We start from the raw sequence: 72,089 nt of genomic DNA on the forward strand, positions 1-72,089 counted from the left end.
TTCATGAAGGAATTTTTCAAAGTTCATTCACGGGATGATGGCATCAGTGGCTAGATGAGCACTGATTGCCCATCCCTAATTGTTAAGAATCAACCACATTGCTGTGGGTATGTAGGCCCGACCCGTTAAGGATCACAGTTTCCTTCCTTAAAGGACATTAGTGAACCAGATGGGTTTTTCCTGATAATCAACAATGGATTCATGGTCATCATTAGACTCTTAATTCCAGATATCTATTGATTTCAAATCCCACCATCTACTGCAGTGGGATTTGTACCCAGGTCCCCAGAACATTACCTTGCTCTCTGGATTAACACAATAGTGATAATACCATTAGATCATTGCCTTCCGCTGTTGTTCATGTCTCTGGGATAAAGCCAGGACACTTTGTTGGGTGGACATTCCCTAACCATCCTTTTCACTTTAAGGCTGCTACACACTGAGGCTCTGTCTATACTGTCCATAATTGGTGGGCCAGCTATGCTTCAATTCCTGAAGAAGAGGCGTCAAGAGGGACAGTCTTCCAGGATAGTATCCAGGATCATCCTCTGGATTGAAAACTGGGGTTGGTTCTCAATTGGGATTGAAAGTTTGGACTGGCCCTGGATCAATGGCTGGTCTGGTCTTCTTCTTCTTTAACTCTTACTTTCTCCAGTTCCTGCTTTCCTCATTAGCGAAGGAAGCCAAGGAAAAGATTGCTGTGCCTTTGGTGATGACCTTTGCGTCCTTACTATCCACTGGAGTAGTGCCAAATAATTGGAGGGTGGTAAATTGAATTCCCTTGTCCAAGAAAGGGTATAGGAATAATCCTAGGAAATCCAAACCAGTCAGTCTTATGTTTGTGGTGGGCAAATTATTGAAGGGAAGTTTGAGTGGCAGGATTTATGATTACTTAGAAAACCATAGCTTGATTAGAGATGGTTTTGTGAGGGGTATGTCTTATAGAATTCTTTGAGGATGTGACGAAACAACATGGATGAAGTCAGAGCAGTGGATGAGGTGTACATGAATTTTAGCAAGGCATTTGGTGAAATTCTGCATGGTAGGCTCATTCGGAATGTCAGGAAGTCTGGCTGTCTGGATACAGAATTGGCTGGCCCAGAGAAGACAGAGGGGGGTATTAGATGGAAGGCATTCAGCCTGGAGCTTGGTGACCAGTGTGTTCTGCATGGATCAGTTCTGGGACCACTGCTCTCTGTTATTCTTATTAAGGTTGGAGAAGCAGGACGGGCTGTCCTAGAGATGATCGGAAGGTGTCAGGGTGGACAGAGAGCTGGAAGGGGCCTAGGGGTGGGCTGCCTTAGAGTGGCCGGAAGATGGAAAGGACTGGTGTCTTGCTGAGTTGCTGGGGCTCTGTATTTAATACGAACTTTTTAAAAATGTAACTGGACTGTCCTATGTACAAATCTGATTGTTACTGTTTAGTAATGATTGAAACTGAGATTTGAGGTTTGTCCTCATTTCCCTGAAAACTGGTTGAACAGTGGGGTTTGGGGCCTAGCTTTGCTGTTCCTTTCCTTTGTAAAACTGCTGTTTCTTTGTATATAGCTGTTCATGTTAATTGTTTTGTAAACTGTGTATTGTTGAATGGAAAAAAAAATTTAAAAAACAGGAGATTTAGAGTCTCCTCAGCTTAGGCGACTGACTCTGTGCTGGCTGGGCCACAGTCAGCGTGTTACTGCTTTTGTTTGGGTGAAAACCTGATTCCTGAACTGGCTGAATTATATAGCTGGTTTGTTAACTGGTATTGCTTATTATTAAGAACTGATTTCTAAACTGCTTCATCTACCCAGTCAATATGTCTCTGGGGTGGGGGGGGGGGGGGGGGGTCAGATCTGTATTCTATGCACTGTTTTATCTAATTGGACTGTCTTATATGTATTTGCTAGTGTTACTGTTTTGTGGTGACTGAAACTGGGATTTGAGGTTAGTCCTCATTTCTCTGTTCAGTTTGAATGGTGGAGTTTGGGGCCTGGCTTTGCCAATCCTCACCCGTGTAAAATTGCTGTTTCATTGTATACAGCTGTTAATGTCAACTGTTTGGAAACAGTACTTTTCCTAAAATTTGAGAGTGTCAGTCATTCTAGTCACTGACAGCTGGCTCTCAGAGGGAGCTGGACAGGTACCAAGGTCTCTCCATTCATGTCAGAGGACTGACTCTGAGCTGACTGGGCCACAGTCAGTGTGTACTAATGCTGTTGGTTTTTGTTTGTTTCTGGGGGAAACCTGATTCCTAAACTGGCTGAATCATATAGCAGTTTGTTAACTGGCATTCCTTTTTATTGAGGACTGATTTCTAAAATTGCCGTGTCCTGGAATTCGGGAGTGGACCAAACCCATGTGAGTTAACTGCACCTTCACAATGTACTGTGTTATTGTGAATGGACCTGGTTCTCTGTGGTTAAACCAGGCCTCCATGGAGGCAGGAACTCTTGTGTGTGTGTTGTGGGGTATTAGTTATTGCCTTCAGGAGTGGACTCTGCATAACAGCATGGATTCTGTCTTTGGTTGTGGACTCTATCGCTGACAATGCATTCTGCATACTGGAGTAGATTCTGTTCCTGGGAATGGACTCTGCATCTTGAAGATAACTATTTATGGTAATGGACTCTGTGCATCAGAAAGGACTCTGTTAGTAATTGACTGTGTCTTGTTAGTTGGTGGGTTATCACCTGCACTGTCTTGTGTATCCCTGGGTCTGGCAGGCCTTGCTATGAGCTGGCAGGCCTTGCTATGAGCTGGGAGGCTCAGGTCATCCCGAAAGCTGTCACCCTGAGGGCCGGGGTCGTGGGTAGGCCAACCTGTGAACCTGAAGGTGGGTAGTCCACCCCGATTCCGGCTCTCAGGGCAACCATCAGGTGGTAGGCAGTTCTGAGCACTGTCGTCCTGACAAGAGGTAATTGGATGGGCTGTCCTAGAGATGGCCAGAAGGTGTGTCAGGGTGGATGAAGAGCTGGAAGGGGTGTAGGGACAGGTTGCCTTTGGGTGGCTGGAAGGTGGGAGGAACGAGTGGTTTGCTGGGTTGCCAGGAATGTCTGTTATATGCACCAGTTTTGTCGCTCAGTTTATCAAACTGTTTGTACGTGATTGCATTTTACTGTTTCCTCTTTGACGTAAGGTGGAATTTGAGGTTCATCCTTGTTTCTCTGTGAACTGATTGTACGGTGGCATTTGGGATCTGACTTTGCTACCCCTTTCCCCAGTATATTGCTGTTTCTCATATACAGCTGTTAATGTTAACTGTTTGGAAATTTGTACTGGTTAATAAAATAGAAATGTCAGTCATTCTGTTCACTCTGACAGCTGTCTCTGAGGGAACTGGATCAGGGTCAAGGACTCACCGTGCATGTCATGGGGAGTGACTCTGAGCTAGCTGCTCACATCCAGTGTGGACTGATGCTGTTGGTTTCTGTTTTGTTTTTGGGGGAAACCTGATTCCTGAACTCTCTGAATTATATCGCCAGTTTGTTAAGTGGTATTCTTTTGTTTGACAAAGGGTGTTTAAAATTTTTATTATTTTCCACCACGAGGAAGAAAGGAAACACCCGAGTGGCCAGTGACAAGCAGTGCCCTTCACATCAAAGGGCAATGCTGCGCGATCAAAAAAGTGAAGAGGGGGTAGGGATGAAATCAAAATAGAGGTTATTCCTTTTTAATTTTGTTAAACAGTACAAAATACAGTTGACAATAAACAGAAAGCAGCAGTTCACAAAAACCACTCTATACAGGGGAAAGAGCAGCAAAGTCAACCCCCATTTCTCACCGTTCAGCCAGTTTTCAGGGCAATCAGGACAAACCTCAAATCCCACTGCCATTCATCACAAAGATAACAGTAACAAACACAGACAGGACAGTGCAATCAAACCAGAAACAGTGCATAGAACACAGACCCAATATAGCCACAAAAAAAACCACCCGACACCCAAACACTCAACATACCAATCAGACCATCCTTGGCTAGCCTTCCGGTCTCTGGCCACCCTGTGTGCTGACTGACCCTCCCCAGCCCACTCTCTGGCTCCCGGCCACCTGTGTATGATCCAAACCACCCCCAACCTGCTTTCCTACCGTCGGGTTGTTGGCCTTCCAGCACCCGGCCACCCTGTGTACTGACTGACCCTTTCTCCTGGCCAGTATTCCTACAGACCGGCCATCGGGTGTCTGACTCCCAGCCTCCCTGTGTACTGACCGGTCCTCCCCCAGTCAGCCACCTACCTCAGCCTCCCCAACGATGCCCGGCCTGCCTGTGTTGTGCGGTTGAGTGTCAGGTGTTTTTTTTTTGCGGCGAAATTGGGTCTGTGTTCTATGGACTGCTTCTGATTTGATTGCAGTGTCTTATCTGTGTTTGTTACTGTTTTTTTTGTGATGAATGGAAACGGGATTTGAGGTTTGTCCTCGTCACCCTGAAAACTGGCTGAATGGTGAGAAATGGGGTTGGCTTTGCTGCTCTTTCCCCTGTATGTAGTGTTTTTTTGTGAACTGATGCTTTCTGTTTATTGTTAACCGTATTTTGTACAGTTTAATAAAATGAAAACATAAATAGAAGTGTCAGTAATTCTGTTCACTCTGACAGCAGGCTCTGAGGGAGCTGGATCAGTGCACTTTCCATTCATGTTAGGGGACTGACTCTGAGCTGGCTGCTCACGTCCAGTTGCTGTTGGTTTCTGGTTTTTTTTTGGGAACCTGATTCTGAAACTGGCTGAATTATATAGTCAGTTTGTTAACTGGTATTCCTTTTTATTGAGGATTGATTTCTAAACTGGCTAATCTACACAGTCAATGAGTTACAGGTGTAATTCAGTTCTCATTAGGGGATTGTTGTTGCACTGGCTGGTTACAGTCTGTCTGTTACTCTTTTTCTTCAGAAAAGGACTATATTGATTTTGTGGCAGGGCATAGCCCTAGCATTCTGCTTTTCTTTGTTTTTTTTTGCATGTGTCTTCATTTTTTTGGTGTTGGACTGAGCTCCTGTGAGATATTGCTCCTTTCCAGATGAACTGTTCCTCTGTGGGTAGACTAGGCCTCTGTAAAGTCTGAATACCTCTGTGTGTGCTGGGAGGTGAGCATTTGCTGCATCCTGGAGTGGGCTATGGCTTCAGGAGTGGACCAAACCCCTGTGAGTTAACTATACCTTTCGGGTGGCTCAGTGATTAGCACTGCTGCCTCAGAACACCACTGTCCCAGGTTTGATTCCAGCCTCGGATGACTGTCTGTGTGGAGTTTGCACATTCTCCCCGTGTCTGTGTGGGTTTCCTCCAGGTACACCGGTTTTTCCCACAGTCCAAAGATGTGCAGGTCAGGTGAATTGGCCACACTAAGTTGCCCACAGTGTTAGGTGCATTAGCCAAAGGGAAATGGAGGTGGGTGGGTTACTCTTTGAAGGGTAGGTGTGGACTTGTTGGGTCAAAGGGCCTGTTTTCACACTAGGGAATCTCATGTAATCAAATGTACTGTATTCCTGAGAGTGTGCCTGGTCCTCTGTGGTGACTGAACACCTGTGTGTGTGCTGTGTGGTATGTATTTGCTGCCTTCAAGAGTGGACTCTACCCTTGGTTGTGGACTCCGTGTTTTTGGTAATGGACTCTGCACACTGGAGTGGATCCCATTCCTGGGAACGGACTCGGCTTTCGGAAGTGAATTGTTTATGGTAATGGACTCTGTACCAGAAAGGACTGTTTGTTGGTAAATATCTCTGTCTTGTTGCTTGTTGGGTTTATCACCTGCACTGTCCTGTGTGTCCCTGGCTCTGGCAGATCTCGTTGTGAGGTGGGAGGCTCACGGGTCATCCCAAAAGTTGTCACCCTGAGAGCCGGTGGTTGGATAGACCATCTTGAGAACTGGGAGATGTGCAGGCTGCCCTGAGAGCTGGAAGGTGGGCCTAATGCCAGTCACCATGACAACCGGAAGGTGGTAGGCCATTCTGAGTGCTGTCATCCCGCGAAGAGGTAATCAGGACGGAACATCCTAGAGGTGGCCATCACATTTGTCAAAGTGGCTGAGAGCCAGATGTGTAGGGGCACACCAACATCCAGATGGCTTGTAGGAAGCCCTGTGCGCTGTTGTCCCAAGAAGGTTGGGGGGGGGGGGGGAGCGAACTTTTTAGACATGGCCCAGATGTTTATCAGCACAACTGGATGGTTCATTGGGGTGGGCAAGAGCCAGATGGTACATAGGGGAAGACTGAGAGCCGGAAGGCAGGTCGGCTATCCTCAACGCTGTCACCCTGGGAAGATACCGGGGTGAAAATGTGTTGCTGGAAAAGCGCAGCAGGTCAGGCAGCATCCAAGGAACAGGAGAATTGACATTTCAGACACATCATCTACAACACCCTCACAGGCATAAAGTCCACCAAGGAGGAAGAAACCGACAACAAACTCACATTCCTGGATGTCACAGTTGAAAGAACGGACAACTACAAACCTGCGTATACAGAAAACCGACAAACATTGACCAAATACTTAACTACACCAGCAACCATCCAACGTACACAAACAAAGCTGTATCAAAACACTATTCCAATGAGCCACCACACACTGCAGCACAGACCAACTTCGGAAAACAGAGGAGAACCACCTATACAACGTATTCAAGAAGAACGGATACTCAAAAAATACAGTCCGCAGATTCCTCAAGAACAAACCACAACAAGCAGACCAAACACAGCCAGAAACCCTAACCACCTTACCATACATCAAAGAAGTTTCAGAAGTGACAGCCAGACTACTAAGACTCCTCGGAATCCTAGTAGCACACAAACCCACCAACACTCTCAAACAAAAACTAACAAACTTAAAAGACCCAGCACAACCCATGGACAAAACCAACGTCGTCTACAAAATTCCATGCAATGACTTCCACAAACACTATGTAGGACAAACAGGAAGAAAGTTAGCCACCAGGATACATGAACACCAGCTAGCCACAAAAAGACACGACCCTCTCTCCCTCATAGCCCTACACACAGAGGAAAAAAAACACCATTTTGACTGGGACAACACATCTATCCTGGGACAGGCTAAGCAAAGACATGCCAGAGAATTCCTAGACGCCTGGTACTCCAACCACAATGCCATAAACAAGCACATAGATCTAGATGCCATCTATCAACCCCTCAGAAAACGAACAGGAAATGACATCACCACAAACCCCAGGAACCCCATCCAGGACAAACATATAAATAGAAAGCAGGAGACAACACCTTCGCTTCACTTGGAGGTCACCACTGATGATGTTACCTAGCCAGGTAATGAAACGTCTGGATATCAAACCTACAGCTCAGCGAGCAAACCTACACCCTAAACCTCAACCTGAGCTACAAACCTTCACAAACTTTGCAGTCATAGAGATGCACAATGTGGAAACAGACCCTTAGGTCCAACTTATCCATGCCAACCAGATATCCCAACCTAATCTAGTCCTGTTCACAGCACTTGACCCATTTCCCTCTAAACCCTTCCTATTCATATACCCGTCCAAATGCCTTTTAAATGTTGCAATTGTACCAGCCTCCACCACTTCTTCTGGCAGCTCATTCCATACACTCACCACACGGTATGAAAAAGTTGCCTCTTAGGTCCCTTTTCTATCTTTCCCCTCTCACCCTAAACCTCTGCCCTCTATTTCTGGACTCCCCCACCCCAGGGAAAAGACTTTGTCAATTCATCCATTCCATGCCCCTCATGATTTTATTAACCGCAATAAGGTCACCCGTCAGCCACCAACGCTCCAGGAAAAACAGCCCCAGCCTATTCAGCCTCTTCCTATAGCTCAAATCCTCCAACCCTGGCAATATCCTTGTGAATCTTTTCTGATGGGAAGTAGTTCAGGGCTGCATGCAATATTTCAAAAGTGGCCTAACCAACATCCTATACTGCTGCAACATGACCTCCCAAATCCTGTACTCAATACTCAATATCTTATCTACCTATGACTTTACTCACAAGGAGAGTCACTATGAACCTGCACTCCAAGGTCCCTTTGTTCAGCAACACTCCCTAGGACCTTACCATTAAATGCATAGGTCCTGCTTTGATTTTCCAAAATGCAGTACCTCGCATTTATCTAAATTAAATTCCATCTGCCACTCCTCAGTTCATTGACCCATCTGATCAACATCCCATTGTACTCTGAGGTAACTTTCTTCGCTGTCCACTACACCTCCAACTTTGGTGTCATCTATAAACTTACTAACTACACCTAAGTTCACATCCAAATCATCTATATAAATAACAAAAAATAGTGGACACAGCACTGATCCTTGTAGCACTCCACTGTTTACAGTCTGAAAAACAACCCTCCACCACCACCCTCTACCTTCTATCTTTGAGCCACTTCTGTATCCAAATGGCTAGTTCTCCCTCTATTCCATGAGATCTAACCTTGCTAACCAGTCTCCTATGGGGAACCTTGTTGAGGGCATTATTGAAGTCCCTATAGATCACGTCTACCGCTCTGCCCTCATCAATCCTCTTTGTTACTTCTTCAAAAAACTCAATCAAGTTTGTGAAACATGTTGACTATCCCTAATCAGTTCTTGCCTTTCCAAATACATGTCCATCCTGTCCCTCAGGATTCCCTCCAACAACTTGCCCACCACCGACGTCAGGCTCAAGGTCTGTAATTCCCTGGCTTTTCCTTACCAACGTTCTTAAATAGTGACACCAGTGTCAGCCAACCTTCAATCTTCTGGCTCCTCACTTGTGATGATACAAATGTCTCAGCATGGGGCCCAGCAATCACTTCCCTAGAGTTCGAGGTTACACCTGATCAGGTCTTCGGAATTTATCCACCTTTATGCGTTCATTCTTTGGTTTATTGGACTGTCTGTATGTGATTGTGTTTACTGTTTCCTTTTTGACATAATAAGGTGGGATTTGAGGTTTGTCCACTTTTCCCTGTGAACTGGTTATATGGTGGGATTTGGGGGTTTGGCTTTGATGCCCCTTTCCCTTGTAAATTGCTGTTCATTGTTAGCTATTTGTTTGTAATTTGTACTGGTTAATAACATTTTTTAAAAATGTCTAAAAATAAATAGGAACTGTCAGTCATTCTATTTACTCTGACAGGTGGCTCTGAGGAAGTCAGGTCAGTGTCAAGGACTTTCCACGTGGGAAAAGGTAACGGAATACGAGCCTCTGTGGAGTTATTTCTGCTACATTTTCTCTGCTTTCTCTCTGTGGTTGTTGCCAGACGTGCTGTGTTTCTCCAGCAATACCTGCTTTGCTTCAGCTCCCTTGTGCTCACTGGCAGTAGGAATGATCACTATGCTGAGATCTTTGATGATCATTTGGCACCAGCACCATATTTAAACCCCAGGCATGCACCCGGTCAAATGATGTCAGTTAGAAGTAGACCTTCACAACACATGCAGTCAGAGGATCCAGGAAACACGGGCTTCTCCAGGTTGGATGAGTTATCAGATGCACTTGGTGGTAACAACGTCGATTTGCACTCCTACTCACTTTCTGGATCTGCAAACTAATGTTATGCAAGCCATCTTCTAGGACACCAGGGGCTCTACACCTCAGCATTTTACAAACTTTCTCCCTTTCAACATTATGCTTTTTTCACTTCCCTACCAAAGTGGATAATTTGATTTTATTCATACTTTATACACTCTTGTTAACATGCAGCTTCAGGATGGATCGGTGTCTCGGCTGCTCTCTCTGCTGTCTCCAATACCTTTTGTAGGTAAGCCGAGGTAGCTGCTGCCTCAACATTTCCAATTATATTCCAAATCAAGGCACACCATCATCCTTGTTCTTTGATTTCTTTTTGCCACTTGCAGCGTTCAGAAAGCACAGGGCTGTTCACAAATTAGTGTCCTTATAAGTTAATCTTTGAAGAAAAGCCATAAAGTCAATACGTTTTGATATACCTATGGGGAAATTCTCAGTGAATTTGAAATTTTCCTTGTGACCCCTTTGGAGATAAATTTGGGCTGGTCCCATACAATATTGGAAATTGTTTAATATGCAATCAGCGTAGCGTGAAGAGACCATGTTGACTTGCAGTCCATTGTAAAAATGTAACCTTTAAATATAGTTCTCAAAAAATCAGAAATATCAGAATGGTACAATGACATGACATTGCATATATTTCCAAAAATTTTTACACCTCCCATGAACCTCTAAGTTCCTACATTCGTTCATAGACATTTTCATTCCTTTGATTAATCATTCAAGGGCTCTGACAAGGGATTTCCTGACTCAGTCTGTTGGTGATGGAATGTCAGGCCCCAGTTCACTCAGAATTCCCCATCCTGAGTAGACTGAGACTGGCCTTTGGCCTCCAATGAGACCAGAATGCCCTCAACTGGTCACATTCCAGCTTTTACCACACCTCATATGGTCCGTTCTTGGAGTTTAAATTCTTTCCCATTCATTTCAAAGAAAAGTCCAAAAAATCTTTATGCAAACCAACTATAATGACTGTTTCAGTCTCACTCCTGTTCATTTTGTCAGGTTAATTTCAACAGTCCTGTTCAATCTGTATGCAGCATACTCAGACTTTATGTCAGGACTATATGATGATGCATTACTCCCAAATTATGCTGGACTATTTGAGACTGTAAAGTATGTGGTCTGTGTTGGATGAGATAGAAATTTTGATGGGAGAATAGAAAGAGAACACTCAGTGTTGTGGGGATGATGCCTGACTGCACTGAGACACATTGAAATCCTCAGGCCCACGCTGAAACACAGATTATCTGAGTGAGATTTTGTTTTGTGGAATATTAAAAACGTTGGGACAAATTGAATAGGATCTGTGTTTATAAACAGGAGAGATGGTGAAACTTAAATTCCATGATGTAGAAATTCTTCTAATTATTTCTATTTGATTTAAGCTGCACAACACGAGCAACAAAGGACAGCTCAGTACTCATAGGATCGCCATTCAGCAGTCTACAGGATAGATATTATAAACTGTGATACAGTTGGTAATACACTTGCCTCTGAATTTGGATTGAGGGAGTACTGCCATACTGTCTCTTGTAGGACTGTGTATTGTTGGAAAGCATCATACTCAAGGAGAGATGTGAAGTAATTCTCAACCTTGACCACTGAAAAGAGATGTCTGGTCAGTATTACATTACCACTTATGGGAGCTTACTGTGTGAAAATTGACTGCTGTGTTTCTGACATCAGGAGAGAGTAATAGAGAATGATGAAAACACCCTTGTTGGCTGTCAAGCATTCAGAACATCTTGAAGTATTTACAATGTGCCATGACATTGTAAGTTATACTTTAACTGGGTAGGGCACAGTGCATTACCAATAACTTTATTTCATTGGATTGTTATTGACCAATGCTCAAAACAATAATTGAAAATATAACAAGAAATGCAAACTTACAATGGCAGTCACACAAACTCATTTGTATTTTATTAGCCTTATATTATCCTGCAATTGACATTTTAATATTACATAAAAGAGAGGCATGTTGCTAAAGCCTTTCTTCTTACGTTCATCTGAACAAATGCCAACTTTCAAAATATCAAAAATCTATTATACTGTAGGAGAAGGGGAACCTATTGGTTGGAAAGTGAACTCATGTAGGCTAAGGCAGGAGAAAGGGTAGGCTCCTTCAGTCCCCAGGTAATTCACAGGAGACAGAGACAAAATATCAAAAATCTTTTACCTTTATTGGAAAAACCAGGTTCCTGCAATTGGACCAATATCATTGTATTTCTCCAAGCAGAAATGAGTCTGACCATTGGGCTCAGACCTCCAAGTTTCTGACAGTTAGTGTCTTGACATACCTTAAGTAGTTCATGTTGTGACATCTTGGAAGTCCCAATGCAATGACTATGTAGTAATGCCCCAGCTGGCTCAAATAACCTCATGCCTGGATCTCTCCAACCAAGTCTTAGAGTCGGAGATTTAATCTACATATATATAACAATGCAGGAAAAATTGGAGGGATTAAAATTGTTACAATTCATGGCTAGCAAACTTTTCCCAGTCACCAAGTCCTCTAACCACTACCACCACCCCAAATTTCAACTCCCACTCACCCATTGCCAGCTCTGCAACTCAACACTGTCCTCACAATCACTCACACTGACTATCTCTACCCTCCTTTAAATGTCTGATACTCCCTGCTTTTGAGGACATGTCACACCCTCAATGGGTCATGAACACTTCCCCACAGATATCCAAACTGACCTGCCCTTTCTCCAGCTACCCAGTCCAATCAACACTCTGACACAGTTACTTGATACACATACACCCTCGCTGTGCTGCAAACCTATCTCCATTTTTATCAGACATCTTACCTCCTTTCCTACAGATCACATCTTTCCCTGAATACCTTACCACCTGTACCCCTACACCGACCTGCCACATTACCACACTCCTTACTCTTGACTCTATAAAGTCATCGAGTCACACAGCACCCTTCAGTCCATCCAGTGCATGGCAAACATCATCCCAAACTAAACTAGTCCTGTCTCTCTGCTCCTGGCCCAAAGCCCTTCAAAACATTCTTATTCATGTACCTAAATGTCTTGTAAATGATGCAATTGCACCTGCATCCACTACACAGCAATTCAGCCTATACTAGTGAACATAAAGCAATTGACTATATCAGTACATTACACAGCAATTGACTCTACTATTGGGATGTAAAGCACGTGATTCTATATCATCAGATTACACAGTAGTTGGCTCTATACTATTGGAATATAAAGCAAATGATTCTATATCCTTAGATTAAACAGCAATTGACTATACTATTGGAATGCAAGGTAATTGACTCTGGATCATTACACAGCAATTGGCTCTGAAATATTGGAATGTAAGGCTGTTGTCTCTAGATCATTATATTAATCAGAGATTGACTCTATTATTGAAATGTAATGCAATTGACTGTATACTATTGGATTACATGGCGATTGTCTCGAAACAAGCAGGAGGCTAAAAGAACAAAGTGAGCCCAGGCAGCATGTGGAGGTGGAGAGGTCCAATGTTTCAGGTATAACAACACTTCTTCAGGAATGGGGATGGGAAAGGGGGAGTTGCAGATAAAGAGCGGGTTGGGAGGGAGTATGGGTGGGGAGGGGGGCAGAGGGGTGAAGTAGTGATAGGTGAATACAGGTGATGGGTATAACCTGTTTGTTCGATAGGAGGAATGAATCCAGTTGGTAGCTAAAAAGAGGGGTTGGTTGGAGGGATGGAATGGAGGAGGCAAGGCTAGAAAGGGAGTCGGGACATAGGTTGGGTTCCAATGTCAAATAACCTTCCCTCTTACCTATCACCACCTCACCTCTACACCCCTCTTCCCATCCGTAACCCTTCCTCCACCTCTTTATCTGCAACTCCCCGAACCTCCACTTCCATTCCTGAAGAAGGGTTACCCCTGAAACATCAGACTTTTCCACCTCCTGATGCTGCCTGGCTTGCTGTGCTCTTCCAGCCTCCTGCCTGTCTACTTCGGATTCCAGCATCTGCAGTTTGTCTGTCTCTAACTAATTGCCTCTAATCAGCTAGATTACATTGCAATCACCTCTGTATTAGTGGATAATACTCTAATATTATCCAGTAATAGAGTCAATTAAATATAATCCACTCTCTATCTCTACAGCAATTGACTATAAAATTGCATTACAGTGCGATTGGCTGTACTACAGGATGATATGAGAGTGAGCTTGATACTTTAAAGAATGTAGGCAGGGGGCGAAAATTTCCATGAGCATTTCTCCAATTAATTTATTTGATCCTTGTAAAATCTCAGAATTTCAAACATAGCGTTGGCAATTTACTTGGGTTTTCACTGCTCTTCAACAGCAGATGAAATGGAAAACATAGCAATCCCAAAAAAAAGGACCAATTATATATTTTGAAATATAGACTGCAATTGGTGTGAATCAGATTTAAGCTAAATCTGACACCCAGTATTTTCACCTCCATAGTCAGATACTGAGGATGACTATCTCCCATGCTGAAGTTGTGGGTCCTGACTTGACTAAACAGTATGATGATGGTCCTGCACACCCTGCTGCAGGTGGGGCAGGTAGTGTTTGAAGGGGAGAGGATGCTCAGTAGCTTCTTCCAATCTTTGTGTCTGACCTCCAGCTAGGTCTGTCAGAGATGGTCGAAACAGTTTGAACCTTTGTAGATGTTGCTTCTCTACTTTGGTTGATCTTGGGTAAAAGTTTCCCAAGTGAGAGTTTTGCATTTTAAGAGGGGACACGTTTATTCGAGAACCTATCCTTATGGATTAATTGCAGGGTTTTTTTGTGAAAGCATTACTGTGATATTTCCTGAGGAATTTGAAATATCTACTGTACAGTGTCCATGTCTCCAACTCGGATAGAGGAGCAAGTAGCAGTACTTGGTGCTAGGTTTGAGGTTTTTGTCATCAAAGACTCTGTTCCTCTGACAGCTACATTGTGGGCAATGTTACGTTTCATTTTCAATACCTGCCCTCATGGGAGGAGGTTGCCAGTGCATAAGAATTGATCCATATTATCCAGTTGCTCACAATAGATGTTGGTAATCATTGGACAAACTCTACCTTGGGGACAGACTAGTAAAAGTCTTGGTCTTCCAAATGTTTAACCAATGGCTCATTCTCACATATGAACTTGTGACAGCATCAGCAATGGACTAGGGCTCAGCCGTTAAATCTGTGTGCTCCCAAATGCATCACTGCAGCTGCTTCATGACAGAGGGTGGGGTTGTCTTGGTACTGGACTGCAAGTGGTTCATGTTGGCTGGCTTGCTGCTGAAGCTGTTGAGATGCTCCACACCATCAGAAAGCCTTCTAGATACGAGATGCAGTGTCATGATCAGAAAGATGGGGAACAGTGTTGGTGAGATGATAGCCTTGGTTCATCCACTGTGACAGGTATTGGGTAAGTGCTGGATCCATTGGTAAGGATCATAGCTGCATGCTGTTGCGCAGCTGATGGGGAATGGTAACAAAGTTCCATGAGCAGCCAAATTTGAGCAGGATGCTTCATTGTCCCTCTACGTTGACAGAGCTACAGGCCTTTGTGAGGTTGAAGAAGACCATATTTGAAGGTTGTAGTGTTAGTTGAACTTGTTTCACTGTGATCATATTTACCATGCCTCTTGATAGATAGAGTTGGCATTGTGACTCCAAATCAGACCTTCTCCAGCACTAAGAGGACAACTGGAGAGCCCCATGTTGTTCCCACAATCCATCTTGTCTCCTTCCATAAGATGGTCACAATTACAGCATCTCAGATCTGCAGGTGTGCTCACCTTCTTCCACATGAGCATGATTACATCACATGCCAGCGACTAAGGTGTTTCACTACAGCATTTTAGTATTTTGGTGGGATTCCATCTGAGCTGGTGACCTTTTGGTTCTCAGTTGCCAGATGGCCTTGTCAACCTCATGTTGAGCTGGAGCTGTGCTGAGACAGTGATGGGTAGCAAGCTGTGCTCAAGGATACTCACATTGAGTACTGAGTCCTGGAAGAGCTGCTTCCAATGAGCACTTAACTTTCTTGATCAGCACTGCTCCATTTGTACCACTCAATTAACTAGTTGTTAGTATACTTGGGCCATAAGTGGTCCTAACTGTGCAAAAGAATCCACATTCGTCATGGCTGTCAGTATGTAGCACAAATGTACTCATTCATGGGGTTATTTGTTGGCCATCATTTTTCTGTAGACCTTCTTATTTTCCTTGGTTTTCAATGGTGTATCCTATTCAGGAAAGGCTTCAACTTGAAACTTAGTCGCTCCTGGATTAGCTGTTCATTTTTGTCGAACTAATATGTGTGGCACTGAGTTCAACACATATTCAAATCTTTAAGTGAAAATTCATCTGGGATTCAATGACAGAAAAGTCAAGAGTATTGCAGCCACTATATCTGCATGAAGACAACACAAAAGCTGTAGACGCTGTTTTATACACAGCAACCTCTGCTATGTTGGTATGGCAGGAGGGAAATTCCTACACAGAGGAATCAGTCATGTTTCCAAAATGAGTGTGTTGGTCACAGAAATCAGGAATACATGAGAAACATTCCAGAAGGTAAAATTGAGAGATCAGCAAATTGTATGAGGAGTGGAAGTGCTGCAATTTTCCAATTTATCCTAACTTTTTCCTGGGAATTGAGCACATGATCTTGGCAGGTACATGGTGTCGTGCTCACTGCAGCAATACTGATATGGTGTCTTCCAAAAGAATGTGCTTGTTCCTTTTAATATGAAGCATCCCTGGAATTATTTGATAAAGAGCAGGGAAGGTCTCTGAGCATTCTGGGAAATAAGTCAGTAAAAATACAAGAGTTGACCAGTTATCTCAATTTCTTCTGGGATCGTACTGTAATCCAATGAACTGCTTTGTTTTTCTCAGTCATATCAGTGATTACCCTTTAAACAGAATTAATTGACTACGGGACAATTTGGAATGTCCTGGGATATGGACAATACCATAAACAAAAGGTTCAATTTCTTTCTGGTATTTGAATGATTTATTCGAAACTCAATGAAAATCAGAGTCAAATGCAGCCTGTACCACTCTCTTTGCATTCCCTGTAAGATCATCCAGTGCACCATGCAAAATTTTGTAGGTCATGAGAAATGACGATCCTGCTCCAAAGATGGATCCAATAACTGGTATGAAATCAAGACTCAGCTCAATTGCTGAAATGGTGAAATAGGTTGTGCCCGCTAACAATCTTTTCACAAATTGTTCATTTATTTCCCCCACTAGGGGAGTTTTCACCACAGCTTTCAGCTGACTGACAGGTTTGCCTGTTGTGTTTGCCAACCTTTGAAGGGAGACATCATCCAGACCCAGATACTTACGGAAATCTATAATTGCAGTAACCAGTATCCCGATGTCACAAACAAAGGACAGGCCAGGAATTGGAACAGCTCCTATTGCACCAGAAAGTGTGGCCAACATCCAGATTCGATCCTTTAGGTTTTTTCTCTTCTCTTCTATTATCTTCAGTGCTATGTTTGGAAGGGACAACAAGAAAACATGCTTCTTTATGTCATCAAGATTACTTTGGATGGCATCATTTAATTTTGGAAAGTCAAACTCGTTCATTTCAAAGTTTGAGATCAAAAAAACAGGTGTTAGCATTCCTTGCTTTTCCAAGCTGCTGACACAATAATTCCTGATTTTGTCCAGCTCTTTATCTTTGTCAAGTGGTATATTTTGCTTATGAAAAGATTCAAGATCATTATCAATTTTAGATCGAATGAAGTAGAATTTCTTCCCCAGCTTTTCAATTTCTTTGGCGAGTCGTGCATCATTTTCTCGAAAACGACAGTCTGACAGAATGATGAAGAAATCATATTTATCAAAGTTCATTTCCTTCACATATTTAGCAGATTGGAATTCTGGTGTTCCAATTCCTGGCAGATCCCAAAAACAAACATTCAGCAGGTTGGGGTGTGGGTATGAGGTTGGCTCCATTGTGGTTTCTGTGGGCCCAGTTTTAGCTGCTCCCTCATCACTAGTCTGAAGTCCTCTCACCGCATTGATGAAGGTGGATTTCCCTGACCCTGTTTCTCCCATCACTGCAATATGCAGTTCTGTGTTTGTCAGATCATTTATCTTCTTCTGTATCAGAGGCACAACAGCACTTAGCCCACGTGTTTCATAGGCAGTCTTGAGATCTTTGAGCTCCTTCAAATTGAAAAATGTAATCTTTGAAGACTGAGCCATCTAATCTCTGTGGAAAGAAACAAATATCTCACATTGTGCATAATTTCTGTAAATTTGTGTGCACCTTTAGTCAAAGGTTGAAGAAGAACTACAATCAGAATTTATTAATCTAAAGCTGAAATCACTGGGACTGCCACAATTCACTCACAACAGCCAAAAGGTTAAAGAGCTCAAAGATAAAGAACCTGTATGAAGACCAACTTATAACTTTAAAGGCAAATGTAATTTCAATCTTGTTTTCCCCTTGTCAACACATGGTTTCTCAGTTTTAGAGTTTAATTTGTGAGTATGTAAATTGATGCCAAGTAGACTGGTGGTCTGTTTTCTTTAAGGTGTGTTTTAATGATATTTTAAACACTTCAGTTGAACTGTTCAGTGCATTAAAAAATAGCAGAGAGAAAAATAATTTGCTTTGTTTAGCAGCAGGCAAGGTTATTTTTGGGAAGAAGGGGTAGTGTTCTATTCTGATGTCTAAAATGAAATCTTTCCAACCTTTCTTTTTGTCTCCTGTAATATAGTTTATGTTCAATAGGGCCAATCGACTAACTCACAGAAATGTTACAGCCATTCAGAACATTGTGTCTGTTGCACTTTGTCAAAGGAGCATCATGAATTAATGAAAGTCTCTTTTTTTGCCTTTTCACATTATTTGATCAGAAACAATCAACTGATTACTGCTCTCTGAATGCTTCAACTGAATCCACCTCCATTGACCCCAGAGTGCACTGCATTTTGGTATAACCTGTTCGTCTTGTAAAAAATATTTTTCTCACATCACACTCGCTTCTCTTGAAAATTTGTTTTTTTCATTCTGGACACTTATGAATGGCAACAGTTTCCCCCTATCTACACTATCCAGCTTTGTCATGATTTTAAACACAACTGTTCAGTCTCATTTTACTCCTCTTTTTTTTTAGATTAGACTTACAGTGTGGAAACAGGCCCTTCGGCCCAACAAGTCCACACCGACCCGCCGAAGCGCAACCCACCCATACCCCTACATTTACCCCTTACCTAACACTACGGGCAATTTAGCTTGGCCAATTCACCTGACCCGCACATCTTTGGACTGTGGGAGGAAACCGGAGCACCCGGAGGAAACCCACGCAGACACGGGGAGAACGTGCAAACTCCACACAGTCAGTCGCCTGAGTCGGGAATTGAACCCGGGTCTACAGTCGCTGTGAGGCAGCAGTGCCAACCACTGTGCCACCGTGCCGCCCACTCTTCTTACCAAGGAGAAAAGTTCTAACCTCTCAAACAATCCTCATAACTGAAGTTTCCCCTCCTTGCAAACATTCTTGTGAATCTCTTCCATGCTCTGTTCACCTTCTTCATACTACTCCAGTGGAAGTCTAACAAATGTTTTGCACTAATTCAACTTCACCTCATTGTTCTTGGACTCAATGCTCCTATCAATAACGCCCAGGATACAGAAAGTGTTGTTTACTGCTTTCTCCAGCTTTTCCACCTTCAATGATCTGTGTCCATATTCACCCAGGTCCCTTTGCTCCTGCAGCCACTTTAAAATGTTACCCTCTCTTTTATGTTGCTCTTCAGTGTTCTTCCAACCAAAGTGTATCACCTCACTATTCTCTGTGTTGATCCTCATCTGTCGTCTATCTGTCAACTCTCCCAAATTTGTTTATGTCCATTTGAACTTGCACACAATTCTCTTTACAGGTTGCAACTTTTCCAAGTTTTCCATCGTCTGCAAACTTTGAAATTGTCCTCTGCTCATCAAGAGAGAGATCATGAAAAGCAAAGGTCCCAATACTGATGCCTGGGGAACTCCAATACAAACCTTCCTCCAATTCAAAAAATATCCATCGACCATTACATTCTGTTTCCTATCTCTCAGCCTATCTTATATCCATATTGCGACTGACCCTTTTATACCAAGATATAACATAACTTCACAACACTCATGTAAGCAATCAAAAACCTTTTGAAAATCCATGTTTAACACACCAACAGTATTATCTTCATGGAGCCTTTCTGCTGCTTCTTCAGAACACCCCAGCAAGTTAGTGAGACATGATTTCCCCTTTTCAAATCCAGGCTGGCTCTTCCTAATCAACCCTCACGTTTCCATATAATCACTAATTGTAACCTAAATAATGGCTTCTAGATATTTTCCCATCACTGATAGTCAACTGAAGCAAAAGCTGAAATTGTTGGAGAATCTACGTGGATCTATCTGCTTCTGTGGAGGGAAAGGAGAATCAATGTTTTGCAGCCAGTGACCCTTTTTCAGAACCTTCTCTCCACAGATGTTTCCAGACCTGTTGAGCTTCTCCAGCTTTTTTGGTTTTTGTTTCAGATTTCATAGAACAAGAAGGCTACCTTCTTGCTTTTGTCAATGTATAAAATGCCTTGGGATTCTCCTTAATCCTGTTTGCTAATGACTTTTCATGACACTTTTTAGCTCTTCTAATTCTTTGTTGAAGTTCTTTGCTACTTTCCTTATCTACTTCAAGGGCTTCGTCAGTTCCCATACTCCTAGACCTTTTATATGATTTCTTTTTCTTTCTGACCAAGGTCATGACATCACTGCCCATCCAGGATTCAAGTGCCATGCTATACCTATCCTTTATTCTTGCAGGAATGTGCCACTCCTGAACTCTTATCAATTGTCATTTGAATTACGCTGATGGAGATTTACCCTCAAACAACCGCCTGCAATCAAAATTCTTCCGTTCCTGTCTACTATTTTTGGAGTTCACCTTTCTCCAATTTAACAACTTCACCCAAATACTGCTGTTGTCTCTATCTATGGGTATCTTAAAAACACGATATTATGGCCATTACTCTCAAAATGCTCCCCCACTGAAACTTCAATAACTTGGCTGGGCTTATTTCCCAAAGTCAGGTCCAGTATAACTCCTGTTTACTGGACTGTTTACTTATTGTCTCAATAATCCCACCTGTATGGTCCTTACAAATTTAGCCCCATCCAAGCCACTAGCATGTAGTGAGTCCTGGTTATTACAGAGGAAATTAAAATCACTCACCACAGTACCCCTGCTGTTTTTACAAAGAGTCATACAGTCCTACAGCATGGAGGCAGATCCTTTGGCCCAAGCCGACCAAAACATCCACCAACGCTTCCCACATGTCCCTGCCCTTGGCCCAAAATGGACTTCAGGGGCAAATTTTTCACGCAGAGAGTGGTGCATATATGGAATGAGCTGCCAGAGAAAGTGGTGGAGGCTGGTACAATTGCAGCATTTAAAAGGCAATTGGATGGGTAAATGAATAGAAAGGGTTTAAAGGGATATGGGCCAAATGCTGGCAAATGGGACAAGATTAGGACAAGATGTGGTTGGCATCAATGAGTTGAACTGAAGGGTCTGTTTCCGTGCTGTACGTCTCTATGACTCCATAATCCTTTCCTATCCATATATTTGTCCAAATGCCTTTTAAATGTTGATAATGTACCTGCTTCAACCACTTCCACTGGCAGCTCATTCCATATGTGTCCCACTCTCTGTAAAAATAAGTTGCCCCTCGGATTCCCTTTTTAGTCTTTCCCCTCTAACCTTAAACTTTAGTTATTGATTCCCCAACGCTGTGAAAAAGACTGAGTGCATTCACCCTATCCAGGCCTCTCATGATCTTATACACATCTATAAGGTCCCCCTTCAGTCTCCTACACTCTAAAGAAAAAAGTCCTTGCTTGTCCAACGTCTCCCTATAGCTCAGACCACTGAGTCCTGGCAACACCCTTGTACATTTCTTCTGCATTCTTTCCAGTTTAATAACATCCTTCCTTTAACAAGGTGACCAAAACTGAACACAATACTCCCAAGTGCAACCTCACCGACGTCCTGTATAACTACAACATAACTTCCCAACCTCTATCCTCGATGCCCTGACTGATAAAGGCCAGTGCACCAAAATCCTTCTTCACTGCCCTGTCTACCTGTGACTCCACTTTCAGAGAACCGTTCACCTGAACTCCAAAAGGTCCCTCTGTTCCACTACACTCCTTAAGGCCCTACCACTCACCATGAAACTCCTCCCTTGATTTGATTTTTCAAAATGCAAGACTTCACACTATCTATATTAGACTCCATTTGCCATTCTTAGCCCACTTCTCCAGCTGATTAAGGTCCTGTAGCAATTTCTGATAACTTTCCTCACTGTCCAAGATACCATCTATTTTAGTATCATCAGCAAACTTACTAATCCTGCCTTGTGCATTCTTTTCCATATTCATTGATATTGATGACCAACATCAATGGGCCCAGCACTGACCCCTGAGGCACAACACTCATCACAAGCTCCCTTCCACTATTACCCTCTGCTTCCTACCATCAAACAATTTTCTATCCAATTTGCCAACTCTCTATGGATTCCATTAGATCTAACCTTCCAGAGCAATCGACCATGTGGAACCTTATCAAAGGCCTTACTGAAATCTCTATAAACTACATCTACCACCCTGTCCTCAACTACCTTCCTGGTCACTTCATCAAAAAACTTGAACAAATTTGTGAGGCACGATCTCCCACACACAGAGTTATCTCCCCAAACTCTATCTACATATTCTCTACTCTAACGCCAGCTGGCTGTTGGGAGGCCTGTAATGTATCCCCAGCATTGAGACTTCACCTTTCCTATTCCTGACTTCTACCCATATTGCCTAGCTGCATGATTCCTCTGATATACCTTCACTCAGTACAGCTGTAAAATGCTCCTTTCCAGTAAAGCAACTTCCCCACCCCTTTCTATAACCCTTGAAATGTCTAAATCCCAGGACATTCAGCTGCCAGTCCTGTCCTTTATCCAGCCAAGACTCCGTAATCGCGAATAATGTAACACAGCTTTGGTTAGTATTTGGAGCTGAGTTCATCTACCTTTCCATAACTGCAGGTATTTTATTTTTTGTGTACTGAATGGTCAGCAATTGCTGATTTATGCCAAACAGCTTTCTTGAACAAGGCCATGACATTTGCAAGCTTTCAGTCTTCTGCCAACTCCCCAGTATAGCAAAGACTGCAAGTTGATGGTTAGTGCCGCTGCAATTTGCACGCTCACTTCCTTCAATCTCTTTGGGTGCACCTCATCCAGACCAACACCTTGTCAATTTTAAATACAATTGGTTCTGCTGTAACATATGTTTCTTCAACGCGAATTGGTTTCAACACAATTGAAGAATTTAGACCATTATTTGTAGATGGCAAACTTTCATTCCCTGTTGCTATAATGTGATTCCGGCCCCAGCGCTTCAAATAGCGCAGCTGTCGTACAATTTTCTTAAAATGCGAGATCACATGAGGATTGAACTATCACGTTATATTGGAACCAACTGCACCAAGAATCTATCCAATGCTTTTTCCTTCACAATGTTGAACACGTCTGTTGACCGTATTAATTGAACACTGCAGCCTTGACCCCTGTCTGGAAAGCCTTGCTGAAGTCCTGCAGTGCATCATTCAGATGCTATACACTGCTGCTCCTGAGCATTGGAGTAGATCTTTGTGGATGTGGTGCCAATCAGTGGTCCACTTTGTCCTACATTGTATCAAGCTTCTTGAGTGTTGTTAGAGCTGCATACGTCCAGTCAAGTGGGAATAATCCATTACTCTTGTCTTATGCCTTGTCGATATGAGGACATTACTTGCTGCAGTATTCCTCGCCTCTGAACTGCTTTTGTAGCACTGTGCTTAGCCCAGTTCAGTTTCTGGTCAATGGTAACCCAGGTGTTGATAATGGAGGATTCAATTTTAGTTAGATCATTGAAAATAAGGGGTCAATAATTAGATTCACTCTGTTTAGAGACAGTCATTGCCTGCAGTTGGGTAGCACAGATATAGTTTGCCACTTATCAGCCCTAGCCTGGATACTGTCCAGTTCTTGATGCATTTGAACAAAGATTGCTTCAATCCCCTGAGGATTTGCAAATGGTGCTGACCATTGTGCAATTATCAGCAAACATCACCACTTTTGACACTATGCTGGGCAGTGCATCATTACTGAAACAGTTAAAGACTATAAAACACTATCAGACAATAAGCCAAAAACCTCCCTTCAGTCAGAGAGTACATGTATGTGAAGTATTAAATGTGTAAGTATTTCCAGTTCTATCCTTCATCAACTGGATCTGAGTAGTCATTGCTGGATAGTGAGAAGAGATATTACTGCTGAATCTACTGCCTGTAACTGGGAGGGGAAAGAGAGAGAGAGACACAGTATGTAAGACCTTGGGAGTCTTTTCGATTTGTGTTGCTAGTGACTCCCTACATTAGGAAGGAATGAATTGGAGAGGCAGCAAGAAAGGTTTACAACAACTATTTCAGAGGGTAAAGAGGGAGAAAGTTACAGAATATCTTTCACAGTCAGGGCTAAGTGCTTCATGCACATTTACACAAAATGGTATTTGTCAGTGAGGGAGGAAGGCGGACTGAGATTGGAAATTATGATGATGTTAGTATATGTGAGTTTATGCATTTGTGTGATATCTGTGCATGCGTATCATGTCTCTGTGGGTGTATAATGTTGGTGTGCGCATTTATGTGAGACAATGCTGTCACTTTTTAAAAGTTTTTTTTAAATTAAGGACAAAATAAGTTTGTAAAGGCAGAGATGCCAAAATATCTAGTTTAACATTAGGAGAGTGGCCAGTTCTCCCAGTTCAGGTATTTTCTAGTTTACTTTAGCTGCAGCAGTCACAGGATGTGAGTCCAGGGGAGTTACAAGCTTCAGTAAAGAATTCCTCTGACTTTCTTCTGAAATCTTTTTGGATGTTGTTCCCTCCTGTCCGTAAGAATCTGTGTTTGAATTGACCTCTTTGCCATGGAGTGTGTGTAAGGGATGTTACTGTATTGGAGCAGTTAATCAGTAATTGTTATTATATCGTGTCAGTTAAGTTTTCAATAGTTAAGTTATTCTAAATTCAGTTTCCTTTACTTCCAGTTTCAACTACAATGTTTAAATAAACTCTGTTTTGCTTAGAACCGAATGGTTTGACCAGTTGTATCACACTTGGAACCTTCTCATGACCATTTATTTTTAATATGTTTACATGTATAGTCACACATTTTATTTCATATGTAACTAGCAGCAGAGTCAGTATCAAGCAAGAACTATCAAAAGCTGATTGGGGGCAGATGTTCGCAGGTAAAGGGACAACTGGAAAATGAGAAGCCTTCAGAAATGAGAGAATGAGAGTCCAGAGACAGTATGTTCCTGTTAGGGTGAAAGGAAAGGCTGGATGATGGAAGAAATTGAGGGTTTGAATAAGAAAAAGAAGGAAGCATATGTCAGGTATGGACAGGATAGATCGAGTGAATCCTTAGAAGAGCATTAAGGCAGTAGGAGTACATTTAAGAGGGAAATCAGAGTGCAAAAAGGGGACATGAGATAGCTTTGGCAAATACAGTTAAGGAGAATCCAAAGGGTTTTTACAAATACATCAAGGGCAAAAGGGTAACTAGGGAGAGAATAGGGCCCCTCAAAGATCAGCAAGGCGGCCTTTGTGTGGAGCTGTAGGAGATGGGGCAGATACTGAATGAGTATTTTGCATCAGTATTTACTGTGGAAAAGGACTGTAGGGAAATAGAGGGTGATATCTTGAAACATGTCCATTTACAGAGGAGGAAGTGCTGGATGTCTTCAAACACATAAGTGGATAAATCCCCAGGACCTGATCAGGTGTACCCTAGAATTCTGTGGGAAGCTAGAGAAGTGATTGGCTAACATGGTGCCACTGTTTAAGAAAGGTGGTAAAGACAAGCCAGGGAACTATAGACCAGTGAGCCTGAAGTTTGTGGTGGGCAAGTTGTTGGAGGGAATCCTGAGGGACAGGATTTACACAGATTTGGAAAGGCAAGGACTGATTAGAGATGGCTTTGTGCATGGGAAATCACATCTCAAAAACTTGATTGAGTTTTTGTTTGAAGAAGTAACAAAGAGGATTTATGAGGGCACAGCAGTGGACATGATCTATATGGACTTCAGTAAGGCATTCGACAAGTTTCCCAATGGGAGATTGGTTCACAAGGTTAGATCTCATGGAACTCCGGGGAGGACTAGCCATTTGGATACAGAACTGGCTCAAATGTAGAAGACAGAGGGTAGTGGTGGAGGGTTGTATTTCAGACTGGAGGCCTGTGACCAGTGGAGTGCCACAATGATCAGTGCTGAGTCCACTACATTCCATCATTTATATAAATGATTTGGATTCGCGCATAACAAGTACAGTTAGTAAGTTTGTAGATGACACCAAAATTGGAGGTGTGATTGACAGTGAAAAGGTTACCTCAGTTTGCAATGGGATCTTGATCAGATGGGCCAATGAGCTGAGAAATGGCAGATGGAGTTTAATTTAGATCAATATGAGGTGCTGCATTTTGGGAAAGTAAATCTGAGCAGGACATACACTTAATGGTAAGATCCTAGGGAGTGTTGTTGAGCAAAGAGACCTTGGAGTGCAGGTTCGTAGCTCCTTTAAAGTGGAGTCACAGGTAGATAAGATAGTGAAGAAGGCGTTTGGTATGCTTTCCTTTTTTGGTCAAGAGTATTGAGTACAGGAGTTGGGAGGTCATGTTGCAGCTGTACAGGACAGTAATTAGGCCACTGTTGGAATATTGCATGCAATTCTGATCTTCTTCCTATTGGAAAGATGTTGTGAAACTTGAATGGGTTCAGAAAAGATTTATAAGGATGTTGCCAAGTTTGGAGGATTTGAGCTACAGGGAGAGGCTGAACAGGCTGGGGCTGGAGGCTGAGGGGTGACTTTATAGAGGTTTATAAAATCATGAGGGACATGGATAGCGTAAATAGGCAAAGTCTCTTTCCTGGGGTGAGGGAGTCCAGAACTAGAGGGCATAGGTTTAGGGTGAGAGGGGAAAGATATAAAAGAGACAAAAGGGGCAACTTTTTCACACAGAGCGTGATACGTGAATGGAATGAGCTGCCAGAGGAAGTGGTGGGGGCTGCTACAATTGCAACATTTAAGAGGCATTTGAATGGGTAAATGAATAAGAAGGGTTTGGAGAGATATGGGCCGGGTGCTGGCAGGTGGGACTAGATGGGGTTGGGATATCTGGTCGGTGTGGACAAGTTGGACCGAAAGGTCTGTTTCCTTGCTGTCCATCTCTATGACTATCATTAATGCATTAAGTAATCATGTAGTAACTTGACTGTAACTTGTAAATTAACAGGAATTAATTCCTTATAACAATTAGACTCACAGGGAAGGACAGAAAAAAACTTCAGGACATAATCATGTTCAGTTGCTGATATATTTTTAATTGCTTCCTCACTCTGCATCACTATATCCAACAGCATGTAGTATTATTCTGATAAAGATACTGTGATGTCTCATCATAAGAAATTTACTACAATTTGTTTGTTTCGCTGATAAAAAGGCTAATTTAAAACTAATTTAAGTTGTTTTTAGAAATAAGAGTTTCAATCACAGCCAAAACTTCGGGAGAGAGAGTGAGAGAGAGAGAGATAGAGGCAATGAGGGAAATGATTCAGAACAATCTTTAAAACAATTTGCAGCTCAAATTTAAAGCTATTGAATGGGAGGTGATGTTGAATAATGTCATTAGACTTGTAATCCAGTACTTGGGCTAATGATCAAAGTACATAGGCTTGAATCTCAGTATGGTGTATCATGGATATTTAAACAAATCTCAGCTAATGGCAACCATGTAACCATGATTTGATATTGTAAAAAACCATCTGGATCATTAATCTCTTCTCGGGAGATCTTCCATTTCTATCTGGTCAGCTCCATGTATGATTCAAGATTTACAACCGTGGTATGTTCTAGAATTATAGAATCTATACAGCACAAAGTGTCGCTTTGGTCCATTATGTCTCTACTAGTTAAAGCATCTATCCATTCCAATCCTATTTTTCAGCACTTGTTCCATAATCTTGCATCCCATGGTGTTTCATTTAAATAGTTCTTAAATGGCATGATCGTTCCAGCTTCTTTTTGCCTCTACCCTTTTGAATAGTGATTTCCAGATACCCACCAGCTCCAAGGTGAAGAGAAATTTCTTTGAATCCCCTCTAAAGAACTTACTCCTGACCTTAAAACTCTGCCCCTCATTGTTGACCCCTAAAAAGAGGAAAGCAAAGAGAAAGTTGACCCTTACTGCCCTCTGGGCATTTTGACACAATCAATATATTCTGGTCTTACCAGTGGCACTCACAACCCACTGTCGGATGTAAATAAAATCTCCCTCATCATTTCATTGACTCCCCCTCAGTTTGTTGGTTGATTCATGGTCCTTACCTCTGCTGCTTACTTGAAGGAAGAGAGTCAATCTGTGAAGTTCTCCTACTGACAGTATGAAGAGGGGCCTCTTGGTTCGAGATTGGTAAAAAAAAAATCAACGGAATGCAGTCTGTACGAAAGCAAGGATCATTAGTTTATTGAATTACAGCACCTTGTCACAATTCAATCCAGCAACACAGAGGTTAACGCTTCTGTGTTCTGTGGTGAATTTGCACAATTACATTTGAAAATTACACATTATTTATGTTTTTTTAAGCCTTAATTACAAGAAAAAAACCAATCATGTATAATGTGACATGATTTACAGCAAGTTAATCCAATGATATTTCCTGGGAAAGGGTTCTTTATTGCAAGAAAAGTGTAATATGGTGACTTGATTTTGTCAGAGCGGCGAGGAGTGAAGTGAAGGCTGCCAGGAAGGGTACGTTTTCCCGCATAAAAAGAGACTTACCTCAGGAGTCCGGCCTCCATTTTGCCAGAGCAGTGAGGACTGAAGGAGGAGTGAAGCGAGGACTGCCGGGAAGGTAAGGGCTTAATTTATAATTGGGCAGTGGCTAAACCTGAGATACTGCATGTGCCGTACCTCCCTCCTACCCCTGTCCTCTAACCAGAAGAAAAAGACCCTGTAAGTTAAGGCTTTATTTCTTATCTTTCTTTTTAATTTATTTAAGTGCATTGTTTGGTTTTGGTTAGTTCATATAAAGCTAAGCTTACAATGGCAGGGGACCTCAGAGCCGTGGCATGTGACTCTTGCTTGATGTGGGAGCTTAGGAACATGTCTGACATTCCTGACTCTTACACTTGCAGGAGATGTGTCCAGCTGCAACTGTTGTTTGACCGCATGACAGCACTGGAGCTGCGGATGGACTCGTTGTGGAGTATCCGCGATGCTGAGGAGGTCGTGGATAGCACGTTTAGTGAACTGGTCAGACTGCAGGTTAGAATTGCTGAGGGAGACAGTGAATGGGTGACCAAAAGACAGAAGAAGAGTAGGAAGGTAGTGCAGGTGTCCCCTGCAGTCATCTCCCTCCAAAACAGATACACCGTTTTGGGTACTGTTGGGAGAGATGTCTCACCAGGGGAGGGCAACAGTTGTCAAGATCATGACACCGTGGCGGGCACTGCTGTTCAGAAGGACGGGAAAAAGACTCATTGCGCAATAATCATAGGGGATTCTATTGTGAGGGAAGTAGATAGGCGGTTCTGTGGCTGAAAACGGGACTCCCAGATGGTATGTTGCCTTCCAGGTGCTCGGGTCAGGGAGGTCACTGATCAGCTGCAGAGCATTCTAAAAAGGGAGGGTGAACAGCCAGTTGCCTTGATGCATATAGGCTCCAACGATATAATTAGAAAGTGAGATGAGGTCCTGAAAGAAGAATTCAGGGAGCTAGGAGAGAAGTTAAAGGGAAGGACCTCAAAGGTAGTGATCTTGGGATTACTATCAGTATCACGTGCTAGCCAGCGTAGAAATGAAAAAATAGGCAGGATGAACACGTGGCTTGAGAGATGGTGTAGGAGGGAGGGGTTCAGATTTGTTGGACCTTGGGACCAGTTCTGGGGAAGGTGGGGCTATTACAAAAGGGATGGTCTACATCTGAACCAAACCGGAACCAATGTCCTTGGGGGAGCTTTTGCCACTGCTGTTGGGGAAGTTTTAAACTAATGTGGTAGAGGACTGGGAACCAGAAGAAAAAACAAGTAGGCAGCGAGGTTGGAGACTGGAGACTGTAAGAATTATGAAGATAACAATAATAAAGGGAAGAATAGGCAGAGACCAGGAGAGCACAAAAGAACTGGTGGCCTGAAATGCATCTACTTTAATGCAAGGAGTATAGTGTGTAAGGCAGATGAACTTAGGGCTTGGATTGGAGCCTGGGAGTATGACATTATTTGGTTGAAGGAAGGGCATGATGATTGGCAACTAAATGTTCCAAGATATAGATGCTTCAGGCAGGCCAGGGAGGGAAGTAAGAGGGGGTGGAGTTGCAGTGCTGGTCAGGGACGATATTATGGCTGTGCTGAAGGGGGACACTATGACGGTCTTGGGTAGTGAGGCATTATGAGTGGAGCTGAGAAATAAGAAGCATGCAGTTACATTGTTGGGGCTGTATTACAGGCCTCCCAACAGTGAGCATGAGGTAAGAAGAACAAATAGGTAAACAGATTAGGAATAGATGTAGAAGCAATAGGGTAGTGGTGATGGGAGATTTTAATTTTCCCAACATTGACTGGGATACACTTAGCGTCAGAGGTCTGGATGGAGTAGAATTTGTACGAAGCATCCAGGAGAGTTTTCTAGAGCAGTATGTCAATAGTCCAATGAGGGTAGGGGCCATATTGGACCTGGTCCTGGGGAATGAGCCAGGACAGGTGGTAGAAGTTGCGGTGGGGGATTTCTTTGGGAACAGTGACCACAATTCTGTAAGTTTTAGAATATTCATAGATAAAGATGAGAGTGGACCTAAGAGTACTAAACTGGGCCAAGGCCAATTATATCAAAATTAGGCAGGAGCTGGGGAATGTGGATTGGACACAGCTATTTGAAGGGAAGTGCACATTTGAGATGTGGGAGGCTTTCAAAGATAGGTTAACAGCAGTGCATGATAGGCATATCCCATTGAAGGCAAAGGATAGGAAGGGAAAGATTCGTGAACTATAGATGACAGGAGAAATTGTACGACTACCCAACAGGAAAAAGGAAGCATACATAAGGTCTAGGCAGCTAAGAATAGAACGTGCCCTAGAGGAATATTGGAAGAGTAGGACAAGTCTTAAACAAGGAATCAAGCGGGCCAAAAGGGGTCATGAAATAGCTTTAGCGAGCAGAATTAAGGAAAATCCCAAAGCGTTTTATTCTTATATAAGCAGCAAGTGGGCAACTAGAGAAAGGATTGGCCCACTAAAAGATAATAAAGGAAGGCTGTGTGCCAAACCTGAGAGAATGGGTGAGATTCTGAATGATTGTTTTTACCTCAGTGAACACTGATGCAAAGTAATGTAGTCTGTCGCACTGACCTCTACACTGCTGACGCCAGATACCAATCCTCCCACTGCCCCCCGACCATGTCCTCACCCCCATCACCAAACCATCATCTCCCAGACCATACAGAACGTCATCACCTCAAGAGATCTCCCATCCACAGCTTCCAACCTCATAGTCCAGGAACCCCACACTGCTCGGTTCTAGCTCCTTCCCAAGATCCACAAGCCTGACCACCTGGCCGACCCATTGTCTCAGCATGCTCCTACCCCACTGAACTCATCTCTACCTACCTCGACACTGTCCTATTACCCCTAGTCCAGGAACCCGCACATACGTTCGTGAACCACCCATGCCCTCCATCTCCTCCAAGACTTCCGTTTCCCCGGCACCCAATGCCTCACCTTCACCATGGATATCCAATCCCTCTACACCTCCATCCGCCATGACCAGGGCCTCCAAGCCCTCCGTTTTTTCCTCTACCGACATCCCCAACAATACCCTTCCACCGACACACTCATTTATTTGGCTGAACTTATCCTGACCCTTAACAATTCCTCCTTCGAATACTCCCACTTCCTCCAGACCCAAGGGGTAGCCATGGGCACCTGTATGGGCCCCAGCTATGCCTGTCTCTTTGTTGGCTATGTAGAACAGTCCATCTTCCGTAGTTACACTGACACCACACCCCACCTCTTCCTCCACTACATTGAGGACTGCATTGGCGCCACCTCATGCTCCAGCGAGGAGGTTGAGCAATTAATCAACTTCACCAACACATTCCACCCTGAACTTAAATTTACCTGCACCATCTCTGACACCTCCCTCCCCTTCCTGGACCTCTCCATCTCCATTAATGACGACCGAGTTGTTACGGACATCTTTTACAAACCCACCGACTCCCACAGCTACCTGGATTACACCTCTTCCCACCCTACCTCCTGCAAAAATGCCATCCTGTATTCCCAACTCCTCCGTCTCCGCCGTATCTGCTCCCAGGAGGACCAGTTCCACCACAGAACACACCAGATGGTCTCCTTCTTTAGAGACCCCAAATTCCCTTCCCACATGGTTAAAGATGTCCACCATACATCTCGTCCACATCCCGCACCTCCGCCCTCAGACCCCACCCCTCCAACCGTAACAAGGACAGAACCCCCCTGGTGCTCACCTTCCACCCTACCAACCTTCACATAAACCAAACCATCTGCCGATATTTCCGCCACCTCCAAACGGACCCCAACACCAGGGATATATTTCCCTCCCCAACCGTTTCCACTTTCCGCAAAGGCCGTTCCCTCCGTGACTACCTGGTCAGGTCCACGCCCCCCCTACAACCCATCCTCCCATCCTAGCACCTTCCCCTGCCACCGCAGGAATTGCAAAACCTGCACCTACACCTCCTCCCTCACCTCCATCCAAGGCCCCAAAGGAGCCTTCCACATCCATCAAAGTTTTACCTGCATATCCACCAATATCATTTATTGTATCCGTTGCTCCCGATGCGGACTCCTCTACATTGGGGAGACTGGACGCCTCCGACCAGAGCGCTTTAGGGAACATCTCCGGGACACCCTGCACCAATCAACCACACCGTCCTGTGGTCCAACATTTCAACTCCCCCTCCCACTCTACCAAGGACATGGAGGTCCTTGGCCTCCTTCACCACTACTCCCTCACCACCAGACGCCTGGAGAAAGAATGCCTCATCTTCCGCCTTGGAACACTTCAACCCCAGGACATCAATGTGAACTTCACCAGTTTCCTCATTTCCCCTTCCCCCACCTCACCCCAGTTCCAAACTTCCAGCTAAGCACTGTCTCCATGACTTGTCCTACCTGCCTATCTTCCTTTCCACCTATCCACTCCACCTCCTCTCTGACCTATCACCTTCATCCCCACCCCCATTCACCTATTGTACTCTATGCTACTTTCTCCCCACTCCCATCCTCCTCTCATTTATCTCTCCACCCTTCAGACACTCTGCCTGTATTCCTGATGAAGGGCTTTTGCCCGAAACATCGATTTTCCTGTTCCTAGGATGCTGCCTGAACTGCTGTGCTTTTCCAGCACCACTCTAATCTCGAATCAGTGTTCACTGAGGAGAGGAACATGATGAATCTTGAGATTAGAGATAGAAGTTTGGTTAGTCTGGATCATGTTGGCATAAGTAGGGAAGATGTGTTGGGTAGGCTAGAGGTTATTAAGGTGGGCAAATCCCCAGGACCAGATGGGATCTATCCCAGGTTGCTGAGGGAGGTGAGAGAGGAATTAGCTGGGGCCTTGATAGATTTCTTTGTGGCATCCTTAAATACAGGTGAGGTGCTGGAGGACTGGAAGTTTGCTCATGTTGTCCCCCTGTACAAGAAGGGTGGTAGGGATATTCCAGGTAACTACAGACCAGTGAGCCTGACGTCAGTGGTGGGAAAGCTGCTGGAGAAGGTACTGAAGGATAGGATCTATTTATATTTAGAAAAGAATGAGCTTATCAGTGATAGGCAACATGGTTTTGTGCAGGGGAGATCATGCCTTACCAGCGTCATAGAGTTCTTTGAGGAAGTGACCAAGTTGTTAGATGAAGGAAGGGCTCTTGATGTCATATACATGGACTTTAGTAAGATGTTTGATAAGGTTCCCCATTGTAAACTAATGGAGAAAGTGCAGTCACATGGGGTGCAGAGTGTTCTAGCTAGGTGGATGAAGAACTGTTGAGCAACAGAAGACAGAGAGTAGTAGTTGAAGGGAGTTTCTCGAAATGGAGAAAGATGCCCAGTGGTGTTCCACGGTGGTCAGTGTTGGGGCCACTGTTGTTTATGATATACATAAATGATCTAGAAGAGGGCACTGTTGGTGTGATCAGCAAGTTTGCAGATGACACAAAAATTGGTGGAGTAGCAGAAAGCATAAGGGACTGTCAGAGAATAGAGGAGGATATAGATAGATTGGAGAGTTGGGCGGAAAAGTGGCAGATGGCTTTTAATCAAAAAAAATGTGAGGTGATGCATTTAGGCAAGACTAATTCTAGAGCAAATTATACAATGAACAGAAGAGCCTTGGAAAGATTGATGGGCAGAGGGATCTGGGGGTGCAGGTCCATTGTACCCTGAAGATTGCTGCACATATGGATAGAGTGGTCAAGAAGGCATATAGTATGCTTGCCTTCATTGGACGGGGTATTGAGTATAAGAGCTAGCAAGTCATGTTAAAATTGTACAAGACATTGGTTTGGCTGCGTTTAGAATACTGTGTTCAGTTCTGGTCGCCACATTAGCAAAAGGATGTGGATGCTCTGGAGAGTGTGCAGAGAAGGTTTATCAGGATGTTGCCTGGTGTGGAAGGTGCTAGCTATGAAGAAAGGTTGAGTAGGTTAGGTTTATTTTCACTAAAAGAAAAGGAGATTGAGGGGGGAACCTGATTGAGGTTTACAAAATCATGAAGGGTATAGACAGGGTGGATAGAGCCAAGCTTTTTCCCCAGAGTGAAGGATTCAATAATGAAAGGTCATGCTTTCAAGGTGAGAGGTGGAAAGTTTAAGGGGGATGCATGTGGTAAGTACTTCATACAGAAGGTGATGGATGTTTGGAAAACGTTGCCAGCAGAGGTGGTAGATTTATTTAAGATGCATCTGGACAGATGCATGAGTAGGTGGGGAGCAGAGGGATACAAATGTTTAGGAATTGACCGACAGGTTTAGACAGTACATTTGGATCAACTCAGGCGTGGATGGCTGAAGGGTCTGTTCCTGGGCTGTAAATTTTCTTTGTTCTTTGATTGACAACAGGCCAATTCAATAGTATTCCCTAGGAAAGAAATCTTATTTACATAAATCATCATGCCATGGTAGCAATTCAAGGTTAGTTCGAATGGTCAATTCATGTGTCTGTATTCATTTTATGAAAACTCCATTGTCCTCTTATCTTTGGACTTCAGCTTAATTCTGCAAAACAGCAGTACAAGTTCACAGTGTTCAATCACTATTCTCAGCCATTTTGTTGTATTCTTTTAAATTGAAAAGTCATTTTGTGATTAGTCAAAATCTATATATACTTGTTACTTCTAACAATGACCTAAATTCAAATTTTAGATCCTCATCTTCCATGACCATATCATAAAGGCATGGATCAAATTATTCCAATTCAATGGCAGCAGAAGACTGCCATACTTTCTCTTCCTTCGAAGAGGAACCAAGGGAAGGGAATGGTGTTTCCTCATCTTCATCTTAGTGAAGAAGAAGCATTTTCTGGTTGGAACCAATATTGTCAAGAGAAGTCAATACTTTAGCAATAATACACTTAACTAAAGCAATATCAACAAAAAGACTAATTAAAATGATATACATAGCCATGTTAATTAGTCAGTTGTACCATGAGCTAAAACTCCAATCTCCCTATTCCCGCACCTTTATTAATTTGGTTGACAAAAGTGAAGATATTATCAATATGTCTCGTAATGTTTTCGATGAGATCAGTGACCCACACATAATGCATTTTCCTTTAATTATAGCGCAAACTCCACCTTCCTTCCTCCTCAAGTATGTAATCGAGGGCAGAGTGGTTTTGTTGGGCAAACAAGCGCAACTCTGAAAGCATGTCCTTAATTTCTATTAAGGCAGCAGTTGTCTCATTTCCCAAAATCGTGAGTCCGCAAATGAAATAATTATGGTTTTGACGAGTAATAATTCCTGAAGACCCTCTTAATGAAAGAACACTAAGAGCTGCACATGCCAATGAGTGAGTTTTACTTCTTGATATGGCCTTTGGATTCTTCCATTCTGCACAGAAGTCAGGAGAAACTGAATGTTTAAAAGGGGAAATTATGATCTCATTGTGATCTAATTGGTCAGGGACAGTAGTTGTAAAGAGTGTTCCTACAACTACGGCATGAGGAGTACTTCCTCTATTTAGGTCAAGGTAGTTAGATGTCTTATTATAACTGAAAAAATAATATCCAGGTTAAGTATAGGTAATGGAGGGGCCTTCCCAGTAAGAAGCAGGCCTATCTTTGTGACTTCCTGGAGTATGTGGATAGTTCATGATTGCATAATTTAGTCCTGGGTGCTGAGGGTGAAAATCATCTCATTGAATGAAGTAATGAGATGATTGATAAGAAACATGGTCGAAATCCCAAAATGGTTCTACCCATCCAATAATTGGGAAAATATTAGTGCCGCTAGGGGTATCATAATGAAGGTGGGTGTTGTTACCCACTCCACAAGGGTTTGAATTCCAGTGGTAATAGGGACACATTTCTTGTTAAGGCATACACATGAGATGCGAGCTCCTTCAGAGAAGCAATGATGACTAATACACTTAATCATAGCACAGGGGATAATTTTAGACACCCTTACATAAGCGCACCCCCATCCCTTATCATTGTTGCAATTTGGATAGGATGTTGTGGATTTATTAGAGGAAGTCCATAAACAAGTAGCAGGTGGGGATAGGCAATAACTAAAAGAGATATTATGTCCTGTGAATACTTTAGTGCTTTTCCATACCCTAATGTTAGGATTTGGAAGAATAAAGGGGCTCAGAAGTCTCTTGCTGAAGTAAGGGTGTAACAAATTACTTCATCCTCTCCAAATATTTTATTATGGGTTTCATGAAACAAATTGTTAGTGAAGGATAACATCCCCCCTTTGTCTCTTTTACTCCGTAATCTATCCGAAAGGGGACAAGGCCTACCAGGAATGCCCATAGTACAAATGAAATCAAACTGGCACACAACACCTTTACAAGGTAAAGACCATTTAGACTTTATCTGTAAATGAACTGTTGAATCTTTTTGATGCAGTTGACCACTGCAATAATCATTCTTTCGGCACACAAGGACATCTTCCTGGCATAGTTGGTGCACAGACTCTGTTTGCTCAGGATCACACAGGTAAACTGTACCTTCTTGTGCACCAATATTGGCAATGACAAGCCCACACCGCAGGTCAAGTTTGATCTTTATCATCGCTCCCCTTGCAAGGTTGGAGACCACGGAGTGCCCATTAGGATAAAGTATAAACCATTTCCCCCTTGTATATAAGTTTATACAATATACATAAAATCTATTAAAATAGGCAGCAGCAAAGAACGAACACAAACTAATTAATAGGGGTCACCCATATTCTGGTTTGAGTACACTATCTGAGGCCAACATTTGTGTTCTTCAGCAGGCTAGAAGCCCTGAGAGCAATTTTGAAATAAATATAAATAAATAAATATATAAATCTATAATTGAGTAAATATATTGCCCATTCTGGCAAAAAGCTCACTCATTTTAAACTGCACTAGACATCCCCTTTCTTACATTACTTTCTTACTTTATATGGAAGAGCCCAGGCATGGGTGAATTAAGCAAGGCTTTTTTTTATAAATCCAGCTTTGCTAGGATGTAATACACTTTGAAGTTTTTCTACTAAAAACATCAATATTATCTAAAATTTAGATTAGTTCTACAATATATTGTATTCTTTTTTTAAAAGAAGTACATTAGCCTTGTGCCCAATCAAATGGTCTGATCTACAGTTGTAGTTAACAATATTTAGAATTAAGTGTAGAAACCAGTTGATGATTTTGAGCAGAAAAGTTGGTGATAAATATTGGCTGGAGGGCAATGCTATCCCCAAATTATGGTAATAGGATACACAACTTTCAAACCACACTGAATTTTTTCTAATCTTGAGCTAACCCTAGAATTTAGATTAGATTACTTTGGTTAGATTAGATTAGATTAGATTTACAGTGTGGAAACAGGCCCTTCGGCCCAACAAGTCCACACCGACCCGCCGAAGCGCGATCCGCCGAAGCGCAACCCACCCATACCCCTACATTTACCCCATTACCTAACACTACGGGCAATTTAGCATGGCCAATTCACCTGACCCACACATCTTTGGACTGTGGGAGGAAACCGGAGCACCCGGAGGAAATCCACGCAGACATGGGGAGAATGTGCAAACTCCACACAGTCAGTCGCCTGAGTCGGGAATTGAACACAGTGCTAACCACTGTGCCACCGTGCCGCCCCAAATGGCACAGTCTTAAAATTATAAACCATCACTGTTCAGTATTAAATATCTAAGTGAAGATAATAGCTCAGCCAGACACTACTTCTTAGATCTAACAGCCCAATCCAAAAATAAATCAAATCAACCAGTGTGTATCCTTATAAGCCCCATACACAAAGCAAAGCAAGGCTTAGTTGCAAATGTGTTGCTGGTCAAAGCACAGCAGGTTAGGCAGCATCTCAGGAATAGAGAATTCGACGTTTCGAGCATAAGCCCTTCATCCTGATGAAGGGCTTATGCTCGAAACGTCGAATTCTCTATTCCTGAGATGCTGCCTAACCTGCTGTGCTTTGACCAGCAACACATTTGCAGCTGTGATCTCCAGCATCTGCAGACCTCATTTTTTAAAGCAAGGCTTAGTGTCTATGTATGAAATCAAATCACTTGATAATTCATATTGTAATATAAACTGCCTGTAATTATTTCAGAAATGAAAATTTGCAAATTACTTCCAAATTTCTATGCAATATGGAAAACAATCCAAACATTAAACTTGTATGATTACAGTCAGTAAGCAATAGAGAAATCAACCTCTACCCTATGAATTGGCATTGAACAGACAATCTCATTCACCCTTTTGCACCTTACCCAGGTCTGGCATACCCATCCTTATACTGTGTCTAACTGGGTTTTGCTGGGGACCCAATGGGATCAGAAGTTTAGGGTGTAAGGCTGCCTGCTTGGCAGCTCCATATACTTGCCTACTACTTCAGGAACTGTATCAGTTTCATCAGCATGAGTCAAGCATCTTGATAACTGTCAGATTGATTGGACAAAATAGCATTAATATAACACTGCCCCCTTAGGGGTTAAACATCTTCAATGTTCCCACAAGGCTCAAAAATCATGGATCATATTAAAAGCACAATGAAGAGTCAGTGTATATTAGTAGATTTTCCATTTGATAGGATGAAAGCATGTCGATTTCCAATGTCAGCTCCGAGGTAACATTAAAGACACATTATTCCCCATTGGCCACATTTCAACAGTTAAAGCAAGGGCCAGGCATTTGTCCCTGGGGTTTTTGATGTCTTGTTGCCAGTCTCAAAGGTGAAATACTGGGGCCTGCCTGTCCCCATTTTCAGGACCCCTTTGGGAAACGGTTGTCCAGCAGTGTTCACCGGGTGGGCATGAGGTAGGCTCCCCCCTCCCCCCCAGTAGGTATCCTGGTTCCAATCAACCCAGGCTGACATACGGCATTTGAGATCATGAGGGTGGTGGAAATAATCAGTTTTTCCTGTAACTTGCATTGTGGTTCAATCTGGTTCTAGCCATCCCAGTAGAAAACCACCACTCACCTCATTTGCGACTGGAAATTCCTGCACTGGTTTGGACTGTTGGTCTGGATCCTGACAGTGACTCCAAGTGGAAAACATTGCAAAAACATAGGGTTAAATAAAGGTAATTGAGCTTCTTGATTATTGACCAATTGTTTCTCACTTCCATCAGAAAGATAGGTGCACCTTTCAGTCTTGTAACACAAGCCATTCATATTCAGGCTACTCCCAGAATTTTACTGCATTTACATCCGTATCACCCTTGGACATATTGAGCAAATTTGACCGGTTTGGTCTTGCAGTTAGGGGCATGCTTCATTAACATAACTTGAGTTCCCAGGATGGGCCCTGGTTTAGGATGATGCAGGCCACTTGTCCCCATGATATCGGCTATGAAGACTGGATGCTTCATTTTCAAAAGAAAGGTTTGTAACAAGTGGATGGTTTAAATTAAGGCTGGGAACAATCAGGAGATGTTAGGAGCTCAGCAGGTATACATGAACAAAATCCCAATCCTCAACAAGGGTCGGTATGCCAGACATAAATTCTACTCGGGATCCCAAGCCTAAGTTCTTTATTTTGTAGTATTGTTGCTTTAACCTTGTTTATATATTCCTCAACCTTAGTGGCCTGACAGTGTTTTCTCATGTCCTTTTCTTTATTTTTAAATATATACATATATCCATTCACAGTCACCTGCCCAGCTTTCGGGAGTTCCATCTGCAATATATATCTATCCCTATCCCCCAGTCACATGCAGAATCTCTACAACTGGCCAGTAAGATAATTTTCCATTCTTTAATTAATAATGAATTAATGCAGCCATGTATTCAATTAACCACGAGGCAATAAGACAGGTCACTGACAATGTGTAAAGGAATTTTAAAAAAGCATTCCTGCCAATAATTTTGATTTGGACCAATACAATTGATTATTATAAATATTATAAAATAAGGTTATAAAAAAAATAAATAAAATAATCATTATCTGTAATTCAGGGTGGGCACCCAACAAGTGACTAAAACATTTTAAAAATGTACTCTGCTGCTTTATCCTTCTTATTGCATCATTCTCTTCCCTTCTGTAGTTGATCTCCTTGCCTCGATTTTCATTTTAATCTTATTTAACCAATTTATCAATTTATGTTTGTCGAACTTTAAAGCCTGTTCCTAGCTATACATTTTGGAATCTTGATTGTCATAATCTGAAAGCTAGTTTTCAGATTTGAATTTTCAGCTAATCAAAAATTGCAAGAGGAGAATAACTGAATAGGTGATTTGTCTCATTCACTTGTCCTGGTCACTGTATCACATGGCTGTGACATCATGGAGCCTGCTAACTCCATGGCAAGGGGGCAGTGATGCTACAAAAGAAACAGTGATTGATATACCACCTTATTCCTCAATATGTTTGGCTGTCCCTATTGTCCAAAGGGTGGAATGCTGGGTGACAGCAGTGCCTGGTTAAGTTAGGCAGTAGTCCTTTTTCATTTGTTAGGGACACCTAATGATATGGATAGAATTCAGTTTGGATTTTGGGAGAGCACTAAGTGGTGTGGTACCAAGCATACTCTATGCATTACTGAGTGGCGATCCAGCTTAAAGATAGTCCAGAAAACAAGTTTCCATTTATTTTTGTGGACATTGGAGGACCAACAGAGCTTAGATCTCTTTGTCTTGTTCTGAGAGCAGATTTCCTCTGTGGTAATATATCAATGGTCATTATTTTTACAATATACATCTGAGTAACATGCAACATTTTATTTTCTTACAGTCATCAATATAAATTGGAAATTCATTTATTCAGTATTTAATATTTAAAAGGTACACAGTTCCCAACTTTGAAATCCACTATGGTTACCTGGTTTTAGTCCCTTAATTTAAATCCAAGATTAGGTTTCTTAAGTAGTCCTGACCAGTCAGAGTCATAGTACAGCATGGAAATGGACCCTTCAGTCTAATTCATCCATGCCAACCAGATATTCCAACCCAATCTAGTCCCACCTACCAGCACACAGCCCATATCCCTCCAAATCCTTCCTATTCATATATCCATCCAAATGCCTCTTAAATGTTGCAATTGTACCAGCTCATTCCATACACGTACCACTCTCTGCATGAAAACGTTGCCCCTTAGGTCTCTTTTATATCTTTCCCCTCTCACCCTAAACCTATGCCGTCTACTTCTGGACTGCCCGACCCGAGGGAAAAGACTTTGCCTATTTAACCTATCCATGCCCCTCATAATTTTGTAAACCTCTATAAGGTCATGCCTCAGCCTCCGATGCTCCAGGGAAAACAGCCCCAGCCTGTTCACCTCTCCTTATAGCTCAAATCCTCCAACCCTGGCAACATCCTTGTAAATCTTTTCTGAACTCTTTCAAGTTTCACAACATCTTTCCGATCGGAAGGAGACCAAAATTGTACGCAATATTCCAAAAGTGGCCTAACCAATGCCCTGTACAGCCGCAACATGACCTCCCAACTCCTGGACTCAACACTCATTGCTCAATGAGTCCTGGATCTCCAGCTTTTTCACATACTTTTACTAACATTGAGGATGGATCATCTGTTTTGTCTATGTAATTACCCATTTTAAAATTACTTCAGATTTATAGCAGCTAATTAAAAAGAAAAATTTTTACTCACCAGGCTTCCACAAACCTCAATTAATTTCAGAAAACATTTTCAAAAAAACTAACTTTTATTATAAAACATCACAATATTTTCTTTTATTTATCAACTTAGCTTTTTTTTGCTATAAAGTTATTATTATTATCTTATTGTTAAGTTCCAGGCCTCCTTTCTACCAATTGTGGGATATGGTAAATTAATGTTACTTCTGCAATTCTCAATTATCATTTCTGATACAAGGTGAATGAACTCACATCAGTGTGTAATTGTTTCAGCCAGGAGCTGAGTCAACAAGAATGGGAACTATGTGGAGGAAATGCATAATTGTTTTTTTTGTATTAGCTAAAAATGTATGCAAGAAAGAAATGGGACTGTAAGACAATGGTTAAAAATACAGGCTTAGTGGTAAGATGCTGTGAAGACAGGCCTGGAGAAACAGTAGGTATAAACATCTGTTTCCCACTTTTACAGAAACACAGGAACAAACCCCAATTAATGATAAGACGCTGAGAGGGGCAGCACAGATGGAGTGAGTAAATAATGATAAGGCAAGGATGTGCCCACAGCAGGATGAGGTCACATGGCCTTGAGAACAGGAATGAGCATTTTTTTCACAGACAAGACCAGATAAGACACAAGATAAACAGGAGTAATGGGTACCGGTCTTAGGAAAGTGGAGGATGTAAACAGGGGGGAAACAATGAAATAAGAAAAAAATACGTAGGAACCAAATTATATAAATATTAAGTATTTGTTGAATTCAGTGTGTTTTGTCCCTGCCTTGTGGACATCACACCCACTTGCAAGTGTGAACTAAAGGGCACTACTGATTCAGGTCTAGTCTCGGACTGAAATTATTGCAGTGAGTGAGCTTTGTTTCTCACAATTGGCGCCCAACGTGGTACTGTCCGGGATGTTCTTCCATCGCCGGGGGGAGTGGCTGGCCCTGGACACTGGGAAGATGTGTCCCGTTCCCCATTGAGGAGCGATCTCGTGTCACGGTTTGGTCCGCTCCCTTGGGCAACTGGTACGAATCCCACAAGAGAGACATCTGAATCAGGCAGTAACAGGAGGTCGATAGAAAATACGGCAGAAAGGGGCCAGGCAACTCTGTGCACAGACCAAGGTAAGAAAATAGACTTTTAAGTACTGCCTTGGTGGCCGGGATGGAGTTTTAGTAGTTAATAAGGGACTAACGAAGGAACTCAATATGGGTTGTGCCGTGGGTAAGGAAAAAGCCTCCGGGGATACGAAAGAGGAACAAGGCAATGGAAACGGGGGCGGGGTCCCTTACAACATACCTCCAGAAAGTCCGTTGGGCAGGATGTTGTAGAATTGGAAAAATAATATTCGTACAAAGGAAGAAAATGATTAAATATTGTTGCTTTGTATGGACTAAGGAATCCATTCTTTGTCCCGCCGTCTTCTGGCCAAAGTACAGGTCGGACTGGGTTTGTAAATATCTGAATTTATATGTCAATGCGTGAGAGAGAGAGAGAATGAAAAGAGCTGTACAGCTGGTAGAAAGTTTAACCTTTTGTGATTTGGTTTGAATGTTTGTTTGTTGGTGATTGAATGTTTGAGCTTTATTCCCTGGAGCTTGAGTTCCAGGACGGTTTTGAATCTGAATTTTATTATGGAAACTTAACATGATTTCTTTTAAGGTTAAGGATTCTATAGAGATTACGGAAAAAAATGATAACTCCTGTTCTTTTTACAGGTCATGACTGCCTTACTATCAGTTTCTAACTAATCTCTTTTCTCTTTACATAAAAGCGATTTATGGAGGACAGTTGAAGTTTCAGTTCAACATTAGATTGTAGTAAAAATGAAAATTCTATGGTTAATATCTGTGACCTTGGATTCGGCCATTGTTCATGCATTAGAAGTTTTTTTTTAACTTGAATAGACAAATTCTTTCAAGGCAGCTCTGATGAATTCACGGCCTATAGTATTGTAATTGGGCAATGATTGGTCAGGACTACTTAAGAAAACTACTTTTGGATTTAAATTAGGGGACTAAAACTGGGTGATTACAGTGGATTTCAAAATTGGGAACTGTATGTATTTTACATTTTAAATATTAAATACTGAATAAATGCACGTAAATATATAAATATGTTTACAAGTTAGGAACAGGCTTTAAAGTTAGTCAACCATGAATTGATGAATTGGTGTTTGAAGTTATGTGGAGCTAGAAATATTGCAATATTTCTTAGAAAAAAGAAAAAGGGGAAAAACGTAATGACTTATCCTCTTCGGGAGGTACCAATAGGGGACAAAGAGATTGTGTTTGTAAGTGCCCCCCTCACCATTGGGAGGTCAAAACGTTTAAAAAGGAAATGAAGGTCCTGGTTGAGGATCCGGAAGGATTGTCTGAACAAATTGATCAATTTTTGGGGCCCAGTCTGTATACGTGGGCTGAGTTAATGTCTATTTTGAATATACTATTTACTGGGGAAGAAAAGGGACTTATATGGGAGCAGCCATTAAAATATGGGACAGGGAACACCCGATTGGAGATGGGGATGCTGGACAGGGACAGATGAAGTTTCCCCTCAGAGACCCCCAGTCGGAAAATCAAACCCCAGAGCATAGAGAAGAAATGAGGGAGTTGAAAGACCTGATTCTAAAAGGAATAAGAGAGGCAGTTCCGACATCGCAGAATCTGACTAAAGCCTTTGAAGGTAGTCAGGAGAAAGATGAGACTCCTTCAGCTTTCTTGCAGAGATTAAGAGACTCAATGTGGAAATATTCTGGAATGAACCCTGAGGACCCAGTGGCACAGGGTCTTTTGAAAGTCCATGTTGTGACAAAGGCATTGGCCAGACATGCAGAGAAAGATACAGAAGATAGAAGGGTGGAGTGAAAAACCATTAGATGAATTGTTAAGAGAGGCACAGAAAGTGTTTGTAAAGAGAGAGGATGAGAGACAGAAACAGAAGGTGAAAATGATAGTCGCTACGGTTGATGAGGTAATTAAGCAATAGTGAGCATCCGGAGCGGCGGGTGGCAGCATGTAGAGCAGAGAGGAAAGGGGAGAGGGAGAGGACAAGGGGGAGCATTTGATAGAGGGTTTGAGCCGCAGGGGCAGAGATGGAGGTCTCCACAGGAAGGATGCTATTATTGTGGAAAGATAGGGCATTTTAGGCGGGAGTGTCCTGATCTACAAAGGGAAGAAAAGGCAATTCCGCTTATGAATTTTGATGAAGAAAAGGGGTGTCAGGGGTTCTTGCCTTCAGGGACCCACCAGGAACCCTTGGAAATAAATTTAAAAAGGAAAGGGGACATTGTCTGTGAGCGACAATATCCCATTTCCATAGAGGGTAAACGACGACTGCAGCCAGTAATTGAGGGACTGATTAGAGATCAAGTAAGACATCTACTATAAACCGACTGACTCCCACAGCTACCTGGACTACACCTCCTCCCACCCTGCCCCCTGTAAAAATGCCATCCCATATTCCCAATTCCTTCGTCTCCGCCGCATCTGCTCCCAGGAGGAAAAAATGGCCTCTTTCTTCAAGGACCGCAGATTCCCCCCAGACGTGATCAACGATGCCCTCCACCGCATCTCCTCCACTTCCCGCTCCTCCGCCCTTGAGCCCCGCCCCTCCAACCGCCACCAAGACAGAACCCCACTGGATCTCACCTACCACCCCACCAACCTCCGTATACAGCGTATCATCCGCCGTCATTTCCGCCACCTCCAAACGGACCCCACCACCAGGGATATATTTCACTCCCCTCCCCTATCAGCATTCCGCAAAGACCACTCCCTTCGCGACTCCCTCGTCAGGTCCACACACCCCACCAACCCAACCTCCACTCCCGGCACCTTCCCCTGCAACCGCAGGAAATGCAAAACTTGCACACACACCTCCTCTCTTACTTCTCTCCAAGGCCCCAAGGGATCATTCCATATCCGCCACAAATTCACCTGCACCTCCACACACATCATCTATTGCATCCGCTGCACCTGATTTGGCCTCCTCTATATTGGGGAGACGGGCCGCCTACTTGCGGAACGCTTCAGGGAACACCTCTGGGACGCCCGGACCAACCAACCCAATCACCCCGTAGCTCAACACTTTAACTCCCCCTCCCACTCCAACAAGGACATGCAGGTCCTTGGACTCCTCCATCGCCAGAACATAACAACACGACGGTTGGAGGAAGAGCGCCTCATCTTCCGCCTGGGAAACCTCCAACCCCAAGGGATGAACTCAGATTTCTCCAGTTTCCTCATTTCCCCTCCCCCCACCTTGTCTCAGTCGATTCCCTCGAACTCAGCACCGCCCTCCTAACCTGCAATCTTCTTCCTGAGCTCCCCGCCCCCACCCCACCCCGGCCTATCACCCTCCCCTTGACCTCCTTCCACCTATCACATCTCCATCGCCCCTCCCCCAAGTCCCTCCTCCCTACCTTTTATCTTAGCCTGCTTGGCACACTCTCCTCATTCCTGATGAAGGGCTCTGGCCCGGAACGTCAAATTTCCTGTTCCTTGGATGCTGCCTAACCTGCTGTGCTCTAACCAGCAACACATTTTCAGCTCTGATCTCCAGCATCTGCAGACCTCACTTTTTTACATTAAGTAAGTTCCCACATGACCACAAATGGTTTAATGTGATAGATTTAAAGGATGCCTTTTGGGCTTGTCCCTTGGCCGAGGAAAGTAGGAATTTGTTCGCCTTTGAATGGGAAGACCCCAAGACAGGACGGAAACAGCAATACTGGTGGACTGTGCTTCCCCCAGGGGTTTACGGAATCCCCGAATTTATTTGGACAGATGTTAGAACAAATATTGGAGAAATTTAGCAGCCCCAAGGGGACTACCCTGTTGCAGTATGTAGATGACCTCTTAGTAACAGGAAAAAGAAGAGAAAGAGTAGTAGAAGCTACTAACAAATTATTGAATTTCCTGGGCCAGCAGGGCCTGCGAGTATCTAAAAACAAATTACAATATGTGGAGCGAGAAGTGAAATACTTGGGACATTCAGTTAGTGAGGGAAAACGAAAGATAAGCCCGGAACGGATAGAGGGAATAGTGGGGGTGCCACTGCCCAGCACTAAACGGGAGTTACGTAAATTTTGGGGTCTAACGGGATATTGCAGATTGTGGATTGATTCCTATCCTCAAAAGACTAAGAAATTATATCTCACACTATTGGAGGAAGAACCAAAATGTCTAAGTTGGGATGATGAGGACAAAGAACTAGCTGAGGAACTCAAAAGAGATCTGATCCATCCCCCCGTGTTAGCCTTACCTTCCCTAGATAAACTTTTCCACCTCTTTGCTACTGTGGATAAGGGAGCGGCTTTGGGAGTATTAACCCAGAGGTGGGGAGGAATGAAACAGCCAGTAGCATATCTTTCGAAGCTACTGGATCCAGTATCCAGGGGATGGCTTGAGTGCGTGCAGGCTGTGGCTGCCACTGCACTGTTGGTGGAGGAAAGCAGAAAGCTTACATTTGGGGGAGCCCTAATAGTAAGCAGCCCACACCAAATGAGAACGATCCTAAACCAAAAAGCTGGGTGATGGTTGACAGACTCGCGGATTTTGAAATATGAGGCAATATTAATAGAAAAGGATGATCTAGTGTTGGTCACAGACAATTGTTTAAATCCAGCTGCCTTTCTTTGGAAAGGGGAAGGAGAATCTCCTCAGAATCCAGGGCACGACTGCCTTGACATTATAGAATACCAAACTAAGGTCCATATGGGCCTGAGAGATGTTCCACTTCATGCAGGGGCTAGACTTTTTATAGATGGATCATCCCAGGTGACTGAAGGGAGACGACATAATGGGTATGCAGTCATAGATGGGACAAAAGGTAGTGTGGTGGAGGCAGGAAAGTTGCCAAATAGGTGGTCAGCTCAGACCTGCGAACTCTATGCATTGGAAAGAGCCCTTAGGGCATTAGACAATAAAAAGAGAACTGTATGTACTGACTCCAAATATGCCTTTGGTGTTGTGCACACTTTCGGAAAGATGTGGCAGGAAAGAGGACTGATCAACAGCCGGGGGAAGGAATTGGTACATGACGAATTTGATTAAACGGGTCTTGAAGTCCCTATTACTCCCCCGAGAAATAGCAGTCGTGCATGTAAACGGTCATCAAAAGGAAACGAACCTGAAGTTAGGGGAAATAGACTAGCCGATGAAATGGCTAGGGAAGCAGCCCTGAACCCACAAGAAGTGGTGATTCATTCCCTAATACCTACTGTCCCAGGTCCTTGGGAAGCTCCTATATTTACTGAAAGAGAAGAAAAAGAATTGAAAGATTTAGGGGCAGCAAAACAGCAGATGGGCATTGGATGTTACCTGATAGAAGGGAAATGTTGAACAAAATGATGCTGCGAGAGATTGTGGCTGTCCTACACCAAGGCAGTCATTGGGGAGTACAAGCAATGTGTGATTTAGTTCTTAGGGAATATGAATGTAAAGGAATATATACAATTGCTAACAAATATGTGAGAGATGTATAAGAAGCAGAAAGGTAAATAAAAAAGTCTTGAGAAGACAGACCCCGGGAGGAAGAGACCCAGGATTGAGACCCTTCCAGAGTACACAAGTAGATTATACTGAGTTACCCAGGGTAGGGAGACTAAAATTACCCAGGGTTGGTCATAGTAGATCATTTATCCGGTTGGGTTGAGGCATACCCCCTAGCTACTGCCACTGCGAATGGGGTGTCTAAAACAATATTGGAAACACTCAAACGACAGCTCTCTAAATTGATAATAGAAACCAGTCTCCCTTGGACCAAATGTTTACCTATAGCTCTTTTGCGAGTATGAACAGCCCCAAGGAAAGATTTGGGACTATCCCCCTATGAAATCTTATTTGGATTGCCTTATTTGGGAACGAATGGAGAATTGCTAATTCCCAAAACTAAAGATTTGTTCTTAAAGAAGTATATACTGGGCTTGTCCTCCTCTTTGTCTTTCCTCAGGAAACAGGGTTTATTGGCACAGACTCCACTCCTTGAATTCACCGTTCATCCCATCCAGCCGGGAGATTGGGTCTGAGTAAAATCATGGACAGAGACTAAATTGCAGCTGGACTGGGAAGGGCCGTATCAGGCTCTTTTGACTACCGAAATGGCAATAAGGACGGGGGAGAAAGGCTGGACTCACTACACTCGGTTCAAAGGGCCAGTGGAATCTCCAGTTGAGGAAGAAGTCTGGACAGCCGAATCAACGCAAGACCCGCTGAAACTCAGACTAAAGAGACTTAGAGTAACTGATTATACAGTGGCGACGTGAGCACGGGATTATTTCTGTAGGATTGCATATTAAGTCTTTTTGTGCTTCAGCATGATGTTTAAAGTACTGGGAATGCTTAGAGTTATGATGTTAGCCCTCTTAGTATTGGGATTTTGTCAAATATCCTTTTCATATGTATTATTAATGGTTCCTGAGTCTGATAATCCACAAGTAATAGACGCTAATGCATGCAGCTTAGTAAATTATGGGGATGCAGATAATCAGAGACAGTACCGCAGTTCAGAGATACATATTAAGTCCTATGGGGATGGCCTTGGGAATGGTACTTGGTATAAAAGTCTCGTCACAATACACCGGACCCCCTTTCAACTAGCTCGTGATTGTCCCGATAAAAAGTGTAATCCAATATACCTGACAATAAAGAAAACCACATGGCACAAAGCAATTCTGGGGGGGCACCTAGGAGATACAATTAAATGAAATATTTGTGATAGAAATGAAAGCACATGGGAAGAATTTCGTGGGCTGTTGTTTTCGAATTAGCGTAGGACAGGGAAAATGGATGGAATTACTGGATAATGAGATACAACCTTTCACCCCTCCCGCTGACCCTAAAGTAGTAAAAATTATAGAGGTAAAGGACTTGAAACAGACTATTGAAATAGAAACTGGGTACGAGGATGCAAATGCCTGGGTTGAATGGGTAAAGTATACTGTAAAAAGTCTGAACAAAAGCCAATGCTATGCATGTGCCTCCGGTAGGCCAGTGGCCCAGGTGGTTCCCTTTCCGCTCGGGTGGCAGCGAGACAGGCAGGGCATGAGATATATGATAGCCCTGTATCAGGATGAGACTGCATGGAATGATAGGAATTGTACCTCCCTATCTCTGATGTTCCCTCCCTTGGAGAAGAAAGATGCAAACGTTCCCCCCACATTTTCTGCTGCAGTTGGAAATCACACAGTGTGTGTGCGTAGTCGAGGTACAAGTTGGTCTAGAGATCTGGGGGAGCTGACATTGTGTACAGAGATTAAAAATGTTACCGAAACGGAGAAAGGAGGGAACTACTCAGCACTAAAGGTTCCCCGAGCGGATCTGTGGTGGTACTGTGGGGGCAAAATATTGAGACCTACCCTAACTCTGGATTGGCAAGGGATATATGCAATTGTACAATTGGCAATTCCATTTACCCTGGCATTTAAGAAGGAAAACGTAGTAGGGAGAAAGGGGAGTGATAAGAGATCACTATTAGACACTTCTTTTGATGACAGGATTTATCTCAATTCGGTAGGAGTCCCTAGGGGGGGTACCTGATGAATTCAGGGCTCGTAACCAGATTGCAGCAGGCTTTGAGTCAGCTCTCTTTTGGTGGGTAACAATTAATAAAAATGTAGATTGGATAAATTACACTTTCTATAATCAACCGCGATTTATAAATTATACAAGAGATGTGGTTAAAGGAATATCAGAACAGCTTGATGCAACAAGTAGGATGGCATGGGAAAACAGAATGGCCCTTGAAATGATTTTAGCAGAAAAGGGTGTGTGTGTGTGTGATGTTAGGAGGAAGGCTGTTGTACCTTTATTCCTAATAGCACTGCACCTGATGATTCAATTACTTGGGCCTTAAGGGGATTGACCACCTTAGCAGAGGAACTGGCTGAGAATTCAGGAGTAGACACGTCTCTCACGGGATGGCTTGAATCCTGGTTTGGAAGGTGGAAGGGGGTGGTAGTTTCCATCCTTGCTTCCCTGATAGTAGTAGTTGGGATTTTGGTGGCCATTGGCTGTTGTATCATACCCTGTATACGAGGGCTCACCCAAAGACTGATTGAGACAGCCTTGATTAAACAAATGCCTCTAAAAGGAAATTAGACAGAAGAACTTTATCAACTAAATAATGAGGAGATGAGTGAGACCAAGATGGATGAAATTTCCGGAATAATGCTTGCGAATTTCAGGGGTGATGCTTAAAAGAAAAATGCAGAAGATAACAAATGGTAAAGAAAGAAAAAGGGGAAATTGTGGGATATGGTAAATTAATGTTATTTCTGCAATTCTCAATTATCATTTCTGATACAAGGTGAATGAACTCACATCAGTGTGTAATTGTTTCAGCCAGGAGCTGAGTCAACAAGAATGGGAACTGTGTGGAGGAAATGCATAATTTTTTTGTATTAGCTAAAAATGTATGCAAGAAAGAAATGGGACTGTAAAACAATGGTTAAAAAATACAGGCTTAGTGGTAAGATGCTGTGAAGACAGGCCTGGAGAAACAGTAGGTAAAAACATCTGTTTCCCACTTTTACAGAAACACAGGAACAAATCCCAATTAAAAGGGCTTAGTGATAAGATGCTGAGAGGGGCGGCACAGATGGAGGGAGTAAATAATGGTAAGGCAAGGATGTGCCCACAGCAGGATGAGGTCAAATGAGAACAGGAATGAGCATTTTTTTCACAGAAAAGACCAAATAAGACACAAGATAAACAGGAGTAATGGGTACCAGTCTTAGGGAAGTGAAGGATGTAAACAGGGGGGAGGGGGGGAACAATGAAATAAGAAAAAAAATGTAGGAACCAAATTATATAAATATCGAGTATTTGTTGAATTCAGTGTGTTTTGTCCTGCCTTGTGGACATCACACCCACTTGCAAGTGTGAACTAAAGGGCACTACTGATTCAGATCTTGTCGCGGACTGAAATTATTGCAGTGAGTGAGCTTTGTTTGTCACACAATTATAGGCAGATACATCTTAGTCAATATACTTTAAATTACCATCAACCGCCTGTATTAAATATAAGAAACCTCCCCCCTCTTTGTCCTCCCTCTGTAATAATCACAAATATCGGGGGCCTCCTGCTCCCTGTGATAGTCCACTGCCAGTATTAAAACCTTTTGAGGCCTCCAGCCTCTGAAAACTGCCAACGGTACAAAGATCGAAGTTTTTCTTTAAAATTATAAATTAACGAAGCTCGGGAGATCGAAGTTTTTTTAACTTCGGAAATCAATGAAGCCTGAGAAATCCAAAGATTTTTTTTAAACCCAGAAATTAACAAAACTCAAAAAAAACACTCCCCTCAGAGTTCAGCAATTTTTCGGAAACCATTGTCCGGAAGTACAAAAGTACCCCCAACTTCAGTTAATCTCCCCCACCCCCAGAACCAACCCTTGCTAAGACCGTTCCTCTCAGGCTGGACTGGAAAATAAACAGCGAGGAGTCACGTCAAACTTGAATGAGATGAAAACCAACGCCCTTAAAATACTGGCTAGCTGAATTCCTCAACACTCATCAGTGAAGGACATTTAACTCTTACACTCGCTGTTCACAATCTGTCTGAGCCAAAACAAATCACGGCACCAAAATAAATATACAAGACCCCTCAAGAGGGGCCTCTTGGTTCGAGATCGGTCAAAAGGATCAACGGGATGTGGTCTGTACAAAAGCAAGGATCATTAGTTTATTGAATTAAGGCACCCTGACGCAATTCTATCCAGCAACACAGAGGGTAAAGCCTCTGTGTTCCGTGGTGAAGTTGCACAATTACATTCGAAAATTAAACATTCTTTATATTTTTTAAAGAGATTAGTACAGCCTTAATTACAAGAAAAGACCAATTACACATAATAAGGTGACATGATTTACAGCAAGTTAATCCAATGATATTTCCTGAGAAAGAAATCTTATTTACGTAAATCATCATGCCATGGTAGCAGTTCAAGGTTAGTTCGAATGGTCAATTAATGGGTCTGTATTCATTTTATGAAAACTCCATTGTCCTCTTTGGATTTCAGCTTAATTCTGCAAATCAGCAGTACAAGTTCACAGGGTTTAATCACTATTCTCAGCCATTTTGTTGTATTCTTTTAAATTGAAAAGCCATTCTGTGGTTAGTAACAATCTATATATATACTTGTTGCTTCTAACAATAACCTAAATTCAAATTTTAGATCCTGAAGTACCTTAACGCAGAGTGACTGCTCCGGCTTGTTCAGCTTCTCTCTCACACCAGCAACACTGAGGGTCACAGAGCAGAAACTCTTAAAGTCAGTCCGCTAATTACTGTACACTGTCCAATAGAAATCACACACAGTGGATGATCACTTGTTGCCGGTTAGGTTATATTTTTATAGTTTGTGGTTCTTGACCTCTGAACTGTGGGTTTATTGTCACTAGAAAAAGAATCAGTGAACTTGGAAACATTCTGCACAGACAAATGAAGGACTAGACTGAGAAACTGTACTCCAAGTCGATTCACCTGAAGCACCCACTCAGATTGTACAGTGTATTTTCTTCTTTTAGCCTCACTGAATCACAGGAAGAGACCATTCAGCCCACTGTGTCTGTACTGGCACAGACACTCCGACATTCTCCAATCAATCTTTCCCTCTCATTGTCCTTCTTTCATACAGTTTAAGTGACAAAGGAATCACCATTAACAGTACAGACCTCTGCAATCAAACAAGTACCATTTTACTCCAGACCACACTGGTAAATCCCTTCACTACTTAAAGATCTGGGGTTATTTCTCAAAGGCACTTTGGTTAAAGGAACAAATGTGTTCCATTGTGCAAACGTATTTTATAATCACGTGTTTAATATAGGGAAAATACTTGCTGTTCCCCTTCCTCCAAATGAAAGCCAGCCTACAAACTATTGCTGCTGAAAATTATAGCACAGAAATGGGTCATTTACCTGAAACAGCCTGAACTGATGTTTATAATCTACAAAAGTCTCATTCTGTTGGATGTACCTTATGTTCCATCCTTTTTCCACTGCCGCCCTCACATCTCCATTTGAATCTTCAGTGTCAGTGTAATGTAATAATCATTAATTAGATGTGGCTGCAAGGTTACAAAGGTATGAGCCTGAATGGTCAGGTAGACATTCTCTCCCTGGGCCTGAAACTGTCCCATCTGCAGCAAATTTTACCTCTCCCTCTCTTCCAGCTCTGGAATTTTGGTCTACATTTGCTCCATTCTGTTCTTTGCATTCCTTCATATTTTTAAGCTTGACATTTTCAACTATTCTCCCTTTCATTTGTTCCATCCAACTGGCTATTGCAATAGCTTTTTTAATTTGAGGGAAGGTGAACCTAACTCATTCTGTGTCTCCTCCCTATTATTTTCCCCTTTTGAACCCAGACCTGATACTATCTTAGCGCAATATTCAGCCTACTGGGGCACTTCCTGTTTGGATACTTCCAGAGGATTCCTTCCCACTCTGAGAAGTCTGCCATTGTTCTGCTGTCCTGTTCCTCTAGGGTTTGGCCAAGGGTTAGAGAAGTGACGGAGATAAGGATCTGGTTTTCACTAAATTCCCACCTAGTCCCTCTCAGTCCAGGCCGATTTGCAGACTTCACCCCAACTCACTCCACAGACCCAATGTGTATACCAATTGCTGGTTGGTCACCTCTGTTGTCCTTCACCCACTTGAATCCTAGTTGTCTTGTGAGTAATGCCCTCTTAAATCCGGCTCAGGTTGGACGGTCAGGAATACAAGGCTGGTGGAGTCTGGCTTTGTCCAATTCTTATCAAAGCCCACCCGGGGACATCAATGTTTTCCATGCTTTGGGCATTTGGACCAGTTTCTTCATAAACTCATTTTACTCATGTACTATACTTGTGAGGCGAACAAAAGGATCAGAGGTGATTTGCAATTCAACATCATTTTATTCACTATAGTAAATATATAAAAGGTGTTATAAGGCTGAATATTGTCTTAAAGCTTGCTTTTTTGCTCAAAAGACCAATCATTATGTCAAGTCAATGTTATTATCCGAGTCAAAACTACAAACCCCAACAGGGTAGTACCAGGTAATACCTGTGCAGTTAAACTTAGAAAGGTTCTGCAGTAATTAACTTGATGAGGATTGCTCTCCCAATGGTCATTCTGGGTCTTCCCTTCTTTTCCTCTGGGTCTTCGGAGCTCCATTGCTGGATCAGCTTGAATCTTCTCTGAGAGGGTAGTTGCTCGGCATCCCTCCTTTCCCCTCCCAACTGCATGATTCCAGAATGTTCTCTGGCCCTCAACCAATCAATCTTCCAGGTTACGGTCACAGTGTCCAATGGGATCCCCAATGCCATATATGGAAAATGCTGGTCCTGCTCTGGTCACACATCCCCAATGTGTCAAAGGCACGTCCCCTTCTCCATACATGTTCATGGCAGTAACCTGGATCATCAGTGAATCTGCTCATCATACTCTAATACATAAACTCCATCCACAACTTCATCACCTCATCTCCCACTCTCACAGCCTCCAATCTCATTGTCTGAGAACTCCACCCCACCCAATTCTCCCTCCTGCCCAAGATTCACAAACCCAGTGGACTCATTAATTAAGCCTGCTCCTGCCCCACCGAACTGATCTCTGCGTACCTTGACTCCATCCTGTCCTCCTTAGTCCAGGAACTCCACACCTACATTTAGGACACCATCCATGCCCTTCACCTCCTCAAAGACTTTTGTTTCCCCGGCCCCCCAATGCCTTATCTTCACCATGGACATCAAGTCCCTGTACACATCTATCCACCACAACGAAGGCCTCCAAGCCCTCCATTTCTTCCTCTCACGTGAAGCCAACCAGTACCCTTCCACCGACATACTCATTCGCCTGGCTGAAGTGATCGTCACCCTCAACAACTTCTCCTTCCAATCCTCCCACTTCCTCCAAACCAAAGAGGTAGCCATGGGTAACCATGGGCCCCAGCTCTGCCTACCTCTTCCTCGGGTACTTTGAAGAGTCCATCTTCCACAGCTTCATTCCCCACCTTTTCCTCTGCTACATTGATGACTGTGTCGGCGCTACATCGTAGTCTCACAAGGAGGTTGAACAGTTCATCAAGTTCACCAATACTTTCCACCCTGACCTCAAATTCACCTGGGCCATCTTGGACACCTCCCTCCCCTTCCTGGACCTGTCCACCACTGAGAGTTTGAAACCTGAATGCAGGCTGAGTTAGAACATGGAGACTCATGACCTATGCCTACGTGACTATTGCAGCTAGAGACAAAATGTTCCCTGTAGCTATATGACTAACTACATCTACTCTGCTAAAGTTACATAAATAACTAACCAATCAAATGTAGATGTAGACTGATAAGGTAAGGAGATGCTAACCATACAGCACAGCTGCAGATCCTGCAGGTAACAGTGGTTAGCACGGCTGCCTCACAGCACCTGGGCCCCAGGTTTGATTCCAGCCTCAGGCAAATGTCTGTGTGGAGTTTGCACATTCTCCCTGTGTCTGTGTGGGTTTCCTTCGGGTGCTCCGATTTCGTCCCACAATCCAAAGATGTGAAGGTTAAGTGAATTGGCTGTGCTAAATTGCCCATAGTGTTAGTTGCATTAGTCAGAGGGAAATGGGTCTGGGTGAGTTACTCTTCGGAGGGTCTGTGTGGACTTGTTGGGCTGAAGTGCCTGTTTCCACACTCTAGGGAATCCAATCTTGTATCACAAGGTAAAAGTGACCAAACTGTTATGATCTAAGTTGATTACCAGTTAATATCAAGCAATTATCAATGATTGTTAAAAATCACAAACACCAGGTTATAGTCCAACAGATTTAATTGGAAGCACTAGTTTTCAGACCGCTGCTCCTTCATCAGGTGGTTGTGGAGTATAAGATAGTAAGACACAGAATTTATAGAAAAGTTTACAGTGTGATGCAACTGAAGTTATATATTGAAAAAGACCTGGAATGGTTGTTAATTCTCTCATCTGTTGGAATGACCATGTTGATTTCAGTTCCTTCGTATGTAAATCGCTAATCATTTTTTAAAAAGTTACATTCTCAAGTGGACTTTAACAATTAGTGTCATGTCAGCCCAGATAATGTAGTGAAGGTGTGAGCTTCCCTGGGTGATACTGTCTGTACCACAATGCTGAGACTGATTCTGATCTAAAAAATGAATTTACAGAATCTTACATGGATTCATGAGGTTTTTGAGGAAAGTAAAATGTAACTCTGCAAGTACAAATTCACCCCACAAACTTGAGTGTGTGTGTGTGTATGGGGTGGGGGTGCGGCTTTATGACCCTCATGCATATGCTCACACATACACCCTCTCACTACATGGCAGGTACGCTGTTACGTTGTCATTAGCCCTTTTGTCTTTTCCAGGTCACAGAATATGAGATAACCAAGCCGCGTGCATCTGCCTTAGCAGTCTCCCACATCACCAATAGGTTACTAGCCATACCTGAATTGATATCCCAGAAAGTTTTAAATTCCTGCAAGAAATATTCTATGAACTTACTATCCTTCAATAGGAAAGGGTCCATACGCCAATGTCATCACTAGTCTTGACATCCATATACACTGCTGCGTGGTCAGAAATAGCTATATTCCATATTTTACACAACAGTATCAAATTCAGAAAGTCGAGGGGACAAAACACATATCAATTCTGGTATGACACTTGTGCGGATTCAAATAAAAAGTAAAATCTCTACCCTCGGGGTGAAAACACCACCTCACATCTACCAGTCCCAGTCCCTATTCAGATATATCCACAGAGCTCCAAGGTATCCTGTCCACCCTGGGGTTGATAATACAATTAAAATCTCCCCCTATAATTATGTGACGCACCCCGAGAGCCATCAACTTGGAGAATGTATCTGTTACAAATTTAAAAGGATGTGCTAGGGAGCAATATACATTCAAAATCCCATACTCCTCTCCATATATTAGGGCTTTAAGGAATATATTCCATCCAAACTCATCTTTTATCTAGCTTAGTATTTGGAAGGAAAGATTCTTCTGAATAAGAATAGCCACTCCCCTATTTTTTGAGTTAAGAGATTAAAAGAGCACCTGACCAAATCCTCCCAGCTGTAGCTTCAAATGTTCCTTATCAAGTAGATGTGTCTCCTCTAAAAGAGCTACATCAACCCTCTCTTTAAGACTTGATATTTTTTTTTCCTTTTAATTGGCGAGCGGCTCCCCTTGACATTCCTGTTGCACTATTTAAGTGAATGACTATCCATGATCATTCAAAAACAGTCAGAGACTCCCCCACCCCTCCCCGACCAGGAAGAAGAACCCCACTCAAAAAGCATTGAGTAGAGACTATAAACAATTAACATAAAAATTCAACCTTTTAAACAACTAAACTTAAACTTCCAGTAATCCCACCATAACACCTCCCAGCTAGAACCATGCCCTTGGCCCAGACATTACAAAGTAAGGTAAACAAATGCCAATGTCTTATTATACAAGAATTAGAAGTGGGCTACCAACCCACCCCTGCATATTATTACCTAGGCACTCTTAACAAAACAGCAAAATAAAATAAAATATTTAAAATTACAATCCCAGCAAATATTAAGGAAAAAAAACTCAGAAACATCTCCCAACAACCAGATAAACCAAGCAAGTTATAGATAAGAGTTAAAAGAAAGAACCCCCCCAAGGAAGGTTGGAAAAGAGAAAAAGAGAGAGAGGACAAGAAAAAAAGGTGTAAACTAAAGTCATTGTCCATATAGTTCAAGTCTATCAGTCTATTTGAGAGCATCCAAAAGTTCTTTTACTTTTTCCCAGCGATCCAAAGTTACACACAGATCCTCCACTGAAGCGCAGTGTTGCTGGGTATCGCATAGAATACTGAGTATTGTAATCCCTGAGACACTTCTTTACCTCGTCAAATACCTTCCTCTTGCGTACCACAACTGGAGAGAAGTCCTGGAACAGCATTATTTTGGATCCCTTTTATACCACGGCTTGGGGATCCTTCCCCAAAATTCTGGAGGCCTCCAGCAATATTTGTTTTTCCCTGTAGTGCTGGAGTCGCACGAGGGCCGGGCGGAGGGTGTTGGTCCAACCCGGGCCTGTGCATGGCAACCTGGTGGGCCCGCTCAACCCACACCCGGCCTAACTCAGACTCCGGCTTCAGCAGTTGTGGGAGTCCAGTTTATAATTTAAAAAGGAAAATTATGATCACATCCATGCCTCCACCCTTAAACAGATAAAATGCCATCCTTCAATGTGTTTCATAACCAGGTAAACACAAGTACAGAACAACACAAGGAAACTCCATTCATTCACCATTATTCATCCCGAATGCAGCACATAAACAATTTCTTGTCAGTTACTTTCCAAAATCTTAAATAATTTAAGCACAATCAGTTTTTTGATAATGTTTCAGCTATTGTATTTCCATTCCCAGCAATGTGAACAATTTTGACATTTAGTTGTCCTGAAAAGCTCCATCAGGAAAATCACACATTTTGAGTCTTAAATTGTTTCTCCAAGATTATTGGATGAGAGACATTTTGAATTTCTTTGTAAGATTTTCTTTCTTTGTGGATCCAAAGAAAGGGAATTCATGGAATGCTTACAGGATGGCTTTTTGGAACAGCTTGTCATGGAGCCCACAAGGGAGCAGGCTATTCTGGACCTAGTGCTTTGCAATAAACCAGACTCTATAAAAGATCTTAAAGTAAGGGAACCCTTAGGAAGTCGGGATCATAATATGGTAGAGTTCAGTCTGGAGTTAGAAAGAGAGAAGGCAAAATCGGATGTAATGGTGTTACATTTAAATAAAGGTAATTACGAGGGCATGAGAGAGGAACTGACAAAAATAGACTGGAAGCAGAGGCTAGCGGGGAAGACAGTCGAGCAAAAATGGCAGGAGTTTGTGGGTATAATTGAGGACACTGTACAGAGGTTCATCCCCAAGAAAAGAAAGATTATCCGGGGAGGGATTAGACAACCATGGCTGACAAAGGAAGTCAGGAAATGTATCAAAGAAAAAGAGAGATCCTATAAAGTGGCCAAGAACAGTGGGAAATCAGAAGATTGGGAAGGCTACAAAAACAAACAGAGGATAACAAAGAGTGTAATAAGAAATGGGAGGATCAAATATGAAGGTAGGCTAGCCAGTAATACTAGAAATAATAGTAAAAGTTTCTTTCAGTACATAAGAAACAAACGACAGGCAAAAGTAGACATTGGGCCACTTCAAATTGATGCAGGAAGGCCTATTGATGGGAGATAAGGAAATAGCAGGAGAACTTAACAAGTACTTTGCATCAGTTTTCACAGTGGAAGACATGAGTAATATCCTAACAATTAAAGGGAGTCAGGGAGCTGAGTTGAGTATGGTTGCCATTACAAAAGAGATAGTGCTAGAAAAGTTAAAAAGTCTTAAAATTGATAAATCTCCTGGCCCGGATGGGATACACCCTAGAGTTCTGAGAGTGGTGGCTGAGGAAATAGCGGAGGCATTGGTTGAGATCTTTCAAGAGTCACTGGAGTCAGGAAAGGTCCCGGATGATTGGAAGATAGCTGTTGTAACCGCCTTGTTCAAGAAAGGATCAAGACAAAAGATGGAAAATTATAGGCCAATTAGCCTAACCTCGGTTGTTGGTAAAATTCTAGAGTCCATCATTAAGGATGAGGTTTCTAAATTCTTGGAAGAGCAGAGTCTGATTAGAACAAGTCAACATGGATTTAGTAAGGGGAGGTCATGCCTGACAAACCTGTTGGAATTCTTTGAAGAGGTGACAGGTAGGTTAAACCAGGGAAACCCAGTGGATGTGGTCTATCTAGACTTTCAAAAGGCCTTTGATAAGGTGCCACACAGGAGGCTGCTGAGCAAGGTGAGGGCCCATGGTGTTTGAGGTGAACTGCTGGGATGGATTGAGGATTGGCTGTCTGACAGAAGGCAAAGAGTTGAGATAAAAGGTTCGTTTTCGGAATGGCAGCCGGTGACAAGCGGTGTCCCACAGGGTTCAGTGTTGGGGCCACAGCTGTTCGCACTATATATTAATGATTTGGATGAAGGGACTGGGGCATTCTAGCAAAGTTTGAAGATGATACGAAGTTAGGTGGACAGGCAGGTAGTACTGAGGAAGTGGGGAGGCTACAGAAGGATCTAGACAGTTTGGGAGAGTGGTCCAGGAAATGGCTGATGGAATTCAATGTGAGCAAATGTGAGGTCTTGCACTTTGGCAAAAAGAATAAAAACATAGACTACTTTCTAAATGGTGAGAAAATTAGTAAAGCCAATGTACAAAAGGATCTGGGAGAGCTAGTCGAGGATTCTCTAAAGGTAAATATGCAGGTTGAGTCCGTGATTAAGAAAGCGAATGCAATGTTGTCACTTATCTCAAGAAGGTTGGAATATAAAAACAGAGATGTGTTACTGAGACTTTATAAAGCTCTGGATAGGCCCCATTTGGAGTACTGTGTCCAGTTTTGGTCCCCACACCTCAGGAAGGACATACTGGCACTGGAACGTGTCCAGCGGAGATTCACACGGATGATCCCTGGAATGGTAGGTCTAACATATGAGGAACGGCTGAGGATCCTGGGATTGTATTCATTGGAGTTTAGAAGATTAAGGGGAGACTTAATAGAGACGTACAAGATAATACATGGTATGGAAAGGGTGGATGCTAGGAAATTGTTTCCATTAGGTGAGGAGACTAGGACCCATGGACACAGCCTTAGGATTAGAGGGGGTCAATTCAGAACAGAAATGCAGAGACATTTCTTCAGCCAGAGGGTGGTGGGTCTGTGGAATTCATTGCCACGGAGTGCAGTGGAGGCCGGAACGTTAAATGTCTTCAAGGCAGAGATTGATAGATTCTTGTTGTCTCAAGGAATTAAGGGCTACAGGGAGAATGCTGGTAAGTGGAGTTGAAATGCCCATCAGCCATGATTGAATGGCGGAGTGGACCCGATGGGCCGAATGGCCTTACTTCCACTCCTATGTCTTATGGTCTTATGGTCTTATGGTCTTATGGTAACCGTCATGGGTATAGATTCCAAAATGCTGAACTAAGAATAATCCCAAAACTACTTCTACCACTGCAAAGCATCTCTTCTAATATTAGTATGTATTACTATATCCTGCAACATAAATAAACTAGTTACATGGGCACTTCAGAAGTAAATTGTTCCATAGATTGTAGCCAGGGTATTTTTAAAACTCATGTGAACTGACTTAGAAGTGATATCAGCCCTTCATCAGGAATGTGATGTTTCGAACTTAAGCTCATAATGCAATGTTTCTTCATGAAGGGCTTATGCTCAAAGCGTCGACTCTCCTGTTCTTCGGCTGCCTGGCTGACTGTGCTTTTCCAGCGACACACTTTTTGACTTTGTGAGAGTTACGTTGAGTGAGAGGATTAAGAGCATGTGTTGGAGGGTCAGCAGCTTCAGAGGACTAAGGGGGTTAGGGTTAGAGGGGGTTTGAGGGTAAGGGAAGGCACTAGGGGGCTGAAAAGGTTGAAGGGCCAGGACAGGGAGTTGGAAGAACATAGAGGCAGTCCTGGTGTTATTAGATTGGGGAGGGGTTTAGGTCAATTTTGTAGTTTCCCAGGAAAAAGTTTACTAACAAACCCAGTTTCCTGGGTACCGAGCCAAGTAAGTGAGTCAGGAGCATTAGAAGTCTCTGACTTCAAGTCAGGGTTGGAGATAGAATTCTCGACACAGGATAATGGCAATTACTTCATGGTGAATTCATGAGGAATCCAAGGGCTTCCTGTATGTTTGTACTGGAGAAGGCTGATCTATAGCTATCTGGAGCTCTGGGTCAAGGTTTGCTTTCAGGATCTGAATACGGCATGGCCTAGTCAGACCATTAGAACCATCTCTCTCAACGAAGAGCAAAGACCCCACTGTAGTATCTCCTCCACAGCAGCATTTAGCCAGAGATGTGAGCTGAGCTTGAACTCTCCACTGAAGAACTGTATCAGGATCCACAATTACACCTTGACTAGGTGATAATAGAAATCAGCTCTTAAGAATGTAAAACTAGAGAGAATCTACTCTCCTAAAGGACTCGCTCTTCCTCAGTAGACCAGAATTTACAATACTGCTTCAATCCTGCACCCCTGGGGAATGTGTTAGAAAGGAATCTTCAAATCATAAGGACATAAGTACCTGCTACCTTTAAAATCTTATCATCAGTGTGTATGTATTTGTGTGGGTGGAGTTGTGTGTGCGCGCACATAGAGTTGTGTGGATGAGCTGTTGAACGACAAATGTTTTATTTTCAAAGGTCCAAGGAGACCTGCACCTGCCTATTCCTGCCAATTAAAAAAGGTCAGGAGTGAAAACAGCTCTTTTACTCACAGCCATGACCTTCCCAGTCAGTCGAGAGTGAGGAAGGGGAGTGAGGTCGATGGTCTCCCACCCGCCAGTGTCAGTTACCATGAGAGCTGCAATGTTTCTGGTGACCATAGTTCATGCTGGAATAATTGAACAGGGAAGTGGCGGAGAAGGTGACATGGACAGGATTACGTTCCAGATGTGATTCCAGATGAGCAGGTGGAGTTTACTGTGGAAAAGCGGATGCCAGCTGGGGGTGGGGAGGGCTCTGGTCCTGGCAATGGATGATCTCAGTCTGTTTCTCAATGTCATGTCTGATCAATATTTTATGGACAGAGCACAGTCAGCCAGAAGTGATTTATTTCATTAAGAAAGCTCAATTAAAGCCAACGAAGGCTCTTCAAACTTTAACTGAAACTTATTTCATGTGCCCTGCATCCATGAATGTTTCTTTGGCCTCTTTTTAATAATTTCCTTCATTGCCTGCATCTTTTCTGCTTCAAGTTCTGGTTGCACTCAGAGACTTGTTTTGAATAGTGTGGAGTTTTATTCTGACCACGCCCATTCAGGGAATGCCTGTGGAGTGCCTTCTTGTCCCACTGCCCTTTGGGGTGTTTAAGCCGTCAGTACCAGTCACAGCCAACCAAACAATGCCTTAATAATAAAGCCAATAAATCACATTCAAATAACAGAAGAATAATCTCCCTTGGACTGAAGCTAAATTGTAGGTTTTCCTCAGGGTTGGAGTGACACTGGAATTGTCTCAAGATTACACACTGTGACCCCGATGTGAACTATCCCATGGTTGGAAATACATTAATTAGAGTCATAGAGATGTACAGCACGGAAACAGACTCTTCCGTCCAACTCATCCATGCCGACCAGATATCCCAATCTAGTCCCATCTGCCAGCACCTGGTGATATCCCTCCAAACCCTTCCTATCCATCCAGATGCCTTTTAAATGTTGCAATTATACCAGCCTCCACCATTTCCTCTGGCAGCTCATTTCATACACATACCATCTTCTGCATGAAAAGGTTGCCCCCGAGATTTCTTTTATATTTTTCCCCTCTCACCCTAAACCTATGCCCCTCTAGTTCTGGGAAAAGACTTTGTCTATTTAAAACATCCATGCTCCTCATAATTTTATAAACCTGTATAACATCACCCCTCAGCCTCCAACACTCCAGGGAAAACAGTGCTAATCTATTCAACCTCTTCCCTATAGCTCAAATTCTCCAAGCCTGGCAACATCCACATAAATCTTTTCTGAACCCTTTCAAGTTTCACAATATCTTTCCAATAGGAAGGAGACCAGAATTGCATGCAATATTCCAACAGTGGCCTAATCAATGTCCTGTACAGCTGCAACATGACCTCCCAACTCCTGTACTCAATACAAGAAAGCATACCAAACGCTGCCTTCATTGTCCTATCTACCTGCGACTCCACTTTCAAGGAGCTATGAACCTGCACTCCAAGGTCTCTTTGTTCAGCAACACTCCTTAGGACTTTACCATAAAGTGTATAAGTCCTGCTAATTGTTCCAGGTACATTGTCAGTCAGGATTACTGACTCAAACTCTGGAGAGGAAGGAAGATGCAGAGCGGCTCTAGCAGTTTGAAGGAAGTGGAGTTTCCTGTGGACAGAAGTTCCCCTTGGCAATATAGTTATTGAAGCAACACCCTTTGGATTCGTGTATCAGGAGCCTGTGGAAATAAAATGCTACTGACTCTGGGGGTTTTTCAGGGAAATTGAAAATTCCAATAGGCAATTCCTGTCCTATAGAACTGGATGCAAAATATCCCTTTATAATTAGATTGGAGTGCTCTGACTTAGTTAGCTTAGTATATTGATTATAGCCGTTGGGCGGTCGTGTTTCAGCTGTACAGGACATTGGTTAGGTTGCTTTTGGAATATTGCATTCAATTCTGCCCTCCCTGCTATAGAAAAGGTATTGTTGAACTTGAAAAGGTTCAGAAAAGATTCACATGGGTGTTGTCAGGGTTGGAGGGTTTGTCCTATAGGTACAGACTCAATCGTTGAGGCTATTTTTCCTGAAACATCAGAGGCTGAGGGGTGACCTTAGAAAAGTTTATAAAGTCATGGGGGCAAGAGTATGTTGGACAGCCAAAGTCTTTTTCCCAGAATACTGCAGTCCCAAACTAGAGGGCATGGGTTTAAGGTGAGAGAGAAAAGATTTAAAAGGGACCTTAGGGCGAAAGTTTTCATGCAGAGGGTGGTGTATGTATAGACTGAGCTGCAGAGGAACTGGTGGAAGCTGGTACAATTACAACATTTATTAGATGGGTATATGAATAAGATGGATTTAGAGAGACAGGAACAAAATGCTGGTAAATGGGACTAGTTTAATTTGGGATATCTGGTCAGCATGGATGAATTGAACTGAAGGGTCTGTTTCTGTTCAGTACAGCTCTAGGACTCAAAAAAAGCTAATGGATGAACAAGCTACACCAAACTCAAGGCAACTGTTAAACTGAACCCCATTTCACCCCTGGCACAATGTCACCAGTCTCCCTCTGCTGCCCAGACCAAACCACACAGATTCCGACCTGATCCAACCAAGCAGAGCTGACAGCCCTTCCCAATCCAACACAAACCCATCGAGTTACAGGAGCTTCAGAAGTTTAATGTGATGTGTCATTGAATATCAGAAGAGTTCATTACTTAACCAGAGCTGTGGGATTGGTTTAAACTGACTAAAAAGGTTAATAAACACCACATCAAATCAGTACAGGAGAAAAAGCAGCAGAGATGACTGGGAGAACATGAGAGAAAAGCATAATTCAGAGAGAGAGGAGTTAGGCAGGGGTCATTGCTAAAAAAGCTATTTTATTAGAATCATAGAACTTAAATTTAGATTAAAGTTTGGAGGACATACGATTGTTTTTAAAATCTAGCCAGGAAAAGTAAAGTTCAAAATTGTATCTTCAAAAGCACATGCTCATATCATTCACATAAAAAAATTAAGAAAATTTTAGAATTTTAACCACTGTGCCACCGTGCCGCCCAAAGAAACTGTTTGGGCGGCACGGTGGCACAGTGGTTAGCACTGCTGCTTCACAGCACCAGGGACCTGGGTTCAATTCCCGCCTCAGGCGACTGACTGTGTGGAGTTTGCACATTCTCCCTGTGTCTGCGCGGGTTTCCTCCGGGTGCTCCGGTTTCCTCCCACAGTCCAAAGATGTGCGGGTCAGGTGAATTGGCCATGCTAAATTGCCCGTAGTGTTAAGTAAGGGGTATATGCAGGGGTATGGGTGGGTTGCGCTTCGGCGGGTCAGGGTGGACTTGTTGGGCCGAAGGGCCTGTTTCCACACTGTAAGTAATCTAATCTAAAAAAAATGAAGCAAAATTATTTGCATTTATTCCAGCCAATCAATTCTAATTGCTTTTGATTCATTTTCCTTTGCGAATTACAGGAAGCCCTTACATAGAATTAATCCAGTTTAAACAGCAGCTAATGATCGTCCCACCATGTTGGTTTCACAGATGTGAATGAGTGTATCTGGTGTAAAGTTTGACATTGATGTGCCAGTATTTCCTGTTGTTTCAGCCTGCTGCCTGCACAGAAACAGCTCACCTACCATGAGAGATTCAAATGATCCCCAAAGCAACAGAACCAGGGAGAAGGCAGGAGAGTGGGTTTCGAAGCATTTCATCATGATTGACTGGCAGAGACATTGGGCTGAATAGCCTAATTCTGCTCCTCTCTCTTCTGGTCTTACAGAATTGATGTCTTCATCAATGTACAAAGCGGTGGGAAACTATACCTGTGCAATGAAAAGCTTCTATTATTTTGAATGAAGTGTCCTTAAGGGCAACTTTGGTCCTCTGCTTGGCAAGGGGAGTTGCCAGTACAGTTAAGAATGAGTATGATGCTCAGAATAAAGGAAGGAAAAAAACACCATTGAGACTCACAAACTATATTCTACCAAGCAACAAACAAACATCCACTGTGTGTGAATCTCATTGGACAGTGGACAGTAAACTGTATAATCTGACTCCGTATAACAGTTTTTATTCTTTGTCCAGCTGCTCAGAGTCCCTGGTGTGAGAGAGTGAAGCAGCAGGAGCAGTCACTCTGCATTGAGGTGCAGACAGTGGGAGAATTTCACTGATAGACTCTCCACCTTCGAAGAAGGCAGCACAGGTAAGGACCAAGGATCAAACAACAAACTGGGGGCTGTGGAGGCTGAGTCAGTGAAATAATGAGGGAGATTTACTTTCAACAGATTTAAACTAAATCACAATTCAGTCTTAAAGATTGCTCTGAGTGCTTTTCCTTCTTTCAGTCTTCAATGCAGTTCCTGTTCTGGATGTGTTCCGAACATTAATTTCTAAATATTGTTAGTTGGTTTGAATAGCTGTGAGTTAAACTGATAATTGTACAAGAGAAACAAACTGCAGGAGGAGTGTTGTTGAGAACTGTGCATTTAGTAGAACAGGGATTGCCACCTAATGAGAGACAAGGTGTGCAGATTACTCTCTGTGGAGGGTGATATATGTTGTCAGTTCAGATAGGACATGTACTAAGCATCAGTGATGTAGGCAGTATTCTTTCCTAACTCTTTTTGTCTTCTTTCATCCTCTTTTTCTTTTTCTTCATCTTCTTCCTGTTCTTCTGACATCATGGAGGGGAGCGATCTCACATTCAAAGTCCTGAGTGAGCGATCCAGCATTGGGAAGACATTGGTGTCACATAGTAATACCCCATCCCTGTGACTGACCCCTGTGCCCCTAGCACTGTTGTAGCAATAAAGAGAGATTTCCTAACCTAAGGGAGCTTACCTGTACGTACTGGTTGGTTGACATTGCCATTATGTTTCCTCAGGCTGAAGCTAAAGCCTTACTCTCTGCAAACCCTTGTCTAGTGGCTGTAACCTGCTACAACAGTCCCTTTGACTTCTTAAATACAGAGACTTACACTCAGCAAAACATGTTAACATTCTCAATGATTTAAAAGCAGAGTTAAACAGAAGCAAAGGAAGGAACATACAGAGACAAAACAGTGAACCAAGTAACAAACAAGTCACTATATTTAAATTTTACAAAGTCACCATGTATTACAAAGAAAAGGAAGGTTAAGTGTTTGCCTATGAATTCATCAGTGAGTCACATCTTCACTGAATTACAGCTAGTTAAACATCATAGGCAGCTTTACCTTAGAGATCAAACAATAAATGATCCCAAGTGAAGATCCCTCACTGTCAGCAAATAGAATCTTTACCGAGTAAATACATTCAGTCTTTCTGAGGATAAGAAAAAGCATCACATTACAAAAAATTAAGATAAGGCAATGAAGTTATCTGCCATTCATTCCTGGATAAGGAATAGGGATCCCAGTATTATCTCTTGGTTACTGATGTTGTCTGTTAACATGATCACAGCCAATCACTGAGCTCCCCCACCTCTCACGTCTCATATTCAACCATGAATGAATCAACAACTCGAGACAAACATGTTCCGTTCTCAGGAAGGGTCACTGGATCTGAAGCATTAACTCTGATTTCTCTCCACAGATGACGCCAGACCTGCTGAGCCTTTCCATCAATTTCTATTTTTGTTTCAGATTGACCTGATTCTTTTGATATGAACCAGAAACCTCAGGTCATTTATTTGAAGATTCTCTCACTCCATGTCAGAGCATCACATTTTAGCAGGGTCAGCCAATCAGACACTAGTTTAATAATGTCAATAAATCACAATCAATCAACAGCAGAGTAATCTCCCTGTGACTGAAGCTGACATTTGTCTCTCTCTCTCTCTCTCTCCTTTCTACCTGTGATGATATATATTAATTTCTTTATAATCAGATTGGTTCAAGGTTGTCAACACCATCAGATTTAAATTTAATTGTACATTAGTCTCCAAGTGTCTTATGGAATTAATTGGCTGAATTTAACCTGTTGTCTTGGTAAACATGCTCCTGGGGCCTGCTAACTGAATGGCCTTTTTTGCTACAAATGTGTCAATTCGAGCTTCTGCATCTGCTGCCCACAGACATTCACTTTTTAAAGGGACCATGCATTCTTTTCTGCTATCATGTTTACAAACAAATTCTAGCTTCCTGACTTCCATTTAATGAGGAATCTGCACAACTACATAACAACACCAGCTCCTCACTCCAAACCACCCTCCCATTGACCGCCCTAAATCCAACCTCACTCCTCCCACCCCCTCAACTTCAATCACACCCCACTCCTCCCCAGTTCGAAAACCAACCCACGCACTTTCCCACGGCTCCAACCAAACCCGTCTCTCACTTCAACCCCACTCCAAGATCTCATACTCATTGACCCACAGTTTACTGTCTTTCTCCTTCAGTGTATACTCTTTCTCTTCAGCTATCTCTTTCTGTCTCCTTTAAACTCTTGTTCAGTGAAACCCACACTCTCCTGAGTGATCCATTGAAAATCTTTCAATAAGTTGCTTGCCTAATGCTCAGCAGAATTGATTGTTGCCTCCTGGCAACTTCTGGAAATGTCAGTTCCACAATTGTTACCAGTCATAAGTGCTGGTGTTCTCAGTGCTAAAACATAAAGTGGATATAACTAGAGGATTTCATTATAACTGCACATGATCCAAATTGAGGGAATTAAACAATGGACACAACATCATGAAATGAGAGGTAATGAATGTTTTGAAATTGTTAAATATCAGAAAAGCTCCAGGCATAGATGACACAACAAAAGAACACCTAAAAATCCTTGGAGAAAGAGAATTGGAAGCAATAACAAATATTTGTGATTAAATGTACACCAAAGTACACAAATCAATTGATCTGAAACATTCAGCATTCATTGCTACCTTAGGTGCCTAAAACAAATGAGTGCAACCATTTTAGAATGTAAACTTCAATGGTTAATCTTAAAGTTGTCATGACAGTCATAACGGGAAGAAAAAAAACATTTGATGCAGAGTTTGGTAAAGCACTGTCTCCATTTAGATTGGGAGCAGCAACAAAAGAAAAATGCTTAACCAAAGAAGAAATTTCAATAAAAATGATCAAGTGAACAGGAATACTTTTTATGCTTCATAGACAATGAAAATGTATTTGATCATACTTATCATCAAAGATTAATAGATGTGTTTCTGAGGAGCGACAGTGACAGTAAAAGATGTGAAGGTTATCCAGAGCCTGTGCACAGATCAGTAATGAGCCTTGGGCTAGTGGAGGGTGATCAAACATATTTCAAGGGAAGAGGGAATACAACAAGCCTCTGTATTGTCATCAACTTGTAAGTGCTTGCAAGTATATCTACCTTAACATAAACCCGCCCACCCCCCCCCCACCCACCGCCATGACTCAGCTTTATGATTTTTGCAGAAACAACAACCATCACAAGGGCCTCTCACAAATCTGTGCACAGAACAAATTCATAGAATTAGTTGCACTTCCACATGTAAAATCTGGAGGCAAGTACATGTTGTGATTACCAATGATGTTAACACTGGATCAGTCAGATCACAGAATAAAACCAAACTTGGCACAACTTTATTTCACTTTTAACTATGAAAGTCAGTCAATGATGATATTCATAAGTGTCTGCCAGTGTACTTTTAATGCAAAGAATAAAACATACATTAAATGAGAAAGAAAAACCAAACTATCTCACACTGGAAGAAGATTGGAAAGATTGCATTACAAACATCAGAAAAGTATTCAAATTCACATTATTCCTTTTGTTCATGCAGTATCCTTACAAACACTGAACTCCTAGTGAAGAATAGCATGTAAAATCGTGAGTGATCTTGTTGCAACTGGTCTCCACACAGTGAATGTCTGTGTATTCAATCTCTACTCGGAACAAATCACTTGATACTTTTTTTATTCAACTTGTCACGCCCCTTCATACACCAAAAACAAATTGCAACCTAACTTCACTTAATTTCAGAATAAGCACAATTCTCAGAGCTGAGTTTTCAGCAATATTCAAAGATTTCATACTGAACAGCTTATCATTCTCTCTTCTTCACTTACTGACTGCTTTCTTAGAATTAGTTGCACTTCCACATGGGAAATGTTTTGTTTTTCTATGTGCTCCTTGACCTCTGCCTTCCCTCTCTTTACTTCAGGGTTTATAAAACATACTAAAAAATGCACCATCTCCAAACAGATCTCCAGGCTTCTGGGCACCATGCTGACATAAACAACTGCCAAAATAGAACTAAAATGATGTCTCCCACTCTAAACACAAAAGCAACAAAATTCACATTAAAGCTAGTTATATATTTAAGGGACACTAGGTATAAAATGTTATCCCCACTTTCTCACCACAGATGCTGCCTGACCTGCTGAGCTTCTCAAAGAATTTCTGATCTTGTTAGTTATACATTGTTCCCAAAATCCACAAAACATCTTGGATATGGATGAAATAGTGTGCTCTACTTGCAGAGTCAAAACAGGCTGTAAAAATTATCGTAGACCAAGGGTAATCTCGCAGTGTAATAAGAGAAAAAATGCAATGGCAGCTAGATGAAGCACGTTAGAAGAAACTAGAGTGAAAATGTCCCACTGGTACAAGCAGATAAATTTGTTTATTTCGGGGAAATAAAAATAATAGATGACTGATTCAATGCAGATGTTATAAGAATGGAGATGGCCAGAAGTAATAGTGTGAACATGAACGATGTGCTAACAAGAAAACTCAAGCTTGTAACCAGAAAACATTTGATGAGGTGCTATGTTCTATTCTCATCCCTGTGTGCAAGAGAACAATTGACAATAGACAATAAGTAGGTGGGAAAATGTGGGTGCTGAGACACATGCTAAACATTCCATATACTGTATGGACCCCATTAAAACAAAGAGGTGTTTGAAACTGGAAGAACAAAGAGCATCTTAAAAGGTGACATCTAGAAACAAAAATGTCATGCTCCGAGCCATTTGACCAGCGTTGATAA

At 42.6% G+C, this 72,089-nt stretch overlaps 1 protein-coding gene across 3 annotated transcripts; it reads right to left on the reverse strand.

Annotated features, from left to right (window-relative positions):
- Positions 1-13,683: 13,683 nt before the first annotated feature.
- LOC132820432 (interferon-inducible GTPase 5-like) lies at positions 13,684-53,140 on the reverse strand. Of its 3 annotated transcripts, XM_060832561.1 has the most exons (4): positions 53,063-53,140; positions 39,261-39,321; positions 27,923-28,034; positions 13,684-17,668 (listed from the first exon to the last, which is right to left on the reverse strand). In XM_060832561.1, the coding sequence occupies exon 4, from the start codon at positions 17,659-17,661 to the stop codon at positions 16,465-16,467; it is 1,197 nt and encodes a 398-aa protein (XP_060688544.1). In that variant the 5' UTR covers positions 17,662-17,668; positions 27,923-28,034; positions 39,261-39,321; positions 53,063-53,140; the 3' UTR covers positions 13,684-16,464. The 3 variants fall into 3 exon arrangements, with proteins under 3 accessions (XP_060688544.1, XP_060688543.1, XP_060688545.1); XM_060832560.1 differs by lacking the exon at positions 39,261-39,321 and having other exon boundaries at positions 53,063-53,126; XM_060832562.1 differs by lacking the exons at positions 27,923-28,034; positions 39,261-39,321 and having other exon boundaries at positions 53,063-53,106.
- Between the last annotated feature and the right edge of the window lie 18,949 nt (positions 53,141-72,089).

Source organism: Hemiscyllium ocellatum, chromosome 11 (genome assembly GCF_020745735.1).
Source record: "Hemiscyllium ocellatum isolate sHemOce1 chromosome 11, sHemOce1.pat.X.cur, whole genome shotgun sequence".
NCBI lineage: Eukaryota > Metazoa > Chordata > Chondrichthyes > Orectolobiformes > Hemiscylliidae > Hemiscyllium > Hemiscyllium ocellatum.

Excerpts from the sequence above, each read along its gene's own strand:
- LOC132820432 (XM_060832561.1), bottom strand. The coding sequence starts at position 17,661 with ATGGCTCAGTCTTCAAAGATTACATTTTTCAATTTGAAGGAGCTCAAA.